The 66,674-nt window shown below is 32.5% G+C and overlaps 5 protein-coding genes and 1 long non-coding RNA gene across 6 annotated transcripts in view; 4 read left to right on the top strand and 2 right to left on the bottom strand.

Moving 5' to 3' along the window:
* Positions 1–16,924: 16,924 nt before the first annotated feature.
* LOC115714306 (carbamoyl-phosphate synthase small chain, chloroplastic) lies at positions 16,925–21,040 on the top strand. Its single transcript, XM_030642956.2, has 10 exons — positions 16,925–17,299; positions 17,971–18,094; positions 18,823–18,911; positions 19,005–19,065; positions 19,158–19,225; positions 19,361–19,489; positions 19,571–19,677; positions 19,759–20,106; positions 20,427–20,592; positions 20,696–21,040. The coding sequence occupies exons 1-10, from the start codon at positions 17,158–17,160 to the stop codon at positions 20,740–20,742; spliced, it is 1,281 nt and encodes a 426-aa protein (XP_030498816.1). The 5' UTR covers positions 16,925–17,157; the 3' UTR covers positions 20,743–21,040.
* Positions 21,041–24,791: 3,751 nt separating this feature from the next.
* On the top strand, positions 24,792–25,510 carry LOC115725704 (uncharacterized). The gene is made up of 2 exons (XR_004013442.2): positions 24,792–25,048; positions 25,132–25,510. It is a non-coding gene; the product is annotated as an uncharacterized LOC115725704 (long non-coding RNA).
* An 869-nt stretch (positions 25,511–26,379) lies between these two features.
* Positions 26,380–27,912, top strand: LOC115712165 (methyl jasmonate esterase 1). Its single transcript, XM_030640412.2, has 3 exons — positions 26,380–26,938; positions 27,035–27,166; positions 27,422–27,912. Exons 1-3 carry the CDS (start codon positions 26,507–26,509, stop codon positions 27,704–27,706), a joined length of 849 nt encoding a protein of 282 aa, XP_030496272.2. The 5' UTR covers positions 26,380–26,506; the 3' UTR covers positions 27,707–27,912.
* Positions 27,913–30,337: 2,425 nt separating this feature from the next.
* LOC115713763 (methyl jasmonate esterase 1-like) lies at positions 30,338–36,157 on the top strand. Its single transcript, XM_030642246.2, has 3 exons — positions 30,338–30,781; positions 35,207–35,338; positions 35,726–36,157. The coding sequence occupies exons 1-3, from the start codon at positions 30,365–30,367 to the stop codon at positions 36,020–36,022; spliced, it is 846 nt and encodes a 281-aa protein (XP_030498106.2). The 5' UTR covers positions 30,338–30,364; the 3' UTR covers positions 36,023–36,157.
* Positions 36,158–36,343: 186 nt separating this feature from the next.
* On the bottom strand, positions 36,344–54,828 carry LOC115714909 (salicylic acid-binding protein 2). The gene is made up of 3 exons (XM_030643667.2): positions 54,286–54,828; positions 36,872–37,009; positions 36,344–36,769 (listed from the first exon to the last, which is right to left on the bottom strand). Exons 1-3 carry the CDS (start codon positions 54,673–54,675, stop codon positions 36,488–36,490), a joined length of 810 nt encoding a protein of 269 aa, XP_030499527.1. The 5' UTR covers positions 54,676–54,828; the 3' UTR covers positions 36,344–36,487.
* Positions 54,829–65,444: 10,616 nt separating this feature from the next.
* The window catches only part of LOC115712287 (methylesterase 10), a 3,815-nt gene continuing 2,585 nt past the window's right edge, over positions 65,445–66,674 (bottom strand). Inside the window, exons 2-3 of the mRNA XM_061114490.1 lie at positions 65,941–66,073; positions 65,445–65,854 (exon numbers count right to left, since the gene is read on the bottom strand). Coding sequence (XP_060970473.1) covers positions 65,565–65,854; positions 65,941–66,073 — 423 coding nt within the window. The 3' untranslated portion in view covers positions 65,445–65,564. The remainder of the gene's footprint in view (positions 65,855–65,940; positions 66,074–66,674) is intronic.

Genomic DNA, 66,674 nt, shown 5'->3' with positions numbered 1-66,674 from the left:
AAGTTTCTAGAAGTCTTCAAAAGACTTCACATTAACATTCCTTTTGCTGAAGCTCTAGAGCAGATGCCAAGTTATGTGAAGTTTATGAAGGAAATTTTGTCAAAGAAGAGGAAGATGGAAGATTATGAGACAGTGGCTCTAACTGAAGAGTGTAGCGCTATTCTACAGAAGAAACTCCCTCCAAAACTCAGAGATCCAGGGAGCTTCACTATTCCTTGTACTATTGGAAAAATTGAAGGAATAAATGCACTATGTGATTTGGGAGCCAGTATAAACTTAATGCCTTTGTCAGTGTTTAAAAGATCGCAGCTCGGGTGAAGCAAAGCCAACTACTGTAACTCTTCAATTGGCGGATCGATCACTAGCTCATCCTAGAGGAGTCATTGAGGATGTGTTAGTAAAAGTTGACAAGTTCATCTTTCCAGCTGACTTCATTGTTCTGGATATGGAAGAAGACAGCAATGTTCCTATCATCCTGGGGAGACCTTTCTTGGCAACAGGGAAAGCACTAATTGATGTTCAGAAAGGAGAATTAAAGCTGAGGGTACAAGGAGATGAAGTTGTATTTAATGTGCTCAAAGCAATGACCTACCCTACAGCTAGTGACAACTGTTTTGCAATTGATGTGGTGGACCAGTTGATGGAGACAAAAACGCATTCTGAAGACCCTCTTAATCTGACTTTGGTACAAGGGGAGGTGGTGGAACAAGACAGTAAGGAAGCTTATGAGTATGCTATGTGGCTCGACTCTTATGGACCGCTGAATAGAAAATACTATGAAGAGTTATGAGTCATACCAACAAAGCCTACCCCATCTACTGAAAAGCCTCCTCAACTAGAGTTAAAAGTCCTACCGGATCATCTCAGGTATGAATATTTGGGAGAAAGTAAGACACTTCCTGTTATTGTGGCATCTTCCCTATCTTCTGTAGAGACAGACAAGCTATTACGGGTTCTAAGGAAGCATAAGAAAGCCATTGGATGGACTTTAGCAGATATTAAAGGGATCAGCCCCTCAACTGTAATGCACAGAATCTTAATGGAGGAAGGAGTGAAGCCTACCATTGATGCACAACGAAGATTAAATCCACCAATGAAGGAGGTTGTCAGAAAAGAAGTCTTAAAGTGGTTAGATGCCGGGGTAGCGTATCCTATTTCAGATAGTAAATGGGTAAGTCCAGTCCAGGTTGTTCCAAAGAAAGGAGGGATGACGGTGGTGAAGAATGAAAAGAATGAACTCATCCCAACCAGAACTGTCACGGGATGGAGAATTTGCATTGACTACCGGAAACTCAACAAGGCCACAAGAAAAGATCACTTTCCACTCCCATTCATTGATCAGATGCTAGACAAGTTGGCAGGTCAAGAGTACTATTGTTTCCTTGATGGATACTCAGGGTATCACCAAATAGCTATAGCACCGGAGGATCAAGAGAAAACAACATTCACATGTCCATATGGTACTTTTGCTTTTCGACGAATGCCATTTGGGCTGTGTAATGCTCCAGCAACATTTCAGAGGTGTATGATGACCATATTTTCAGATTTAATAGAAAAATGCATCGAGGTGTTCATGGATGATTTTTCAGTGTTTGGTTCATCGTTTGACCAATGTTTAAGCAACTTGGAATTGGTTTTAACAAGGTGTGAAGACTCTAATTTGGTGTTGAACTGGGAAAAGTGTCATTTCATGGTTACAGAAGGAATAGTGCTGGGACACAAAATCTCGAAAGAAGGTATTGAGGTTGACAGAGCCAAAGTATCTACAATTGAGAACTTGCCTCCTCCAGTTTCAGTTAAGGGAGTTCGAAGCTTCTTGGGTCATGCCGGGTTCTATAGAAGATTTATCAAAGACTTCTCCAAAGTTGCCAAACCGCTATCCAATCTTCTCGCTAGTGGAGTACCTTTTGAATTTGGGAAAGATTGTCTTGAAGCATTCCAGATTCTCAAGGATAAGTTAATCTCAGCACCGATCGTGACTACACCAAACTGGGAATTACCTTTTGAAATCATGTGCGATGCAAGTGATTATGCGATTGGAGCAGTTTTGGGACAACGGGTTGACAAGGTATTCAGAACTATTTATTATGCAAGCAAAACCTTGAATGATGCCCAACTGAACTACGCTACTACAGAAAAAGAGATGCTGGTTATAGTGTTTGCATGTGACAAATTTCGACCGTACTTGATTGGCAATAAAGTTATAGTGTGTACAGATCACTCAGCAATCAAATACTTGATGACTAAGAAGGAGGCCAAACCAAGACTAATTCGATGGGTTCTTCTTTTGCAAGAGTTTGATCTAGACATAAAAGATAACAAGGGTACTGAGAATCTGGTGGCAGATCACTTGTCAAGACTAGAGCTGGAAGAAAGTCAGAATACGAAAGAGGTACAAATAAATGAACAGTTTCCCGATGAACAACTCTTCAGTGTGAGGGAAAGCCTAATGGTACCATGGTATGCTGATTATGTTAACTACTTGGCTGCCAATATCACTCCTCCTGAGCTATCTCGCCAGCAACTAAAGAAATTCTTTTCTGAGGTGAAACATTACTACTGGGAAGAGCCAATCCTCTACAAGCACTGTGCAGATCAGATAATAAGAAGATGTGTGCCTGAAGAGGAGATGTACTCTATTCTTAATCACTGTCATGCTCTACCATGTGGGGGACACTTCAGTGGAACTAGAACAGCTGCCAAGGTGTTGCAAAGCGGATTCTTTTGGCCAACACTCTTCAAAGATGCTAGTACTTTTGTGAAGGCATGTGATCGTTGTCAGCGTACTGGAAACATCTCAAGGAGAAACGAAATGCCTTTGACAGGAATCCTGGAAGTAGAGTTGTTTGATGTATGGGGGATAGACTTTATGGGTCCTTTTCCTTCATCATTTAGCAATCTATACATTTTACTAGCTGTGGATTACGTATCAAAATGGGTAGAAGCTGCAGCAACACCAGTTAATGATGGAAAAACAGTTCTTCGGTTTCTTCAGAAGAATATATTCACGCGGTTTGGTACTCCCCGAGCGATCATAAGCGATGAAGGGAGTCACTTCTGCAATAAACAGTTCGAAGCTCTTCTTTCAAAATATGGTGTTCGTCATAGGACTGCCCTCCCATATCATCCGCAAAGTAATGGCCAAGCTGAGATTTCTAACCGGGAAATAAAGACGATAATGGAGAAAACGGTGCAGAGATCAAGGAAAGATTGGTCAAGAAAGTTGGATGACGCATTGTGGGCCTATAGAACAGCGTTCAAAACGCCAATCGGGATGTCACCATATCGGTTGGTGTTTGGAAAGGCGTGTCATTTACCGGTGGAGTTAGAACACAAAGCTTATTGGGCAATGAGAACTCTGAACATGGACTTAAAGGCTGCTGGGCAGAAAAGGCTACTACAGTTGGATGAGTTGGAGGAATTTCGAAACGAAGCTTATGAGAACGCTAAGATTTACAAGGAAAGAACTAAGAGGTGGCATGACTGAAATTTAGTCAGAAAAGAGTTTCAACCTAGGCAACAAGTTCTGCTCTTCAACTCAAGACTAAAGTTGTTTCCTGGTAAATTAAAGTCAAGGTGGTCAGGGCCATTTACAGTGATCAAGGTGTTTCCCTATGGAGCGGTGGAACTAAAAGGTGAAGGTCCTAATACTTTCAAAGTGAATGGGCAGCGATTAAAGCTCTACTTGGGAGGTCAATTTGATCAAACCAAGTCCGCCATGATTCTGGCGCCACTATGAAGATCTCGATCAACGTCTAGCTATGCGACGATAAAGTTAGCGCTAATTGGGAGGCAACCAAAGTGTTCTTTATGATTTAGTTGAACTCTTTTTAAGTTTTACTGTTATTTTTTCTTTGTGTCCATTTTTTGTTTGTGAAAAAAAAAAAAAATTTCCAGTGGCCGCGGCGATGGGATGTATGGCCGCAGCCATTTAAGCCTTACAGAGAGGAGGAAAAATGCACGAATTCTGGCCGCGGCGAGGGGACATACCGCCGCGGCCATTTAAGAGTTACAGAAAGGGGGTTATTTTCACGAATTCTCGCCGCGGCGAGGCTATATGTAACGCCCTGACCCTCAGGGACGCCACGTGTGTGCTTTTATAAACTTATTATCACTAATCTATAATTTTGGAAAAAGTGTGGTTTAATTTAAACCTTTAATAAAATTGAAAATAAAGACTTCCATTTTAAATACTATCGTAATATAGGGATCCCCTGTTTATAAAACAAAACTCTTTTACAATAGATTACATTTCCAAACATAAAAGGACTTCGATCCTGCTTCCCAGAAGCCAAGACCCAACGGCTGATATGTACATTGCTGGGAGACCTCTGACTCATGGCCAAACACAGCTTCTAACTTCCTTACCTGCACCACGAAGCACCCGTGAGTCACAATGACTCAGCAAGAAAAGCTAGAATATAAAATCATAGAAAGTGCCAACAAATTTCATTACAATGTAATATATATACCAATAGGTCATACATATTCAAGGTGCATAATTAACTTAATGTCTATGAGAGCACACTTATTCCATAATCAAGTATATTCATAGTTATTTGTAATCAACAATCTCTGTGTTTCATACAACCTCCTAAACATTTATCATTATAAATACTCACCTTCAGTGCTTCATAAAACACTCTAATTCACACATTACCATAACTCCATAATCTCAGTGCTTCATAAAGCACTCTAATCTTACATCTCTATAAACATGAATTCTTACATTTCGTGAGTCACTAAGATTCTGCAAGAAAAGAAACTAATTTCTTAAGCAATATAAAAGTCCATTCATTCAAAGTATAACAAAGATATATCCAGTTACAACTCATCACATAATAACATGCTTAAGTCATTCAACAACTTCGTAATCATAAAATTTTGGTACTTTATAAAGTACCCTTACCACTCGTTAACCACGAGCTACTTATGTCACTATCGTTGCCCGATACAGCAAACGATAAGTAAGAAACCTATCCGCGATTTCAGGAGTAATTACTCATAACGGTAATAACCGTTTCTTTTTACTCGATGATAATCGAGTCACAACGATAATAATCGTTTCATATCATTACCCTCGATCATAATCGAGTCACAACGATAATAATCGTTTCATATCATTACCCTCGATCATAATCGAGTCACAACGATAATAATCGTTTCATATCATTACCCTCGATCATAATCGAGTCACAACGATTATAATCGTTTCATATCATTACCCTCGATCATAATCGAGTCACAACGATAATAATCGTTTCATATCATTACCCTCGATCATAATCGAGTCACAATTATCATAACATTAGCCATATATGGTGCTTACCATTTTTCTTACCTTAGTTCAAAACTCAAGCGTACGGGCCGGCTTGAGTGGAAAACACGTTAGGCGATCCCGGTCCTAAGTCACAACAAGCAAAACTCAATAAAAACCACTTAATCAAATTTTTGATAATCGACTCTAATTCTCACAATCAAACACACACTACTTTCCCCCGGATCAAACTAGCTTAACCGTCTCTAAAACAACCTGAATTCCATTCCAAAAGATACCCCGAATCAAATCTGAATTGAGGAGAAAAAACCCAAAATTTCCCCCTACTATGAAAAACGGTCGGCCGTTTTTCTGGGTGCCTGAAAATGGCCTGCCATTTTTCCCTGGCGGCCACGAAAATTTCTGGTTTTTCACCCCAAAAACCACTCCAACCTCCACCAAACCTAACCAAACTTTCCAGAACAGTTTAATATGACAAACATAACATAACCAAGCAACTAATTCATCACAATTTATCAACTAGCTCAAAATCATATGCTCAAGTGAAGGAAACTCAATTCCCTTAGCTTCCTCATTTACAAATCAAACACAACAGCCATGAGTTCAATTAAAACATTCACAAATAGACCTAATTCAACTAAGATATCTTACTCAAACCTCACCTAAGCCTATAGCCCTGAAAACTTACAAGAATTTACAAAACCTAGCTTTAGAAACCTAGGTTTTTCACCAAAAGCATAAGGAGGAACTTACCTTAAAGCTTAAAGAATCCTTGGACTAGGTTGAATTCTGCCATAGCTTGAGAATTGGTGAAGAATTTCCCTCCCTTACAGCTGCTGGTCATTGGTTCGAAGGGGAGAAGAGGAAGAGGAATGGTGTGATGCCCTTTCTTAATTTCTAGGTGTTTCCTTAAAAAAAAAATGAATAAATACCTAAGCATAAAACATATATTCATATTTATTTATTTTTCTATCTCAGCCCAAAAGTCACACTAAAAACAAGAATTACAATTCTAAGAAAAGACTAATTTACCCCTCAAAACCTTAAAGCCTAAAAATCCACCCTAGGGGTATTTTGGTCATTACAAATAATCCGCCAAACTGACAACTTAAAATTTTTAAAACTAATTCATTGTAATTTCAATTCAATTCAATTAATCTTTTATTATCGTGACTTTTCTGACCTCCCTGTCAAGTTCCACAGTTCCAGGCCCAAGAATATTTTATTCAAATTATGGTATCTACGATACCCACATATTCCAATTTAATCTCCGTAATTAATAAATTACGCTTTATTATTCATTAATTCATAGTTCCCTAATCAACTCATAATTAGTTTAAGTAGGATTATAATCCTACTCTAATACCCATACAACCACATATTTAATAAAATATGTCCAATTAAAATATCAATTTATTTTTCGGGATATTACACTATATGTGGCCGCGGCGAGATTTGTCAGAATAAGTTTAAAAACCCCCAAATCCCTAACATTTCAAACTCACACCACATTCAAACCCTCACCTCTCCACGCCGAAAACACCTCCTCCACCATATTTTTCTTCATCTAATCCCATTCAAAATCACATTCAACCAAACCTAACCATACACTTTCATCATCAATCATCCTAAACCCTTATTTCTCTCATCAAACACTAATTCCCACTCAAAATCAACCCCAAATCCCTAAAACCTCACCCAAAAATTTAAAAACCCTTATTCATCCTTTTCTTTCTCAAGAGCTTCAAGATTTCAACAATGGGGGATGATTAAAGGAGGAATTGTCATTGAGGTATTGATTCTAAGACTTCCAATCCAATTTTTATTGAAGAATTTGTGAATTGTTGGAAGGTTTTGGATAATTTGTTAGATATTTGGGATTTTTTGCTATATACATTGTTGAAATTGTTTGTGTGAATAGAATTGGGTTTGATTGAAAGGGAATTAAGTCCCGGGAAGTCGATTTTTAAGGGGAAGTGCTGTCGAAATTTTGAACAATCTTGAGAGTTAGAAAAGAATTTTGGTGAGATGGGTCCAAAGAGGTCAAGAGTCAATGAGGAAGGGGGAGCTTCATCATCCAACCCACCTAGGGGTCGCTCTAATCTTGATAGAGTTAGGTTTACCAACATGGATGCTCAAGAGCGGTTTTTGAAATTGAAAGATAGGGCATTCATTGAAGATAGAGGGATAGACATTGTGAACCTAAGCCAAACTGCCAACATTCCCCCTGCATTTGCATCTATTGGAGATCAAATCCTACATAGGCAGTGGACTAAGTTTGTGGATGTCACTGAGCGTAGTAACCAAACTCTAGCTTTGGAATTTTTAGCCAACTGGCCTGAAAGAGAGGATGACAATGTAAGAGTTAGGGGGGTTAGAGTGCCTGCTACCACAGCCGATATTCATGCTCTTTACGACCTCCCAACTTTCACTGTAGAGGAGCAACCCTTGAAACGGCAATTTCGGGAACGAAGTTTGAATTATGTGGATATTGCTGAGACTCTAGGGTATCCTGGCCTGAGGTTCCATGAGCTTGCTGGAGAACCATACCAATTGTACCGATGTGAACTTAACCCAGTGGCCAAGGCTTGGCTTTACTTTGTTAGTGCGAGGTTGCTCCCAAACAAACATTTTTCTGATGCTCAAATAGACAGGATTAAATGGGTTTATGGCATTATGAAAGGTTATAATTTGAATGTGGGGGATATTATTCGAGTGACCTTTGACATAATGGTTGAGGGATCTTCTGGTGGAGGACTTGGGCTGGCTGGAATTATCACTGACCTGTGTGAGAAACACGGGGTACCGCAGTACTCATATGATACCAAGGCACCGCCACAGCGCAGTATTAACTTGGCCACTGTTCTTCGCTTCAAACCTTCTCATCCTCATGGTCAACCGCCAGTTCAAAGAGGTCCTCCGGCACGAGAAGAAGAGGAACATGAGGACATCGAACCACCACGTCTTGTCGGGCCTCTTAACCCCGCCATGCAGTACACTCACGATCAGCTGAATTATCTGATTCAGCAGAACATGCATATGCAGAATTACATGGCCCAGCGGAGTATCTTTGATGAGCAGCAGGTGGCTCAATTGAACACACTTGTCACGAGGATGAATATCGGTGTGGACGATCCGAACTATTTTGCCATGCCACCCCGCTTCAACCCTTATGACCAGCCACCGCCGCCAAACCCCTTCTAAGGGGCTCAGGTAAGTTTCTCTCACCCTGGTTTATTTTCACACATTAGGGACAATGTGCATTTTTAGTTTGGGGGGGGGGGAACTTAAATTTTTTTCAGTTTATTTGTTTTAGTTTAGTTTGTTTTAGTTTTTTTTTTAGTTCTGTGTGATAGCTAAATTGAAAGATTGATTGAATTGTTGTTATTCACTTGTGCAATGGATTAAAACATAACTGTGTGCTTGACTTGCAACTGTTTGAATTAAGATGGATGTGGGCTAGGAAGTGATTCATGTAGACTTAAAACATTTGTTATTCTCGCATATCACTTCTGTTCTATTTGGTTTGTGGAATGATTGATTGTACATGAAATAGAATTTGTTTGACATACTCTCTTGAAGCGAAATCCTTGATTTTTTCTGTTTGGAAAGTGATTTAGGCAAGTTTTCTTTGGAACGATTGAGCCTTTCAAGCCTACCTAGAAATTTTTACCATAGTATACCCAAAGTTGAGCCTTAGCCTGTTTTAAAAATTTTCACCACTTAACTGAGCTGAATTTGTTATCTTTAACTCTTTTCACCCTGAACATACCTTATTATGCCATGAGCCTTTAAGCAAGTTTGGGGGGGGATAAAGTGTTGTAAGTGGAGAAATAAAGTGTAGGGGTGAGAGATTGAAAAAAATATTGTGTGTTGTGCCTCTGAAAAAATTGAAGGAAGAAAAAAAAAAGAGAAAATATATGCGGAAATGTCTTCTTGAAAAAGCTAAGAAAAGTATAAGGTACACACATAAGAAAAAAAAAATTGCAATCTCTTACTACTGTTTTTGGGATATATGGAAGAAAAGAAAGAAAAAATAAATAAATGTCTAGGCTTGCTTGGTTAATAGTGCTTATGGTATAGTGTAGCCTAAATGACTTCTCACCTACCCATGTACCTAAGCCATGCGATGCGAACCGAAAAAGACCTATTGATTCCAAATAGAAAGTTGTCAACATTAGTGGAGAGAGGTATGTCATTCAAACTTATTGATCAAGTGTTAGTGGGATGTTGGAAAGTTTAGAACAGTTGTGATATAGATGGCAATTGCGATGTTTTATGCTTGTATGAATTACTTACTTGTAAATTGCACATTCAAATTAGTTCTTAGAGTTGGCGAGTTGAAATTCTGGTTATTGATGGATTGAAGTTGTGCAGGTGGTGGTAGCAGTTCAATTGTTGGAAAGTTTAGCTATCATTGTTAGTTTGTTTTTAGTTTAGTCTTAGTTTACTCGGGGACGAGTAAAGAGTCAGTTTGGGGGAGTTTGTTAGGCTATTTTTAGCCTATGTTTTGGATCTAATTTATGTGCGTTTTTCGCTGTGTTGGGACGGAATTACGCTTGTTTTCTATGTTTTCAGGTTCTTTGGAATAAAAGAGGTCTCGGGTGTAGAAATTCGATAAAAGACGTGCTGAGCCGAAGAAAACACAATTTTTGAGGAATTGTGCATATTTGGACGCGGCTAGACACAACTTGGCTGCGGCTAGATCTCGAAGTTTTACAAGGCTACAGTCGCCGCGGCGATGAAGTGTCTTGTCGCGGCCATTTAAGAGTTACAGAGAGGCCTATATTTTGCACTCATCTCGCCGCGGCGAGAGGAAGCTTGGCCGCTGCGAGATCCCGTACGGACCAGGGGCATTTTCGTCCATCGAACCCTAAATTTTAGTTATAAATAGAAAACTGCGATTGGAAGCCAGGGAGAGCGATCAGAAACCCTAAAATACAGCTGAGAGCGGCAGGAAGAGCACAGAGATTGAAGTGAAGATCCAGAATTCATCCACCAACAGTTCTTTTCTTTATTCCTCTTTAATTTATTTATGTTGAATATTGCTATAGGAATGGTTATGGATTTATTTCTGAACTAAATTTCCCATTTAGGGAGGATGATGATTGTTATTTAATGTTTTGCCTAGTTAATGTTTAATTACCATTCCTCAATTCTTGTGTGTGAAATTATCTTAATTTGTGTTTAATTACATGTTTGAGATTGATCACCTTGTGCATGCTCTATGATCTCAATTCGAAATCTGAAAAGTGAGAATTGAGAATGCTAAAATTAAGATAATCGATGTTCTATGTGAAACGAAAGTATTTGCATGACTTATGTGACGAGTAGATTATTACTTAATGCTGATTTCATGTTAGTTTAATTAAGAAATTAATTAGATAACATGTGATTTAGAATCTAGAAGATCTGAAAGGAGCTAGGTTATTTCATAATATGTCATTCACTTCAAGAATAGGATAGTAATTAAGCATTAACGATTTGGGTAAACAACAATAGGATTCTCCTCCCTATTATCTCATCTTGCTCAACTTTCAATTGTGTTATTAAGTTTTCTGAATTACTTTCATATTTTACTGTTTTTAAATCATAATTGCTTTCGATTTGCCGAATAGAATCATAAGTATAATTTAGTGGTATTTAATCCAATTCCCTGTGGGATCGACCTCACTCTTAGTGAGTCTACTACTTGAAACGATTGCGTATACTTGCGTAGCGTTTATAAATTTAAGCAACATTTATCTATAAGGGCCAAAGACAAAAAGAAATGAAAATATAGAAATATGTCCAACAAAAACAAAAAGAAAGAAAACTTATGCCCCATAAAGCTTGATCAATGAGGACACTTGCTTGGACATCTCTTGCTGAACCTCCTCCATGGCAGCAAGACGATTGGAGCAGCAAGAAGAGAATTTGAGGGGGCTTGTTCGGATTCCACCATCTTCCTTGGATGCCATAGGTTCTTAGTTGTAGCCATGAATTTCTGAAAGTAAGAATGAGAAACAAAGAACAAGAACACAAAGAAATAGGAATCGGGTAGCTAGGCTATGAAAATAAAAGACAAAGGAAGTTGGTTTATACAATCATGAGAGAGAGGATCAAAAGAGGAAACCAACTTAAAAAGAGAAACTACCAGCCCAAGAACACAAAAGGAAACCGCCCCACTATCTTGCAAAAATTTCTCCTTTCCTCTTTTTCTAAAAAAATAAAAGGAAACTAGAAATACCAACATTATTTCCAAAAATATCCTATTTAAGACAATCTTTCAAGATTAAAACACATTACCATATAAGAGATCAATCTTTAAATGGAAACATATCAAAATAAATCAAGAAAGAATAAATATTGATACTTACCAATTAAGCACAAATTTCCTTTAGCCCATGAATCAAGTCACCAACACCTCCCTCTCTTTATATTTTTTTTTATTTTTTAATTTTAAAGAACCGAAAATAAAATAAAAGATGTACAATAAATATAAGAAATTCTAAACCAAGCAATTTAATCAAAAATCATTACAAATGACAAAAAATACATGTTATGCTTTCGAAAGAGTATAAATAGTTAGTGTCTCAAGAACAAATCATACTTAATTGATGTTGAGGAAAAAGATATGCATGTTACTAACAATTGTGAACCAGGATTTTTAATTTATTTTAGTAGAGGAGACTTACAGAATTGAACACACTTGTCAGACATAAGTGTGTGCAGTGAAAATAGGATCATTGTCCTTGGCAAGATTTTTCATTTTTGCCTTTTTCAATTTGATCCCGCAGCTGGATGCTATCACACCATACTGAAGGTAGCCCTATTCTATGGTAGTGCATCCTCATCATAGTTGCTAATTACAATGTTCCAGCTTACTCAAAAGATGGCTTTCACACCTCAGTATGGGTAGCTCTATTCCAGCAAGGGGCCTGACAAGCAACTGAAACAAAAATCGCTCAACTCTATATAAGAACATTATTTAATCCCAGACACAAATCAAAAGTAACATGAACCTTTTAACTCAATTTCAAAAAGTATGATAAAAATGAGATCCTAACTAATTATATTCCAAAAGCATAAACATAATTTGTCAAATTAAAATGAAAGAAGATTAAATGCTAGAAAGAAAAAAACTTAACAATATTGTACAAAAAAAATGAACAAGAGAGATTAGACAATGCAAACTCCCAAAGACTTTCTGAGGGAGTCAAAGCGACTTGAATCTAGGGTCTTGGTGAAAATATCAGCTAATTGTTTTTCAGTATCAACATATTCTAATTGCAAAGATTTATTTTCAACAAGTTCCCTGATAAAGTGATGCCTTATATCAATGTGCTTTGTTCTAGAATGTTGAACAGGATTTTTAGAAATATTTATGGCACTGGTATTTTTACATGCAGAATGACAAGTAAGAATAGATGTGAGAGTATAGCAATTATCAACAGATCTAAACCCTTGTAAAGTGCATTGTTTATCACTGTTAAGAACAAAACAATGATCATTGTCAAAATTGACGGTATACCCTTGATTACAAATCTGACTAATGCTAAGTAAATTAGCTTTTAGTCCCTCAACAAGCATAACATTTTTCAACCTTGGTAACCCTTCAAAATTGAGAGTTCCCATTCCAATGACATTTCCTGTTAAACCATTACCAAACGTGACCTCACCACATTGCATTGGTCTGATATTCACTAAAAAATCCTTGTCACCTGTCATATGTCTAGAACAACCACTGTCAAAATACCACATTTGAGAAGTTGGCACTTTTATCAGAAAAACCAGCTAAACATTTTTCTTTTTCAATCCATTTTTGTTTCAAAGCACTATGTTTCTTTTGAAAAAATTTCAAATTACCAAAATAATTTGTTTTAAACATATTTTGCAACGTGAAACATTTAGGCCTGATATGTCCTTTAATACCACAAAAATGACAGATTGGAACAAACCTTCTTACCTGAGATCTTATCCTTTTTGAACTTACTGGAGACTTTGCTTCTATAGACAACATTTTTGTTGCAGCAGATCTTAAATTTGCAGCAGCAGGTAAATTCGCTGGAACACTAGATTTTACAAATTTTGTTTTTCCAGAACTTTCAGTACCATTTGATCCAAGACCAGCAAAGCCTCTTTGACCTGTATTCTTGTAAGACTCAGCCAGAGACTCCTCACAGATGTCAGATTCATCAGAATCAGAATTAGAATTTTCTTTTTTAATGGTATTATTCAAACATACCAATCTTTCTTTCACCTGTGAATCACAAACAAACTTGGAAGAAACTGAGGTTAGTGCAACATTTTTAGAAATATCTTCATCACTATCAGTTTCATCGTCACTCCATGTGACATTGAAACTTTTCTTATTCTTTTTCAATGTATTTGCACATTCAGATTGAATATGTCCAAAACCATCGCATTCCCTGCACTGAATTCCCTTTTTGTTAGTCATTGAAGGTTTTGAAAAAATATTACCTTTGGAGAATTTTGGAAAATTCTTTTTGTCACTTATCTTTTTTATGTATTTTTGAAAGTTTTTAGTTAAAACTTCCATCTCATCATCTTCTTCATCATCTGAAGTTTCTTTTTCAGCAACATTAAAAGCAATACCTTTACCTCTATCAGCAATGGACTTGGGTTTGTCCTTTTGCTTGATTTGCTGATTCAATTCAAAAGTGCGCAAAGAACCCATTAATTCTTCCACCTTCATTGTGCTAAAGTCTTTAGCCTCCTCCATTGCTAAAAGTTTAGTATCGAACCTCTCTGGAAGAACTCTAACAATTTTTCTCACAAGAACAGAATCATCAAGTTTTTCACCAAGAGCAAAATATTCATTAGCAATATCAGATAGTTTTTCATAGAATTCAGTTAGGGTTTCATTATCTGACATCCTAAGATCATCAAATTTGGTCTGAAGCATAATATATCTAGAACGCTTAACATCAGATGTTCCTTCAAACTGTGTTTGAAGGATCTGCCAAGCATCCTTAGCAGATTCACAAGAAGATATAAGCTTAATATAACCTTCACCTACTCCATTAAATATGGCATGTAAAGCTTTGCTATTATAAGCAGACAAATTATCATCTTCAATAGACCATTCAAGTTCAGATTTTAATTTAGAATTACCTTCGGAATCTACCACAACAGGAGGAGACCATCCTGAAAGAACCATCCTCCATGCTTTCTCATTTTGAGACTTGATAAAGGCTCTCATTCTAACCTTCCAATAAGGATAGTTGGAATCATTGAGGAGTGGTGGGCGAACAATAGAAGTTCCTTCTGCAAAGGGAAACATATTGCAAAAACACAAGAAAACGTTAAAAGGACCACACTAAGAGTTTAGTGTCCCGCTCTGATACCAATTGAAAAACCGTGTTTTTGCAAATGTCAGTTGTATATAAGAAAATATAAAAACTGTAAGCGTTTGCAGCAGCAGAAAGTAATTCTGCTACAGCAAAACTGAACAGGCAGAATATAAAATATTTTGCAGAAAAATAAATAACTTGACACAAGAGATTTATACGTGGTATCAGTGTTCTCACGAACACTCCTAGTCCACGGGGCCACGCCCAGAGAATGAAATCAATTAATAAAGTATCAAAATTACAAAGACAATTGACTTAAACAAGTTTAGACTCCCTCTAAAGTATTGCCGCAATCCTTTGTAATCCACTTTATGAATCTGACTTCTTGAAACACCTTCAAGCCCGAACTCCCTTCGTCTTTGAAGTGTGAGTGCTTACTTCCTCCCGAAGTAAGGCTTCAACAAGTCTTCTCCCGAAGACCAAGTGCTTACTTCCTCCCGAAGTAAGACTTTATCAAGTCTTCTCCCGAAGACCAATCTCTTGTTCAGTCAAGTAGTTCTTCACAACCTCTAGGACAGAGTAAGAACAGAAATAAACAACTAGAACCTAGATGAACAACTAGGCTCTCACAAAACAAAGAAACACTCTCTTCTCTCAAAAGATAAATGTAAAAAATGAATAATGGAAGAGGTAATTCGAATGGTTGCTCTCTAGGCTCTATTTATAGAACATAGAAACCAAAGAGGCAACCACAAGTTCGAAAACTACAGTTGTACAAAAACTTTCCAAAGAAAACACGATCTGCAGCATCAGATTCGGATGCTGACGCAGCAGATCAGACCAGAAACGGGAAACTTGCTATAATCGGGTCCGATCCTCTATTAATGCTTGATTCCTGCCAAAAACAGATTAGATATTCTGATTGTATCAAGATACAATCGAAATCAATAAGGAAAAGGCAATAATCAAAGTTTCCCTAAAAAAGACAACTTTCCAAAAGAGAATTCCTTCTCTTTTGAGAAGTTTTCAACAAAGGAAAGTTCAGCTGAAAGTGCAACTTTCCAATCAAGAAAAATGGCAACTATAATCCGAATTTATAAGGCAAGAAATCGAATATGAATGCAAAGCAATCTTACCATAAATGGAAAAATTATTTTGTCAACTAACTTGCCAAAAAAGGACTTTACAATCTCCCCCTTTGGCACTTTAGATGAACAAAATAATTTTTAACACAAAGTACCTGCAAGTTAAAGTTAGCCATAACAAATAACTACTCCCCCTGAGTAATACAATCGAAAACCAACAATAACTAAAGAAACATGCTAACTTTTAAATCAAATAGTTCACAGGTACTAAACACAACTCCCCTTGGAAAAAGGGTCCAGAGTTGATAAAAACAAATTGAATGCTCAATAAAATGCACATTAATTAAAAAATATTTTGACAACTAAATTGCCAAAAAAGGACCTAACATCGTGCATTCCTAACATCTGTTTATGATAACGAACCTTGGTGCTTGGGGATGCATGATCTTCATTGATAAATGATACTCACTTTTGATAGTATAAAAAAATAAATGAAAACATGTGATAAAAATATGAAAAAAAAAAAAACATAATATATATTTTATATTTTTATGAGTTTTTTTTATAGGTTTTCACTTATTTTTTTTAGAAAAATAATATTACTTTTACGTTGCTTTTGTAACAATAACGCTAAAATAACATTAATTTGAAATAACACAAAACTAACATTCAATCTGTTTGTAAAAACAAATCAGGTTACATTTTGATAGGAGCAACGTCAAACAACATTTTTTTTTTTGAAAATAATAAAAAAAATAACATTCAGTATTTTATAAATAAAAAAACTTCTATAAAAATGTAAAAAAAAAAAGAAGTTAATCCATATTATGAAATAATTCCTATATTTAATTCACACATGTTAGTTTGCAAAGGAATTTTTACAAAAATACTAGATTTTGGGTCAAAGTTTATATTATCACACGGATTTTTTTTACAAAAATACTGTTTTTTTATAAAACAACTTAAAACAATCGTAAAACAAACAAAACAGAATAATTAAAAACAGCAGTATAACAACTAAAAAATAACCTATAAAATAATAGTAAAAACTTAATATAGTACACAGTATAAAACTTACACACTATTTTTTTAAAAAATACAGAATTTTTTAAAAAATTCCACCCCACAGTAAAAAAGAAAAAAAGTTTGAAATTTCAATTTGTGGTGTAAAAACACCTTTGCAAAAATACCATATTTTGACCCAAAACTTAAGCCCATTTCAGCAGGCCCAATAAGTAGGGTTTTATTCTTCATCTCATTTCCTTTTCTTCATTCACTCCCACTACTCCCTCTCTCTCTCTCTCTGTGTCACACTGTCACCGTTTCCCTCACTACCGGCGGCGCCGACTCACTCGCCGTCTCCGCCACCGTCTTTCTCAGTTCAAGGTTCATCCACTTGAAAGACTTAAGCTCAGCTGTTCGGCAATCCAATCCAGCTCAACGTCACAACCATTTTTTACTTTTATTTTTAGTGAGAGAAAGAAGAGAGAGAGAGAGAATGGCCACTGCTGGTGCTGCCATGTGCTTCACACTGAGCAAGCCCTCAACTGGCCTCTTCCCAAACTCATTCTCTTCTTCCTCCAACTCTTCAAGGTTTAGGGTTTTTACTGTCAAATGCTCTGCTGACATTTCCGCCCCTGGTACTATTTTTTTTTTTATTTCTCAAAATGTTTTGATGAAGTTGAAAAATCATGGAACTTAATTTGCTACTGTGATGATGACTAAATTTTAATTATGTAAATTTTGCATCATTGTACTAAAATCATATCACCAATTAGTTATCTATTCTCCATATCAATTCTATAAAATTTAGAAAACAAATTTGGTGTGATAGGAAGAGTTCAATCTCTACTCTTGTTATTATATGTATGCTGATAGAAGTGTTGTGTAAAAATAGACTTTTTATGTGGGAACCAATTTTTCAAAAAAAGATTATCTATCTTAAAACGTTCTTCAGGGGCAGTATAAATTCATGAGGCTATTTTGTAAATTTGACACGTTTATGTTAGTTTAGCTTAATTTTTGGAGGGGAAAACAGCCCATAATTGCTTTAGGTTTGGCAAATTGAAATGTATATACATGTATATATAATATATATGATTCTAAGTGTTTTGGTTATTTTTCCTCATTTATATAACCTTCTTCACAATTGGAAATATGCTTCTGACTTGTTGAAATTCGGAAGTGTAGCATCAGCTTCCTCTTGCTAATCACCTTGTAGTTTTTTTTCGTTTTACTTTTCACATTGTTGTCTGTATACTATATTGCATTATATTTTGTCTTATGCTCTTTTATGCTTTGGGCTTGGCAGAAAGACCTTGGAAGGTTTCAGATGCTAGATTAGTGCTTGAAGATGGTTCAGTATGGAAAGCTAAGTCCTTTGGTGCTTCGGGAACCCAAGTGGGTGAAGTGGTATTCAATACATCTTTAACTGGGTAAGATTATATTCATATGAGGAGACAAACAAAAAGGAAAATTGTATCATAATTGCTGTGTGTTGTTACCTTTGGCAAATGTGGTTTATTTCGTTGTTGGAAAGATAGATACGTCACTGAAGACCTAAAAATAATTTGTCTCTGACAGAAACTATTTTACTTTTACATAATAAGCTTCCTTTAATGGATGAAATGAGCTAGTCACCACCCAAATCTTTGATTGGTATTATTGTTTACTAACTTCAACTCAGGGCCACTAATATGTGGAAATTTCCTGGTCTTTTATAACGACTTTATTTATGATAATGCTCCTGCTAAATATATTTTTGAAAAAAAAAGTTCAATTTTTTTGGAGAGTAAATGATAACTATTTGTTCTGCAGAGTATATTGGCTTTAACATTAGTTGAGGTTAGACACTTCAGAAGATGTAAGTAAAGCTGTTGGAGTCAATGAAAATACATTTAAGCTAATTGTGATTGCCTCTGTTACACTCACCACCTCCTTAATGCAAATCTTGTGAATAATATTGAGGCTAGCAATGTTTGTTTCATCATTTATCTCTCTTTTGAGATTCAAGACATTTAATGCATGAACTGATGGCTGTATTGATCAAGGTAATCTTGCCAAAATTAAAGAGAAATAAGAGAGATTTTGTTTTTTAAACTCCATGAAACTTGAATAAATGGTGTTCTCTCTAGTTCATTACTAATATACCTTTCTATTGCAGGTATCAAGAAATTCTAACTGATCCTAGCTATGCTGGTCAGTTTGTCTTAATGACAAATCCACACATTGGAAATACTGGTGTAAATTTTGGTAGGTAGCTTTCTCTTAGTTTTTGTCTTTCACATGTTTGCACTTCATTGTCTCTTTGAACATAACTTCATATGTCAATTACATTTTTGACAGATGATGAAGAATCAACACAATGCTTTCTTGGTGGCCTTGTGATCAGAAGTTTAAGTATCAGGTACACTTTGTGACTTGCTGATTCAGCTGCTCCTTTTTCATAAATTGATAAAAAGAAGTTTCATGGACATGATGTATTTATTTTTTATGCAGTACTTCAAATTGGAGATGCAAGGAAACACTAGGTGATTATTTAGCAGAAAGGAACATCATGGGAATTTGTAAGTTAATTTCCCACAGAAACTTACATTTTAAGATTTTGCATTGGCGCTGAGTGGCATTTGGCTTATTATTAGTTATCCTTTTTCTTAGTAAATTCTGACTTCTTCTTATGATGCTTTTTGTTGACATGACAGATGATGTGGACACACGTGCAATTACCCGCAGATTAAGGGAAGATGGAAGCCTTATTGGTGTCTTGAGCACAGAAAAATCTAAAACAGATGAGGAACTATTGCAAATGTCGCGATCATGGGACATTGTTGGTATGATTTCGAACAATTAATAGAATGGTTTTCAATGAAAAAATCCCTCAATTCTTCAATTGATTTGTTTTGTTTTTGCAGGCATTGATTTAATCAGTGGTGTTTCATGCAAGGCCCCTTATGAATGGGTTGATGAAACAAATTCAGAGTGGGCTTTTAACTCTAGTCGAGATGGAGAAGCATTTCGTGTGAGTTGAAAAGGTTTTTGTTGAAATAATTTTACTGTTGCGAACTATCGGTAATTAACACTGAATTTTTTTGGACTGAAGGTTGTTGCATATGATTTTGGAATCAAGCATAATATCCTTAAGCGCTTAGCATCTTATGGCTGTAATATTACTGTTGTGCCATCAACGTGGCCAGCATCTGAGGTGTTAAAGTTGAATCCAGATGGGGTGCTGTTCAGCAATGGTCCTGGAGACCCATCAGCAGTTCCCTATGCTGTTGAAACTGTAAAGGAAATAATTGGAAAGGTTCCTGTTTTTGGGATCTGCATGGGTCATCAGCTGCTTGGCCAGGCCTTAGGTGGTAAAACCTTTAAAATGAAGTTTGGTCACCATGGAGGAAATCATCCAGTTCGTAATCTACGTAGTGGTCATGTTGAGATTAGTGCTCAGGTATGTATCTTTCAAAATTGGTCGGATAAAGTCATGTTGAGAGTAATTCAATATCAGCCATTTACTTCATTCTTCAGTGGCTTCATAAAAAACATGGAGATAATGTGTAGGTATTGAAGTCAAATTAAGAAATTTCCGTCCAAGATTCAATAGTTGGCTCATTCTTAAAGGAATGAACAAGCTGACATTCCTTAGAAAAATTACCTTAGGCCTAGTCTAAGGCCTGAACTAGGAGCAATAAATATGTACTATATATGTGACTTGGTGCTTAGCTATGAACTGAAATATTTCCTATTTCATGGGTATTGAATTTTTCTCAGAATCACAACTATGCGGTGGACCCTGCATCACTGCCAGAAGGTGTTGAAGTCACTCATGTAAATCTCAACGATGGAAGCTGTGCTGGTCTTGCTTATCCTGCTAAAAACATTATGTCTCTTCAGTATCACCCTGAAGCATCACCAGGGCCTCATGATTCAGACAATGGTAATGAAAATATAATATATATATATATATATAATCAAGCTTTTGTAAAAATTCTAAAGAGTGATTTTATCTATGAAACTGACAAAGGTGAGTTTGTTTACAGCTTTTAGAGAATTCGTGGAGCTAATGAAGAAAACAAGACATGCTTAAAAGAGAACATCTAGTGTTTGTGTGATTGATTTATGTTGAGGTGGGAAAAGGCTCACCATTATTTCAAGGCTCTTATGTGGAGAGTAGCAGTAGAGAAAGAATGGTTTACTTTCTCTGTTTTTCTTTTCTTTTTTCCGGTCAACAATTTTTTTGCTTGTATTGAAAAAATAGTAGAGATAAAACAACTTAATTTGGTCCTTAATAATTATGGTCAGTTGTAACATTGTAGTTTGTTTGCTTGTATTAAGTGACATTGGATAAGGATTAACATGAATTATTATAAAACATTATTAGCCAAGTGAGAGGTTGTTTTGTTTTGGTTTGTGCATGATTAAGTCATAGCTATTTGCTGTGTTTTTTTTCTTTTGAAAGGTACTATTTGCTTTGACTTTGTAATTATGATAGTTTTTTAATTAACCTATTAATTTTTTTTATTTAAAAAAACTTAGTTATAATATGATACGCCTGCTGGCGACAATGCACTCAGTCACACGTGTGGTCAAACTATTAGCTTTAACAGGGGACACTAATGAAAATAGAAATAATAAGAAAATTATAATTGAATAAAATTTATAATTTATAATGGAAAAAAAGATAAATAGTTTTTTTTTGTTATTATTATTATTATTTCATTTTGTACTGTGGGATGGTTTTTCTTTTTATTTAGAGGTGGAATAGTTATTTTATTAAAATAGTGGAAAAGTTATTTAATTAAAACAATATTCTAATACTTTAGTAACGTTGAACTTGAGCTTTTTTTTTCTTCATCGCGTTTCTATGACATTGCATGCTATTTTCTATATTAATGATGCATTTTGAATTCTTTTTAGTTATTTGAAGTTCATAATTTGTTAGTTTCTCTCAATATTATATAGGGTTGTACATAAATTTGTGTAAACCGTCTAATCCGAATAATCCGGCCAAATTAAAACGAGATAACTCCATGAAAAATGTAAACCGAAAAACTCGACGAAAATATAATCCGCTCAATCTTTATATTGAGCAGGTTGAAAATAATATCACAACCTAGAAACTGAAATTCTAGAATATAGTGTGCCTATATATAACTGAAATTCTTGGTTTATGAGAAATTCATGAGTGACTTTTTATTTTTATTTAATAAAATAATAAAATATTATTTATATATAATAAAATAATAATAAAACAAATCTCATTAATATTTGAATTGATATTTAAACTGATATTCTAGAATCACAACCTATTTAAAAAGAAAACAACCGTAGTTCCTATTCTGCTATTTCCTCTTTCACCTCGTTTGCTTGTATGCTCTCGTTGCCCCTTACAAATCATAATGGTACATGTTATTTTTATGTTTTGATCTCATCTTAGGGATAGAAAAAGAATTCCATGATTTTATTTATCTATTTTTTTATTATTTTTTTTTTTTACCGAACACTTGTGCTTTTTAGGTTTTTAGGTTTTTCTTATTGATTTTGTGGCTTTTTCTTTCTCTAACACTTTATTGTGAGTATCTTTGAGTGATGATTTAAGCTTTTCCACTTTCAATGAAAACGAAGCTAAGTTTCCTGACTCGGAGAAAAAGAAAAAAATAATCAGTAAATAGGTGAACAAAACCGTCGACCTAAGCACACAGACCAAGAGCTGCGGACCATCACTGCCATCATTTCGGATAAAACTTTTGTCAAAAACTAATTTTACAGATATTATTATTAGTATTACAAACAAAACAATTCCCTTACAATATAATCGCAAGCAAAACAACCTTACTTTTCCACTGAATTACCTTTAATACCACTTTGGATTTTCCTGTGGACTTTTCTTTAATTTTCACCTACGTTTTAATAAGATTATTCAATAATATCTTTTAATATATATATATATATAAAAATTATTAATAAAATCTACAAATAAGAAGTCTTTTTTAGGATAAATGTCCCCAAATTATTTATTATTTGAATTCAGTTTCTAAGAATCACAGTATATTCAGTTTCTATTATTATGTGAACTGAGACTAATTAAATAATAATAAAAAAAAAGTCTAACCTGATTATAGAGTTCACATTTATTTAGTCTAATGAAATATACTGATGTAATTTTTAAAAAATTAAATAGTTTTACATGCCTTTCATAATAAAAAAAGTCTAACCTGATTATAGAGTTCACATTTATTTAGTCTAATAAAATATACTGCAGAGGTGTAGTTTTTAAAAAATTAAATAGTTTTACATGCCTTTCATAAGTTGATTTTTTAATTAAATAAATTATGCACACCATGTCTAATCATCTTACATGAAAATACATTACTGTTTGCAGGAACACTGCCGCTTTGTCGACACTACCATATTCAATTTATCAATGAAAAAATGGATAATCCAGATATATGCGGACCCGGCTAGAATGAAAAGTGCAAAATACAAAAATTACACTATTGTCTCTATCAAAGAAAATAAAAATTGAAATCCACCAATGACTATCATTAGTTTTCTTATCTACAATTTTTAGACTAATGCTATCTTCAATTATCAACAATTTAGAGATTGATTTTTAATTTTCTTTTTATCTTACCCTCATTTAAGTATGTTTCTTTAAGTATTGGAACATCAATTTTTAGTTTATTTTTGGATTAACTTAAGAACATATGTAAATCATTAAGCTTTCTTAAACACTAATATATTCCATTCAGTATTCAATAATAATCTCACTTTCGAATAACATAGAAAAAACCTAACATAAAATTTAATATCCGTGCCTCACACGTAATTTTTTGCTAGTATATATATATACATGTTTTTATTATATATAATCTATATATTATATAATTTATATACATATTTATAAAAATAAAAAATTCAAACTACTATATTTTTTTCTTATGACGGATGATTTGAACTTTAAATTTATCTCATTATCACAATAACTAAAATATAACAATGTGAAAAAAAAAATAAACATTAGTGCTCAGGTTGAATTTTTTTTTTTTTTTCTTAATTGAACGGGTTGAACTTAGATTTTTGTAACCCTATCTTTACATTGGGTTAAATAAAATATAACCCACACCGACCAAACTGATCGACGTAGACCTCTAATATTATCATTTAATAATGCAATTTCTTTGTTACTGGTGCATGTTTTAAAATCAAAAGGATAAGCCCACAGACTTTTTTAAGGTTAATACTTATTCAAATATGGAAACCAAAAATGTGACGAAATAATCATCGTATCATATAATTTTGCTATGTCCGTACGTAATTGAGACCACATATACAGGATAATGTTTAATAAATTGACTTAAACTTCAGCAATTATTATATTTGCCAACTATATAATTATATACTATACTGTATATACCAATGCCATAAAAAATCATTTGCGTTAGCCATGACCACATTTTCTGTTTGATCATCACTTAATTAAATATATATAGAAAAAATTTAATTGTCGGCAGCCGTACTTATTAATTATATACCAAAAAATATGATTTAAACATTTACTACACGCTAATAATTTACTGTTTTAGTATAATAGTTACTGTTAATGCTATAGTATTATATAAAAAAGTTATACAATTTTACAAATACTGAAAACATAAATACACCTAAACTTATACAAAATTGACAATTCACAATAATAATTATTAATTATTACTCTCTAAATATAATATATATATTATTAGAAATTTAGGTAGTACGTAGACTTTTCTAAAAAGTAGTTCGGGGTAGATTTTACAGTATTAAGAAAACTTTATTAGTCAATTTGTTTTGGGATATTGGCGGCTAAACCACCTGAACTTTACGGTTTGTAACACTTAACCACAAAAACTGAATTTTTGGCGGCTAAACTACCTAAACCCTGGTTCCGTTTTGCTCTGCACACCTCCGTCCAAAAATTACAGTTAAGTGCCACGGTGGACTGTCCACGTGTACGCACTTGTACACGTGGCAAATTTTTAGTGGTCCACGTAATTTTATTTTTTAAAAAATAATTATAAATATTTAAAAAAATTAAAAAAAAAAAACAATTTATAAAAATTAAAAAAAAATCTATTTTTTTTTTCTTTTTTATTTTTATTCTCTTTTTCTTTTTCTTTTTCTCTTTCTCTTTCTTCTGGAATCTCCACAGAGAACCCCTTCTTCTTCTTCTTCTCTCACCAAGACCCTCCATAACCCACAAACCCAGAAACCTATGATCAATGCATAGTTTATCAGCGCGAGGCAATTAGGGTTTTTCAGTATATAAAACCTAACATCGGCACCTACTTCTTCTAACTGCTTTCACACTCTCTTTCGAAGATCCGCCGATAAATCCCCAAGTAAAAACCTTAGAGGTTCTATCTCTTCTTCAAAGTTCTTAACTATTGGTTTTGATGGGATTGTTATGGATGATCTAATGTTTTATTCTGTGTTGCAGGGCAGGAAGCAATGGCCACCGTACCTGGGCAATTGATCTGGGAGATCGTTAAGAGCAACAACTCATTTCTCGTGAAGCAATTCGGGAGAGGTAACGCAAGTGTGCAGTTCAGCAAGGAGAGCAACAACTTGTGCAATCCCAACTCGTACAACTTCAGCCTTTTTATTTGATTATGTTGCTCATTGTTTGGTTCACGAGATTTATTTTTGTTGAACTCTTCTTCTTCGTTTGCGTTTGTTTTATGATTTAATATCTTTTGTTTGTCAATTCGTAGAGTACTGGAAACTCCTAATTATGTTTGATGAGATCTTAAACCTGTTTGTCATATAATGTTCAAATAATGAATGTGGTTAATGATAAGAAAGTTTATTTGATGAAATGTAAATTCTTTTATTTTTTGCTTTTATTGTTTTGAGTTCAAAGCTGGAACATTTGGTTATTCGAAATATTTTTAGATGAGCCCAGAAGGTGGAGGGTCTGGGTAGGGAATGGAGTGGTGGCGATGGAAGGTTTCTGGGTTTGTGGGTTATGGAGGGTCTAGGTGAGAGAAGAAGAAGAAGAAGGGGTTCTCTGTCGAGATTCCAGAAGAAAGAGAAAGAGAAAAAGAAAGAAAAAGAAAAAGAAAAAGAAAAAGAGAAAGAGAAAAAAGAAAGAAAAAGATTTTTTTTTTTTAATTTTTATAAATTGTTTTTTTTTTAATTTTTTTAAATATTTATAATTATTTTTTAAAATTAAAATTACGTGGACCACTAAAAATTTGCCACGTGTACAAGTGTGTACACGTGGACAGTCCACCGTGGCACTTAACTGTGATTTTTGGACGGAGGTGTGCAGAGCAAAACGGAACCAGGGTTTAGGTAGTTTAGCCGCCAAAAATTCAGTTTTTGTGGTTAAGTGTTACAAACCGTAAAGTTCAGGTGGTTTAGCCGCCAATATCCCATTTGTTTTATAATCATGTAATTATTTATGACTATTTTGTAAATTTTAAAATTTTTTAAATAATTTATAATGTTCAAAATTAAATTTAAACAATTATTTAATTACCACTAATATAAAAAAAATAATCAGTCATGTAATAAAATAAGTAAATTTTATTTTCAGCATTATAAATTAGTCATTTTTTTTTTTAAACTTAAAAATAATACTAAATAACTATAACATACACAATTATAAAAAAAACCTTATTAAAAAATGATTCGAAGACTTTATAGGAATCATTCATTTAAGGGGTGTACTATAGATTTAGACAGAGGTAGGTAAAACTTCTAATATATATAAATAGAAGCATATACAAAATAGTTATCATAATTAATAAGTTGCATAGATAGGAAAAGATTAATAATAGCCACATATATTTATCATCCAATATCTAACCATGAAGTACTGCATGATTGTAGTACTTTTAATTATTCTATCACCAAACCCAAACGTTAATGGTAGAAAGAGCAAAAGTAGTCATCATTTTGTGTTGGTTCATGGTGCTGCTCATGGAGGGTGGTGTTGGTACAAAGTGGCTACTCTCTTAAAATCCACAGGTCACAATGTCACAGCAATAGATCTCACAGCCTCAGGAATCAACCCAATACAAGTCAACCAAATCAACGGTTCAGTGGTTGACTACAATAAACCATTGATGGATTTCATGGGTACTCATAATATTAACAAAGTGATTTTAGTGGGCCATAGTTTAGGTGGTCTCAGCATATCCCTTGCTATGGAGAGTTTTCCTCATAAAATTTCAGCTGCAGTTTTTGTCTCTGCTTCTATGCCTGGTCTTAACCTCACTTTTCTCAATATATTCCAAGAGGTACTAATATCTAATAATATAATCATTATATATACATTCTAATTAATATAATATTATTATCTCTGTAATTAATTAGTTTAAATTAACATTTTACAGTTTTCAAGAAGATCGGGTTCTTTTTTGGATTCAAAATTCATATTTGGGAATGGTCCTAATAACCCAGCAACAGCTTTAGTTTTTGGGCCTAATTATTTGGCAACAAAGATGTACCAGCTTTCTCCACCAGAGGTAATAATAAGGAAATTATATTGAGGAAATTACACTCTATCATTTTTACTCTTTTTTTAAATATTATACCAATTTTACCTCTGTCACTTCAAGATATTCTCCATTCTCCATGTAACTCTCTTATGAAAAGGTATTTTGGGTACAATACATATAAAAAAAGAGGTATGTTTCAATTAAATATAAAATTAAAGGTAAATTTGATCAATTAATTAATAAAAATGGTATTTTTCAACTAGGATTTTTTGATTGATCCAGGATTTGGTTCTTGCTGGGTCATTAATGAGGGCTTGGCCTTTGTTTAATAATGAGTTGGTGATGAAACAAGTAAAACTGAGTAAGGAAAGGTATGGATCAGTTGATAGAGTTTTTATTGTGTGTGATCAAGACTTAACAGCCGATGAGAGTTTTCAAAGGTGGATGATTGAGAGGAACCCACCTCACCAAGTCAAACTCATTAATGGGACTGATCATATGGTTATGATCTCTAAACCACTTAATCTCTTTACTCACCTTTTGGAGATTGCAGAAACATATTATTAAGTTTTAATTTAAATATAAATATAATTGCTTCAAATATTTATGTAATATTAATACTATTGTTAATACTTGAAATGAAATAATTGATAGATATCTATGTTTTATGTTGTTGTGTGTGTTTGAAATAATAATAAATAGAAGAAATTATATTATATACTCATTATATTTTATATATATTTTTATTTTATTTTTATATTCTTTAAGATATACTCATTTTTATAAATGATGTATCTATTATACTTCTTAAGTTAATATAAATTATATGTTAGACTTACTCACTCACAAAATTAGTTATATTTTAATAAAATATAGTATCTAAATATTTTTAATTAATAGATATAAAAGAGAAGTATTCCTCAATCGATCTCTCAAAATTTTACCAACTCTCTCCACCCGAAATAAGATGCACAAATTAATTTATTATTTATTTGATTACATTATTAATTAATATTAATTTAAATTAATTATGTATAGTATATGTAATATTGGGGTTAATACTAATTAATTAATAAAAATGTATATTATTAATCTATTCACGATTTGGTGCTTGGCTTGATTGGCGAGAGCTTATGATACATTTAGTAACGAAGAATTGTTAAATAAATAAGGGTAATAATATTATTTTTGACCCTTTTTGTAAAAGTTATTAATAAAAGGATCCTGAGCTCAATTTTTAATAATTTTATTATTTAATATAATTAACTTTAAGACAATTTCTAAGATACAGAAAATGTAATTAGTTTTGTCATAACATCTCTAGATTTGGTTATTATTAAGTTTTATTTTGACAAAAAATCAATTTAGGGTCTTATGTGTAAAATTTTAAAAAATACAAGGCCCATTTTATCATTTAACAAGACAGATAGTACAATTAGTAATTTTTGCAAAACACAAAGTTTAAAATGTTATTTACCTAATAAACAACTAAAATTGACGAAGGAGAAATATGGATCACTGAGAAGAGTTTATATCGCGTGCGACCAAGACCATACTATCGAGGAGAGTTTGCAGAGGTGGATGATTGAGAGGAATCCATGAAGTGATGATCATCTATGGAACTCATCACATGGTTATGTTCTCTAAGCCACTCAAGCTCTTTTTTCCCACCTACAAGAGATTGCACACAAACATTATTAATTTATTAATTAATGTTATTATATTATATATATAATACCATGATTGATCATTTTAGTATTTGTGAAAAGTTCTAATAAGTCCAATATAAATTTTTCGTATTTTTTAATTATTTGTATATAAAGTTGTAATCGATCTTTTAAATTTTGGACATTTGGCTTGGGAGATTTACAAAAATATTGGAGAAATGAGAAAGTTTGGATTCATATGACATTTAAATGTAAATTTAATTAATGTATCAAATATGATATTTTTTTTTTTTAAAAAAAAACTTAAAAATATGGGATGATAAATCATTATAGTTTTTTTTAGATGAAATATTATCAAATTTATTGAATAAATTAGCATTCTGAATACAAAAGATGTAAGAGTTCACTAGAAATAGAAAAATCAAAAATGCTAAGATCAGATTGATACCGAAAATGTCTAGCAACATAATGTGCTACTCGGTTTGTTGATCGTCTAATGAAAAATAAATTAACATGTCAATCAATATCTAATCTGCACACACTACAAAAAATCTCATTTTTAGTCATAACAAAATTTGTAACTAAACGTGAAAAAGTTGTGACTAATTATAAATTATCATTCTTATGTTGTGATTAAAAGATCCGTGGCTAAAGGTATTAGTTAGTCACAAAAATTACAATTTGTTGTGACTAAATGTATTTTTAGTCACAATACTTGTTGTGACTAAAACTAAATTAGTGACTAATTGTATCTAAATACTATGTTTTAGTCACAAGTAATATTTTATTGTGAGTAAAAGTCACATTTAGTCACACAAAAATTATGTTGTGACTAAAAAATTGTCACTAAAAATAACAGTTTTTTTTTTTGAAGTGACAAGTACAAATTTAAAATTTTTTTAATTCAATCTAATTAATCTATATAACTACAAATATTTATATATACTTTCCAAATTGAATTAAATTAAATTATACCAATTGAATTTAACCATTTATTTTATGAAATAGATACTAGTACAAAATAGGAAAGCCAACATATAAAATGTAGTATACAAACCAATAAAGAGAATAAGATTACACGGGTGTTATTAATTAATTGGCAGACTAATAAGAAAATAAGAAATGATTTTTGTTTTGCTTGTTTCATTCATTATATGCATTCGAATATGCACGGTATTTATTACAAAATATTAATTAAAATCCGACATTTACAAGGAAATATAGACCTATTATACAATATTTATATACATTGTTATATAAGATGGAAAATATATTGTTATATAATTGTCTCAAAAAGTTAAAAAAGATGTGATATATTCGATACAATATTTAGTATTATATATGATCCCAATGTAAAATAGTAAAAGTTGGTACAAAATTTCAAATATATAAAAATAATATTTTTTTCATATATATATATATACATATTATATTTTATTTGTGATAGCTAAAAAGACGTTTCTCATATTATAACAACAAATGCATGCACATTAATTAGCATATATAACTTATTATATATACACACAAAATCTAGAATCTAATAATTATTGTAGTAATCATGTCAACAATATTGCCAAGTAATGATGATGAAAATACCAAAATTATTAGTAGTAGTCATTTTGTGTTGGTTCATGGGGCTGGTCATGGAGCTTGGTGTTGGTACAAAGTGGCCAATTTATTACAATCCACAGGTCACAAAGTCACAACAATAGATCTCACAGCCTCAGGAATCAACCCTATCCAAGTCACCCAAGTCAACGGTTCATTGGTTGACTATGCTAAGCCGTTGATGGATTTCATGGCGTCTCTGCCGTCATCCGAGGCGGCGGAGAAGGTTGTTCTGGTGGGCCACAGTTTGGGTGGGCTCAGCATATCCCTTGCTATGGAGAGCTTTCCTCATAAGATTTCAGCTGCAGTATTTGTTACTGCTTTGATGCCTGGTCCTAATCTCACCTATCATAACATATATCAAGAGGTATATATAAATATATTTTAGTAATTTGTAGCCTAATATTTAAAGTTTAACTTTGAGTTGAAGATACCTAAATTTAATTTTTAATATATATGATTAATATCTTAGTTATATTTATAGAGTATCTATCTGTTAAGTGTCAAGTTAAAATCTACATGTCATTTTTTTATTAGTAAATTGTTTTAAATAAAAAATAAAAATTAAGGTGGCGTTTGGTAACATTTTTTTAATCAGTTTTCTGTTTTTAAAAGTGGAAAAGTGAAAATATTTTTTCAAAAACATGTTTTATAAAACTGTTTTTACTTTTCAATTTTATAATTAGAAATCAAAATTTTTAAAACAAAAAAAATCACTTTCAATATTTTTTTAAACAGTTTTTTTTTCTTATCAATCTTTTGGATTACAACCAGACCCGGACCCAAATCCCCTCCTCACGGCCTTGGCGCTGAACCCGGCTTCTGACCCGAACCCGAATCCAACCCCGGATCTTGACCCGACTTAAATAAAATCAAAAAATAAAAATGAAAATGAACTTTACAGAACACACTTTTGTTTTCTGTTTTTAAAATTGAAAAACAAAAGTAGTTACCGAACGCATTTGTTTTTTAAAAATAAATTTTTTAAAAACAAAAATTTACTTTCATTTTGTGATTAAAAAAATTAAAAAACAAAAGTGTTACCAAACGGCACCTAAATTAAATGATATGGATCAATCGAGGATTGCCACATAGCCATGAACTTGATACTTAATTGTCAGGGTACTACGAAAGTTCAAGAAATATAACTTTAAGTATTATTACCATAAAAATTAAACTTGAATATTTATTTACAACCAAAAATTAAAATTAAATATTTATATCGTAAATTACTCTAAAATTTTTAATTTAAGTTCATAACATTATTATATATGATTGTTGAATTAGGCTTCAATCGTATAATTTTCTTACAATGATAAAAATTATTAAATTGATCAGAATTTAGGGTGCTTTTATTACAATGCATTTTTTAAAAAGGATACATTAATACATTTTTTACTATTTTGATATTTAGAAGAATTTTTTAGTCTAATTTTTTTCATATTCATATACATTATAGTTATTTAAGATATCTTACAAAATTTTAAAAAATTCAAAATAATTTACAACATAGAAAGCAGTGTTCAAACAGTCTATTACGCGTATAAAATAAAATAGTAACGTACATGTGCAATATACTGTTTGAACCCTGTTTTCGACGTGTGAAATTTTTTTGAATTTTTTAAAATTTTTCAAGATGTCTTAAATAATTATAACGTATATGATCATGAGAAAAATTTGACTAAAAATTTATTTGAATATTAAAATAAATAAAAGTGCATCGGTACATCATTTTTTTAAAAAATTGCATTATAAAATTTTCCGTTAATTTAATGGCTGAAACTATTTTGTTTTAAATGTCCTGAAACAAAAAAATTAAAACACCACCATATATATAATTTGTTTTAACATAAATTTTAACTTTCTTTAACTACTAATAAAAATAATAATTAAAAAAAACTCTTACTAATAAAAAATGGTCATTAAACTAGCGTATGTTATCATTAAAAAGTTTGTCACTTAAGTTTGTTTGTTACGTTGTATTAATTAGGTCGCATTGTATTTTATTATATTAAATTGGATTATATATATTATATTTTTATATAATATTATGTTAAATTTTAATTTATACTAAAATATTTTATATTTAGGTGTCCATAAAAATCAATACCATATAGTTTTATAGAAAAATATTACATGAAATACAGTTTAATATACTATATAATAGATACGATATAATACGGTGTACCAAACGAACCCTAAAAGTATTAACTATCCATATAAAGATCTTTGACTAAAATTTTTCGTTGAAATTTGGCATCTAAATATTATTTTTTAGTAGTAAGTAATTGTGACTAAAGCTGATATTACTTTATTCACATATGTATATATGTTGTGTGACAAAAAGAAATATTTGTCACTAAATAGTTTTTTTTTATTGGTATTTGCTTAATATATATATTTATTGAATCATGGAAGAAATTTTTATTCAAACAATCACCAAATAAGATACAAAATAGAGTTGAAACCCACACAACCTTAATAATTGTTTATCAAGAAAATTACATCTTTCTTTCTAGCTTTAAACTCAGAAAAATTACAGCAGCTAACTCTAGCTTTTAAAAGCTAAGCTTAATCATCGAACTAATGGCCTTGATTGAACCCCATACACATTTAAAGACACACTTGTTCCTATTACACCAAATGTTATAAACAATAGCCGCAGCCACAGTTGAAGTTATAGCTTCAATTAGACCATTTCGGGGGCCATTCAATCTGTTCAACCAAGCATCAAGATTCAAGGGCCAATCAAAATGACCCATCCAACAAACAAGTGATTTCAAGAATACTTTCTTAGAGAAAATACAATCAAAAAATAGATGAGAATGAGACTCTTGAACCTCAATACAAACCAGGCAAAGAGAAGAATCCACCTGAATAGTTCTTGCCAATGAATCTCGAGTGAGAGCAAGTTCTCATTAAGAGTCTGCCATAAGATAAAGTGGTGTTTAGGGACTTTGAACTTGTGCCAAACATCTTTGTAGTAGGAGAATTTTGAAACTGAGAGGAGGGAGTTGTAGAAATTCTTAGCCTTGAAAACACTTGTCTTTCCCGCCTCAATTAGCTCTTGTTTGTTGATCTTATCTTTAAGATTAATAAACTTCCTGAACTACCAACTAGTATCTTTACTTGGACAACAAGACCAAAACTCTTCGTTCTTCATAAAAATTGCATTCACCCATCTTATCCAAAGACAATCTTTTTTAGTAGACAACACCCATATGTACTTGGCCATAAGAGCTACATTCCATTTTTTGCCTTTTCTAAACCCAATAACGCCAAAGTCTTTGGGTAAACAGACTTTTTCCCAGGAGGCTAAATGAAGTTTGCTTCGAGTACTAGAGCTACCCCAAAGGAAAATTCTGTAGATTGTTTATCAATTTCCTTCGCAACTTTCTGGGATAAATTGAAGATGTTCATCCAATAGTTTCGAATACTCAACAAAATAGAATGAATGAGATGAGCTCTTCCTATAAAAGAGAAATGACGACTTTCTCAGCCATCTAGCTTCTTTTGAATCTTGTTAATAATTTCCAAATAAACACTCTTCCATACTTACAATATCCAACATATGCCTTTTAGTCTCTATAGTGATGCCTCCAAAATAAATAGAAGACTTTGACTTATTAGCAAAGAAACCCGTGGCTTTACAAAAATTAGTGAAAGTCTGTGGCTTTACAAAAATTATTGAAATCAAAGAGACTCAAAGGAAAATTTTGTAGAGTTTATCAATTTTTTTCGCAACTTATGAAGGTAAAATAAAGATGTTCATCCAATAATTTTAAATACCCAACAAAATAAAGACTCAAACGATTTTTTAAGCCATGCAGTTTCTTTTGAATCTTGTCAATAATTTCCCCACAATTAGAAGATTTTAACTTAGTAGGTTAAAGATTTGTCAGGTCCCGTTCTTCTACCTTGTACCTCACCTTGACTCCCACATTAATATGATATTGTCGGCTTTGGGCCTAAGCCCTCACGGTTTTATTTTTGGGTACCTTCCCAAAAAAACCTCAGTATCCATCCTTATATACCCATAATTCTCACTATGATATCAACTCCTAAATTTCCCTAAATTCGTTTGATAATCCCTCAAACACATGAAAAGGGGATGAGCTCCAAGAACAACATAGATGACCGAGCTTTTCCAGTAAGAGGCCTCGACTTCAACCTCATTCACATCAATTTTAGCAATTATCTAATCACCCTATTTGATTGGCTTAGTAAAATTAAGCTTAATAGAGGGAGTCCTTATCTGATTAACCTTGAATTCGGTCCAAGCATCCTTCGCTAATGATTGAAAGTCCTTCACCTCAACTTCCTCTGTCCGGGATCGAATTCCGAATCTAATCAGATAAATTTCATTGGAAAGCCCCAAATCTATCCCAATTATGACTGAGTACTGTGAAAATCCTCAGTCTAGCTAGCTTCTTCCACATTGTGCTGGATCGGAGGGAGCTCCTATTCCGTCATGATGAAGCCAATAGTCTAAATCTCAAGCTTCTGAAGTTCCTTCTTCCTCCTTCCCATGGAGAGAAAAAAACATTGCACGGTTCTTTATTTTTTGCTTAATATGTTTCATTTAGAGAATCATACTAATTAACAATGAGGTTTAATAGTTGATGCATATTATAATTTATATAATTGAAACACAAATTATAATAAATTATAATGAACATTGGGTTAAAAAAAATTCCTAGACCAACTTTTTTAGTTTAAACAAAATTTGAAATAGATAGAGTATCATGATTTATATGCTCTACTAATGGAGTGGATTTCTTTTGAGATACAGAATACACGAAGATTTGGTTCACCTATGGATTCAACATTTATATATGGTCAGGGTCCAAATAACCCTCCAACTGCTGTACTTTTTGGCCCAAATTTATTGGCATCAAAATTTTACCAGCTCTCTCCACCAGAGGTAGATATTATATTAAGAATAATTATGGTATAAGTACTTAAAATTTTATGTTTGTTTATTAAGTTAGTAAAATTGTAATTTTTTTCTAATCTAGTTAATACAGACTTTATTTTGAATTTATGAAAATAAAATTTAGAGATAACTGACACTACGTATTTCTGTTCAGACTTAATAATTTAGTAGTGTTTTATTAAAAATTACAATTTTACAAATATTTAGTATTCATGTTGTTTAAAATAATTATTAAATTTATACCGCTTATAAAATTAAAATTTTAAATATTTATGTTACTATTTACTTATTATATTTTTGCCATTTGCGTTTAATTAATTGCTAATTATGTTAATTAATAATATTTCATTATTAATCAATGTGGTTAATAAGCAGGATTTGGTGCTTGCCCTGACATTGTTGAGACCTTATGATCAGTTTAGTAATGAAGAATTGTTTAGTGAACAACTAAAACTTACTAAAGAGAAATATGGGAGGGTAAGAAGAGTTTTTATCGTGTGCGACCAGGACTATGTTATCGAGGAGAGTATGCAGAGGTGGATGATTGAGAAGAATCCACCTCATGAAGTGATGGTCATCAATCAAACTGATCACATGGTTATGTTCTCTAACCCACTCATGCTCTTTTCCCATCTCGAACAAATTGCATGCACACCAAATATTCTTACTTAATTAGTAATGTAATATATAAATGTACTTTTTTTTTTGTGTTTTAAATGTGTGGTCATGCATATTTTAAATTAGATATTTAATTTAAAACTAGCATGTAATTTGAAATTTACTAATAAATTTTATTTTTAGACGTGATCCCGTAAACTAATAGCAAGATTGTTTATAAAAATTATGTGTGTATTTATTTTTCTACACTTAGTTTTTTATTTATTTACTAGGCTATAATAACAGAATCTCCATCTTGATCTGTACCTACAATATATTTGTTTGAGTACTAATTTTATTATTTCACATTTAATTAATTAAATAACAAATTGGTAATTATAAAATATAAAATTTTAACAATAATCACTTTTCATCTCCAAAGTATACATATGTATTGTACTTAAAATTTATTGGTAGAATTTAAGAAAAACAGAAAAAGAAGTGATGATTAAAACAAGCTCATTTTTAATAACTGTAATATTAAGCAAATTTAGATGCAATGTTCACCAAAACATCACAAGTTTGTTTAGGCTTGGAAAACATTGGCATGTGATCCGCTCCTTGAATCTCCACAACGTCCGAAACGCCACCGTTTTGGATCATCCATTTCTGAAATTCTAGTGGTATTCCCAAGTCTTGGTCACAAATGACAAAAACTATAGGAACTGACCCATATGAATTTTCAGATAATTTCTTTGCTTTGCACAAGTCTTCAATGAACAGTGACCCTGGCCTTGTCAAACTCATAGCCAACTCAAGATCCTACAACAATAATTCATAATAAAAAATGTTGAATAAGTCAAAACTTTATTTCTTGTATTTAACCATGTGAAAATAAAGCATAAAAGAAAGTATTATAGATACCTCCTTTGGGGTTAGTTGATAGAGTTTGGTAGAAATGAAGTCTGGACCAAAAAACATTGATGTGAGTGGTCCTTTTGGGGTTTCAATTGGCCCAAACTCTGTGTCTAGCCATCCACTTGGTGGACTCCTTTCACAATACTTTACGTATTTTGAAAAAAAAAACAAACAATTATGTAAAATTATTTAATGATAGAATGTGTTAATGGAAAAAAAGTAATAATAATAACAACAACAACAAAAGTTGCAACTTTTAATACAATTAAACTTTCTTTTTATAAAAGAAAAAAGAAAAACCTAATGTGCTGCCAAATAATAATAATACCAAATCTAATCAATTGACAAAATCTTTCATTGACAAATCTAATCAATTGACAAAGAAAAACCTAATGTGCTGCCAAATAATAATAATAATAATACCAAATCTAATCAATTGACAAAGAAAAACCTAATGTGCTGCCAAATAATAATAATACCAGAACTTGTGGCAGAACTTCTTTCACCAGATGGGAGCTGGGACATCCAGAAGCTTAATAGTCTCTTTGATAGAGAAACAGTTGCTAGTATTTTAAAGAGTGGTAATCCGAATAGCCATGGTAAAGATAGATGGATTTGGACGAAAGACTCTAGGGGAGTGTTCTCCACTAAATCGGCCTACCTCGTTCAAGCCCTGGGAAGGGCACCTTCGTGTTATGTCGCTCCGGCTAAGTGGAATAAACTGTGGAACTCAAAAATCTTGGAGCGACATAAAGTCCTTTGGTGGAGTATACTTTCCAATGCGCTACCATTAAGGGCCTTGCTTGCCAGGCGAATGGCCATAAGCGAGGTCTCCTGCCCCATTTGCGGGGAAGGTGAAGAGACTATGGAGCATTTGTTCCTCTTCTGCAATTTTGCTTCCCACCTTTGGCGGTCGTCTCCGTGGGGAGTCATGCCTATTGCGGACTCTGGAGCTAGAATGTGGGATTGGGTTGGTTTTCTCTGGAGCCTTAGGTCTAGAGGAGTTGACACTGATGAGGTGTTCCTTTTTGCTTCGATTGTGGTTGACACGATCTGGAGGGCTAGGAATGATAAGGTCCATAACAACACTATGGGTAGCTTGATACATTATATTGACTCTATTGCTTATTGCTACGCAGATTATGGTTCCTGTTTGTTTAAGACTTTTCAAGATGATGGTACCACGGCTTGGTCGCCACCGCCGGAGGATTGGATTAAAATTAACTGCGACGTCAGAGTCGGTGGTGATTCCATGTGTGCTGTGGCAATTGCCAGGGACTCTACGGGGTCGATTTTGTGGGTGGCAACTAAATTGCTTAACTTCGCTGACTCTATCATCGGAGAAGCAGCGGCGTGTCTGTTAGCTTTGGAGACGGCGGTCTCTATGCATCATCCTTTTGTTATGGTGGAGAGTGATTCTGAGAGTGTTATCAAGAACCTTAAAGGTGCTGACACCTTGTGGGGGATTGAAAATTATGTACGGCAATGTAAACGTCTCTCTACCTGTATGATTTCTTGTAATTTTTCTTTTATTTCCAGAATCTGTAATTTTGCAGCCCATAATGTGGCTAAATGGGCGTTTGCAAACAATTTTAACGGTATGGTAGAAGTATCTACTATCCCGATTGATATCCTTTGTAATGACCATGAGGTCTGACTTTTATTTTAATTATAAAAACGCCTTTATTCAAAAAAAAAAAGACAAAATCTTTCATTTTTTTTTCTTCACAAAGAAGATCTGACACGTAAAGTTTGTAATTTAGTATGGTCAAAATTTGATAAACTTTTCTAAAATATTGAATATTACACTAGTCATGATCATGACACCACCAATACAATATTATTTATTTATTTTGAGTACAACAATACAATTTGAAGAAAAATGATGTGATATTTTGGAATTTTTTAATAATTAAAAATAATTATTATAAAATTAAAAGGCAGTGATAATATATAGTATTAAGAAACCGTTTGGTATGAGATAATATTTTAATAGGAATAATAATCTTTCATATTCTTACGTTTTGTACGATTTTTTTTTAAGGATAAGAATACTATTATTGTGGAATTAATTTCTTAACTATTTATAATACAATATATTAAATTTAGTGGAATTATCTCATATACTATTTTTTTTTATTTATTTTTTTTTAATTTACGGTTTGGGTTTCTAAAGTGGTTGCAGCGCTAGTTGCAATAGGAGTTTCTATACGATTTTTTGTTGCAATTTAGGTTGCAACGCTAGTTGCAATAAGAGTTTCTATATATAATTTCGTAAAAATACAAAAAAAAATTGTAAAATCCTTTTTTGGCAAGTTAGGTGACAAAATAATTTTTCCTTTTTATGGTAAGATTGCTATGTACTTATTTTCGAAATCTTACCTCTTTTATTAGGTTATTAGCTGCCATTTTCCTTGTTTGGAAAGTTGCACTTTCAGCTGAACTTTCCTTTGTTGAAAACTTCTCAAAAGAGAAGGAATTCTCTTTTGGAAAGTTGTCTTTTTTAGGGAAACCTTGTTTATTGCCTTTTCCTTATTGTTTTAGACTGTATCTTGATACAATCAGATTATCTAATCTGTTTTTGGCAGGAATCAAGCATTGAAAGAAGATCGGACCCGATTTTAGTAAGTTTCCCGTTTCTGGGCAGATCTGCTTCGTCAGCAACCGAATCTGATGTAGCAGATCGTGTTTTTTTTGGAAAGTTTGTGTTCAGCTGCTAATTCGAACTTGTGGTTGCCTCTTTGGTTTCTATGATCTATAAATAGAGCCTAGAGAGCAACCATTCGAATTACCTCTTCCATTATTCATTTTTTGCATATATCTTTTGTGAAGAGAGTGTTCTTTGTTTTTGTGAGAGCCTAGTTGTTCACCTAGGTTCTAGTTGTTCTATTTCTGTTCTTACTCTATCCTAGAGGTTGTGAAGAACTACTTGACTGAACAAGAGATTGGTCTTCGGGAGAAGACTTGATTAAGCCTTACTTCGGGAGGAAGTAAGCACTTGGTCTTCGGGAGAAGACTTGCTAAAGCCTTACTTCGGGAGGAAGTAAGCACTCACACTTCAAAGACGAAGGGAGTTCGGGCTTGAAGGTGTTTCAAGAAGTCAGATTCATAAAGTGGATTACAAAGGATTGCGGCAATACTTTAGAGGGAGTCTAAACTTGTTTAAGTCAATTGTCTTTGTAATTTTGATACTTTATTAATTGATTTCATTCTCTGGGCGTGGCCCCGTGGACTAGGAGTGTTCGTGAGAACACTGATACCACGTATAAATCTCTTGTGTCAAGTTATTTATTTTTCTGCAAATATTTTATATTCTGCCTGTTCAGTTTTGCTGTAGCAGAATTACTTTCTGCTGCTGCAAATGCTTACAGTTTTTATATTTTCTTATATACAACTGACATTTGCAAAAACACGGTTTTTCAATTGGTATCAGAGCGGGACACTAAACTCTTAGTGTGGTCCTATAACGTTTTTGTTAGAATGTCATTTTTTGCAGAAGGAAGTTCTATTTCTAGACCACCATTGCTTAATGACTCTAACTATCCTTACTGGAAAGTTAGAATGAGAGCCTTCATCAAATCTCAAGATGAGAAGGCGTGGAGAATGGTTCTATCAGGTTGGTCTCCTCCAGTTGAGACAGATTCTTCAGGTAATACTATTATAAAATCTGAACTGGAATGGTCTATTGAAGATGATAAACTATCTGCCTACAATAGCAAAGCCTTGCATGCTATCTTTAATGGTGTAGGTGAGGGTTACATTAAACTTATATCATCTTGTGTTTCTGCTAAGGAAGCTTGGGAGATTCTTCAAACTCAGTTTGAAGGAACTTCTGATGTGAAAAGATCTAGATTTATCATGCTTCAAACTAAATTTGATGAGCTTAGAATGTCTGATAATGAAACTTTAACTGGATTCTATGAAAAATTATCTGACATTGCTAATGAATATTTTGCTCTTGGAGAAAAGCTTGATGACTCTGTTCTTGTGAGAAAAATTGTTAGAGTTCTTCCAGAAAGGTTTGATACGAAACTTTTGGCAATGGAGGAAGCTAAAGATTTTAGCACTATGAAAGTGGAAGAATTGATGGGTTCCTTACGTACTTTTGAATTAAATCAACAGATTAAACAAAAGGACAAACCCAAATCCATTGCTGATAAAGGTAAAAGTATTGCTTTGAAAGTTGCTGATAATGAAAATTCTGATAGTGAATGTGATGATGAGATTGCTTTATTAACTAAGAATTTTCAGAAATATATGAAAAAGATGGGAAATAAAAAGAATATTTCGAAAGGTTCAAAAGGTAATACTTACATTAAACCTTCTAACAAAAAGGGAATTCAGTGCAGGGAATGTGAAGGTTTTGGGCATATTCAATCTGAGTGTGCAAACACTTTGAAAAAGAATAAGAAAAGTTTCAATGTCACTTGGAGTGATGATGAAACCGAAAGTGATGAAGATATTACTGAAAATGTTGCCCTAACCTCTGTTATGACTAATGTGTTGTGTGATTCACAGGTGAAAGATAGATTGGTATGTCTGAATAATACCACCAAACAAGAGGAATCAGATTCAGATGAGTCTGAAATCTGTGAAGAATCTCTTGCTGAATCATACAAAGTCATGTATGAAAAATGGATTCAGGTTGCTTCTGAAAATAGAGAGTTGAATAAATTGAATAAAAAATTGTCTCATCAGATTGAAATGTGTGAGTTGAAAATAAAAGAATATGAGACAAGTGTTTGTGATAAAAATGAAAAAATCTCTCTATTGAAGAAGGAACTTGAAAACTTTAAGAAAAATGTTCAAATGCTTAATCATGGATCTTCTATTTTTGAAAAAGCTCAGAATGCAGGTCAGAGAGGTTTTGCAGGCCTTGGTTCTAATGGAATGGAAAGTTCTGGAGTCACGAAGTTTGTAAAATCTAGTGTTCCAACGAATCACCATGAGGCTACAAACTCTGCCGTAACAGTTTCACAGCCTGTGGCAGCAAGAACAGCTTCTGATGCTGTAAAATCTCCAGGATTTTCGAAAAGGGTAAGATCTCAGGTAAAAAGATTTGTTCCCATTTGTCATTTTTGTGGTAGAAAAGGACATATCAGACCTAAATGTTTCACATTGAACAACCTGTTTAAAACAAATTATTTTGATAATTTGAAAAAATCTCAAAAGAAACATAAAGGTTTGAAACAAATATGGGTGAAAAAGAAGTGTCTAGCTGGTTTTTCTGATAAAACTGCTGCATCTCAAATGTGGTACTTTGACAGTGGTTTCTCTAGACATATGACAGGTGACAAGGATTTCTTGACTAACATACGACCTATGCAATGTGGAGAAGTCACTTTTGGTAATGGCTTATCAGGAAAAGTTGTTGGTATGGGAACTCTAAATTTTGAAGGGTTACCTAGACTGAAAAATGTGATGTTAGTTGAAGGACTGAGGGCTAATTTACTTAGCATCAGTCAAATCTGTGATCAAGGGTTTCTTGTTTCTTTTGATAGTGATCATTGTTATGTTATGAATGATGACAATGAATGTATCTTGCAAGGATTTCGATCCAATGATAACTGTTACACTCTAACCCCTGTGTTTACTTGTCACTCAGCTATCAACAACACCACAGATCTGTGGCATGCCAAGCTTGGGCATATCAATTTTAAAAACCTGAAAAAATTGTCAAATGCAGGTATTGTTCGAGGTCTTCCCAAGCTTGGTAAGGAAAGTGAAGGTAAGTGTGAACCATGTCAACTTGGAAAGCAATTAAAAATCACTCACAAGCCTGTGTCTGATATCAATACCTCAAAGGTATTGGAATTGCTTCACATGGATCTTATGGGTCCAATCCAAGTTGAAAGTTTGAATGGTAAACGATATATCTTTGTGTGTGTTGATGATTTCTCTCGTTTTACTTGGGTAGATTTCTTAAGAGAAAAATCTGACACTTTTGATGCCTTTAAAACTCTTTGTCTGAGATTAAGAGTTGAGAAAGGTTGTAATATTGGGAAAATTGTTCGAATTCGAAGTGATCATGGTAAGGAATTTGAAAATTCTGTGTATGATGATTTTTGCAAGTCTACAGGTATAACTCATGAATTTTCAGCTCCCAAAACTCCTCAACAAAATGGAGTTGTTGAGAGGAAGAATCGAACTTTGCAGGAAATGGCAAGAGTGATGTTAAATAGCAAGAAGTTGACTAAGCGATTATGGGCTGAAGCTATTAACACGGCTTGCTACATAATAAACGAGTGTTTATTCGTCCAGGTACCTCAAAAACATCTTATGAAATCTGGAAAGGTAAGCGCCCCAATGTAAGTCATTTTCATGTTTTTGGATGTGTGTGTTATGTCTATAGAGATCGTGAGCATATTGGTAAATTTGATGCTAAAAGTGATGTTGGTGTGTTTATTGGATATTCCTTAAACAGTAGAGCTTATCGTGTTTATAACATGAGAACTCAAACTGTTTTGGAATCAGCTAATGTGGTTGTTGATGATTTTAGAGATTTTTCAGAATTTTCCACAGAAGCCAAGATAGATAGTCTCATGGATACTCCTCCAAAAGTTGTAACAGCAGATCCTGATGCAGCAGAACCCATTGCTGATGCTGCAAATGACGAATCTGCTGCTGCAACTGAAACTGGAGAACCAGAACCGCCTATCTTGACTCATCCAAACATCATCACTGACTCTATTCAGAAAGAACCAAGCACCAGAGTCAAACTGAATCATCCAAAAGATCTCATCCTTGGAAATCCTGAAGAAAGCATGGTAACTCGCAGAAGGTATATTAATTTAATCAGCTTTCTTTGCTTTGTTTCTCAATTTGAACCGAAAAATGTGAAGGAAGCCATGACCTTTGAGGAATGGCTCAATGCAATGCAATAGGAACTCAACCAATTTGTTCGCAACAAGGTATGGATTTTGGTCCGAAGACCAAAAGGTATAAATGTTATTGGAACAAAGTGGTTGTTTAAAAATAAAAGTGATGAGTTCGGTACAATTGTAAGAAACAAGGCTCGTTTGGTGGCACAAGGGTACACTCAGGTAGAAGGTATTGATTTTGATGAAACTTTTGCTCCTGTTGCAAGATTAGAATCAATACGTTTACTTTTATGTATTGCTTGTATTCTCAATATTAAATTGTTTCAAATGGATGTGAAATCTGCCTTCCTTAATGGTATTTTGAATGAGGAAGTTTATGTTGAGCAACCAAAAGGATTCGAAGATCCTCAATTTCCAGACCATGTATACAAACTTGAAAAAGCTTTGTATGGTCTGAAACAAGCTCCTCGAGCTTGGTATGAAAGGTTGACTCAATTTTTACTTTCTCATGGCTATCACAGAGGTAGTGTGGATAAAACTCTTTTCATCAAACATATAAAATCTGATTTTATCATTGCTCAAATTTATGTTGATGATATAGTTTTTGGGTCTACATCTAACCATGAAGTGCAGGTATTTGTTGATCAAATGAAAAGTGAATTTGAAATGAGCATGGTTGGTGAGCTTAATTTCTTTCTAGGTCTTCAAGTGAGACAAATGGAAAAAGGTACATTTGTATCTCAAAGCAAGTATGCTAAGAACCTTGTCAAGAAATTTGGCCTTGAATCGGCTAAGCAGGTAAGTACTCCTATGAGCACCACACTGAAATTAACAAAAGATGAGAATGGAGTAAAGGTAGACACTACACTCTATCGTAGCATGATTGGAAGTCTTTTGTATTTAACTGCTAGTCGTCCTGATATATGTTACAGTGTGGGAGTGTGTGCTAGATATCAAAGTAATCCTATGGAATCTCATGTATCAGCTGTAAAAAGGATTATTAGATATGTTAATAGCACTCCTGATTATGGAATTTGGTACTCGAAAGATACCAATTCAAATCTTGCTTGTTTTAGTGATGCAGATTGGGCAGGAAATGCTGATGATCGAAAGAGCACAAGTGGAGGGTGTTTCTTCCTTGGGAATAATCTAGTATCTTGGCATAGCAAGAAACAGAATTCCATCTCCTTATCCACTGCCGAAGCTGAGTACATAGCTGCTGGCAGTTGTTGCACTCAACTATTGTGGTTGAAACAAATGTTGATTGATTATGGGTTTGATTTGGGTGTTTTGACTATTTTTTGTGACAATACTAGTGCCATAAATATTTCCAAAAATCCTGTTCAACACTCTAGAACAAAGCACATTGATATAAGACACCACTTTATTAGGGAACTTGTTGAAAATAAATCATTGCAATTAGAATATGTTGATACTGAAAAACAATTAGCTGATATTTTCACAAAGGCCCTAGATGCAAGTCGCTTTGACTCCCTCAGAAAGTCTTTGGGAGTTTGCATTGTTTAATTTTATCTGTTCATCATTCGTGTACAATAGTGTTGTGTGATTCTTCTCTAGCTCTAATTCTTCTATCATTGTTTTTGACAAATCATGTTTATGCTTTTGGAATATAATTAGTTAGGATCTCTGTCTGATCATACTTTGTGATGTTGTGTTAAAAGATTCATGTTACTCTTTATTTGTGTCTGGGATTAAATAATGTTCTTATACAGAGTTGAGCAATTTTTGTTTCATGCTTGTCAGGCCCCTTGCTGGAATAGAGCTACCCATACTGAAGTGTGAAAGCCATCTGATGAGTAAGCTGGAACATTGTAATTAGCAACTATGATGAGGATGCACTACCATAGAAAAGGGCTACCTTCAGTATGGTGTGAAAGCATCCAGTTGCGGGATCAATTTGAAAAAGGCGAAAATGAAAAATCATGCCAAGGACAATGATCCTATTTTCACTGCACACACTTATGTCTGACAAGTGTGTTCAACTCTGTAAGTCTCCTCTTTTAAAATTAAAGTAATAATCCTGGTTCACAATTCTCAGTAACATGCATATCTTTTTCCTCAACATCAATTAAGTATGATCATCTCATGAGATTCTAATTAGTTATTTTCCTTGAAAGCATAACATGTAATCTACTTTGTCAATTGTCAATGATATTTGATTTCTCTGCTTGATTCGAATCACATATACTCACTGTACACATTATTTTTTAGTTTCGGTTTTATTTTAAAATAAAAAAAAAAAAAAAAAAAAAAGAGGGAGGCGTGTGACTTGCTTCATGGGTCAAGGAAAATCTTGTGCATAAATGGTAAGTATCAACATTCATTCTTCCCTTGATTTATTATGATATTTTTCCAAGTAAAGATTAATCTTTATATGGTAATGTGTCTTTTTTCTTGAAAGATTGCTTTATTTTTGGAAAAATTTGTTGGCATTTCTAGTTTCCTTTTATTCTTTTTTTTAAAAAAAAAAGGAAAGGAGTTGAGAAGTGGGCGGTTTCCTCTTTTGGTTCTTGGGCTGGCGGTTTCCTTTGAATGTTCAAAATTGGTTTCCTTTTTCTTGGTTTGATTCCAAGGTTATATAAACCAAATTTTGTCACTTATTTCACCACCTACCCGAACCCCCTTTCTTGTTTCTCTGTCAAACACTATTCATCTTCTCTTTCAGTTTCAAAATGGTGAGAACCAAGAATCTAGGGCACTCTAAAAAATTAGAAGAAACCGTTCCAACTCCTTCTAGTGCACCCCCTGCTGCCTCAGTTCCTCCTCCTGCTGTTGCAAAGTCTGGAGATTCATCGCTTCCCCAGCGTGAATCTCAAGCCGTGAAGTCAAAACGTCCACCCAAGCAAGTTGCTCGCAAATCTGTAAGGCCCTATCGCACCTGGACTTCCTCTTCTGAATCCTCGAAGGAATCTCCTCCTCCATTGGTTGTTCCTCCTCCTGCTGCATCAATGGCTGGCACCACTCCAACAGGCCCTTCCACTCGAACTCGTGCCCAGCAAGCCTCGGCTGAGAAAGAACTTCAAGCCTCTCAATCTCGAGAGAAGACTGCTCCTCCAGCCAAGAAGAAACTCAAGACGAATCCTCCCTCGGCTTCCTCGAGTTCCAGTTCAGAAGAAGAGGATCCAATGGAAGTCTCTTCAGACAAATCAGTATCTTTGCATACTGAGAAGGACAGTGAAGACACAGAACTCGAGCCAGAGCCTCCTCGTTCAAAAACTGCTTCTGCAGCAAAGGCCACTGCTGCTGCCAAAGGCAAGCAGCCCATGGAAGATCCTCCATCTGGTAATATCCCTTCCTCTATCTCTGGCTGTCCAACTTTTTACTACCGAGACAATGAGCGTGACTGGAATCTTTATGCAACTCGTAAGTTTGAAAGTGAGAGGAATTATGATTTGCATGCCCATCGTGTGTATGGCATTGTAAAGTTCATTCAATTTCATCAATGGGAACACACTCTTACTGGTTTTATTGGATTCATTGCTAACATTGTTAAAGAATTTTATGCTAATCTTACTGATGATTTCCTTGATGAGAACTCTAGACTGTATAGAAGAGTGTATGTTAGAGGTCACTGGTTCTCTTTTTCTGAAAAGGACATTGCTCAGGCTCTGCAATTGCCTGAGAATGTTTCCAATGCTGTGATGTCCATGGATCGTGACTTGATGCACTCTGAACTCACTGGAGCTCGTTCTGAATTGAAACCAGGGGAGAGTCTTCGAATTACTCACCTCACATTTGCTCATGCTTCCCTTATGCGGTTTGCACTAAGCAATTGGGTTCCAAATTCGAACAAGACCGTGGTGTCTCAAGAAGTGGCTACACTCCTATACCGCATCACCTCTGGAACTTCCATTGATCTAGCTTCTCATATTCTCAACCAGATTGTCTCCTTTCGAAGAGGTAAAAAGCCAACCTTCAAACTTGTTTTTCCAAATCTCATCTATAAGGTTTTATCTTCTCAGAAGAATGTGGCCCAAGAACATGAAACTCTGGAGCCTCCCATCACTGGTCCGACATTCCAACCTTCTGAATACTTTGATGGTGGGTTCCAAAAACGGCCAAAGGCTGGTGCTGCTGCTGCTTCTGCTGGTGCAAGTTCTGGCTCTGCTGCTGCAGAACTCCTGGAAGTCAAGTCTGAACTTCAGAATGTGTACACTCGTCTTGAAGCAATGGCTGATGTCTAGCTTGACATGTCCAGGCAACTGACCACCTTGATTAAACTCTCCAACAATTAAAGTGTTATAGCTCGTTTCTTTTTAATTAAACTTTGGTTTATTTTTTGTTCTTTGTTTACTTTGGCACTCCGATAAACAAAAAGGGGGAGAGATATTTATTTTTAGTTTGTTGCCCAACTCTGGACCCTTTTTTTTCAGGGGGAGTTGTGGTTTGTTAGTACTGGTGAACTTAATGTTTAAAGTTAGCATGTTATTTGTTTTTATTGTGATATTCGATTATGGTTCTCAGGGGGAGTAGTATATTTTGCTCTTGCTAACTTTGCATTGCAGGTACTTTATGGTAAAAATTATTTTGTTCATCTAAAGTGCCAAAGGGGGAGATTGTAAAATCCTTTTTTGGCAAGTTAGGTGACAAAATAATTTTTCCTTTTTATGGTAAGATTGCTATGTACTTATTTTCGAAATCTTACCTCTTTTATTAGGTTATTAGCTGCCATTTTCCTTGTTTGGAAAGTTGCACTTTCAGCTGAACTTTCCTTTGTTGAAAACTTCTCAAAAGAGAAGGAATTCTCTTTTGGAAAGTTGTCTTTTTAGAAACCTTGTTTTATTGCCTTTTCCTTATTGATTTCGATTGTATCTTGATACAATCAGAATATCTAATCTGTTTTTGGCAGGAATCAAGCATTGAAAGAAGATCGGACCCGATTTTAGTAAGTTTCCCGTTTCTGGGCAGATCTGCTTCGTCAGCAACCGAATCTGATGTAGCAGATCGTGTTTTTTTTTGGAAAGTTTGTGTTCAGCTGCTAATTCGAACTTGTGGTTGCCTCTTTGGTTTCTATGATCTATAAATAGAGCCTAGAGAGCAACCATTCGAATTACCTCTTCCATTATTCATTTTTTGCATATATCTTTTGTGAAGAGAGTGTTCTTTGTTTTTGTGAGAGCCTAGTTGTTCACCTAGGTTCTAGTTGTTCTATTTCTGTTCTTACTCTATCCTAGAGGTTGTGAAGAACTACTTGACTGAACAAGAGATTGGTCTTCGGGAGAAGACTTGATTAAGCCTTACTTCGGGAGGAAGTAAGCACTTGCTCTTCGGGAGAAGACTTGCTAAAGCCTTACTTCGGGAGGAAGTAAGCACTCACACTTCAAAGACGAAGGGAGTTCGGGCTTGAAGGTGTTTCAAGAAGTCAGATTCATAAAGTGGATTACAAATGATTGCGGCAATACTTTAGAGGGAGTCTAAACTTGTTTAAGTCAATTGTCTTTGTAATTTTGATACTTTATTAATTGATTTCATTCTCTGGGCGTGGCCCCGTGGACTAGGAGTGTTCGTGAGAACACTGATACCACGTATAAATCTCTTGTGTCAAGTTATTTATTTTTCTGCAAATATTTTATATTCTGCCTGTTCGATTTCTTTGTAAACGCAGAATTACTTTCTGCTGCTGCAAATGCTTACAGTTTTTATATTTTCTTATATACAACTGACATTTGCAAAAACACGGTTTTTCAAAAATTATTTTGAAATGTAAAAATGAAAAAACTGCTTAAATTTATGATAAATTGAGCACAAAAAATAAGTTGTGTTATATTTAATTTATTATTTATAATTATGCTTCAATATAAAAATATAAAAAATATAATTATTATTAATCATCATTTAATATTCTATTGAAAATATACAAATATTTTTTTTTATTTTTTTATTGCTTAAATAATAGTAATATATTAAATAAATAAGATAAAATTATCTAAAAGTCAATGGATGATAATAATTAGTGGTACTATAGTAAGTAAAAAATATAGATTTTATTGTAGATCAAATTTGGCACAATGCTGTATCTTGTATCAAATTTAGAATAATTTTTAGCATGTGCTAAATTTGACACATTTTTTACAATACACTTTTATTTTTTGATTAAAAAACAATAGTGATTATAGAATGCATTTTTGTTTTTCAAAAACAAAATTTTTAAAAGCAAAAATTTTATTTTAATTTTGTGATTAAAAAATTAAAAAATAAAAATATTACCAAACGACACCATAGCGATTCATCGCATTTTTTATACTCTATTAAAAATACTCTTAGAGTACATATTATTTTTATTTATTTATAATTTTTTTTGAGTAATTATTTATTTATAATTTAATAAAATAATATAATAATAAAAATATAATTTTAATATAATTTTTAGTGGCATAATTAAAATAAAATAAAATTTATTGTTAAAATTCATTTTAACATTTAGGCATCATTGGAGTTGGCTATTATGAGTGACTGCTAACACCTAAAACACTCATTAATTGATTGGTACCTTCAAGATGTGATAACTGTGGAGCACGTGAGTAATAATACTCTTATTTTAAGGAAATTCTAGGTGCATCTTTGAAAAAAATAAGCTAAAAGACACGATTTTTTTTTCCATTTATATTTATAAAAATAAAAACCGCCGAATGAAAACAAATTTTATAAAATGAAAACATATGTGGATGTTTGGCATCATAACTAAAAAATTGTTTTTTGTTTTTAAAAACAGAAAATTGTTTTTAAAAACAATTTGGCTTGTTTGACCTTGTTTTTTAAAAATAGTTTTCAGAAAACAAAGTTACAAAAAACAAGAATTTTGAAAACAACAAAATGTTGTTTTCTGTTTTAAAAACCAATTTACTTTTGGTTAATATTGTTTTTAAAAAGGGCTATTTTCAAAAATATGGGAAAAATTATTAAGGTTATGATAAATATGGCATAAAAAGTAAATGCCACTAAATATGGCATTATCTAACCAATCAAACTAAAAATATGGGTTTTTTTCTAAAAAAAACCATATAAGACATTAAAAAGAAATCTGAATTTAAAATTCATAAAAAATAAAAACTTAATTAAATTACCATAAAAAATATTAAAATTCTCTTCATATTTATTTTTTTAAAAAAATAAAACAAATAATACTATAGTGATTGCCGAAGTTGTCACTTGTGCTGGAAAAGTCATCGGAATTTACTGCCGACACCGGAAAGTTGCCGGAGTAGCCGTCGGTCCCGGAAAAAGTCGCCGGAGTTGCTGCCGGCGCCGAAAAAGTTATCAGAATTAGCATTGTCGCTGGAAAAATCACCAAGAAACCGGTTTCTAACATCAAGAAACTAGTTTCTTGGTGATTTTTCCGGTAATTTTACTGGTGACAATGCCAAGTCCGACGACTATTCTGGAGTTTGATGTCGGTGCCGAAAAAGTTGCCGGAGTAGTTCCTGGTGTTGGAAAAATCGCCAGAGTTATTGCCGGCGTAAAAAAAGTCGTCAGAATTGGCATTGTCGCCAGCAAAATCATTAGAAAAATCACCAAGAAAGTGGTTTTTTCATCAAGAAACTGGTTTCTTCACCAAGAAAGTGGTTTCTTCATCAAGGAACTAATTTTGTTACACAACAATAATAAAGATTATGAAAACAAAACAAAAATGATATACACTGAAAATAATTGAAACCAGTTTCATCAATCAACCAAATAGAGAAAAAAAAATACAAAAAAAATTACCAAGAAACCGAAAAAAAACCAGTTTCTTGGTGATTAGTCCGATAATTTTTCCGGTGACAATGCCAATTTTGACGAATTTCTCAGAGTTTACTGTCGGTACTGAAAAAGTCACCGGAGTAGATGTCGGTGTATTAGTCGTCAGAGTTGCTACCAATGCTAGAAAATTCGTCATAATTGCCATTGTCGTCAGAAAAATTACCGGAAAAATTACCAAAAAACTGGTTTCTTCATCAAGAAACCAGAAACCAGTTTCTTGGTAATTTTTCCGGCGACTATGCCAATTCTGATGACTTTTCTGAAGTTTACTGTCGCTGCCGGAAAAGTCGCCGGAGTAGCTGCTAACGTCAGGAAAGTCGTCAGAATTGGCATTGTCAACAGAAAAATCACCAAGAAACCGGTTTCTTAGACTTCAAGAAACCGGTTTCTTGGTGATTTTTCAGTGATTTTTCCGGCAAAAATGCCAACTCCGACGAATTTTCTGGCGCCGCAAAGAACTCCGACGAATTTTCCCAAGACCGACCGCTACTCCGGTGATTTTTCCCAAGACCTAAGAAGAAACTCCTATGACTTTTCCGGCATCAATGACAAATAAAAATTCCTAAACAAATAAAAACATTAAATATGGGATTTAGAAACCTAATTACATATATATGGCATATCAAATACCATAAAAAAACCTAAAAATAAAAAAATACCATATAAATTGGCCAAACTTAAATGTGCCATATTTATCATAAGAACTTTTAAAATCCCATACTAAGTGTAATTTCCTCTTTTAAAAATCACTAACCAAACGTGATTTGCGTTTCAAAAACTTCAAAAACTATTTTTTATTCTCATTTCTAAAAACAATTTTTTAAAACAAAAAACAGAAAACAATACCAAACATACTCATCAACCTAACTTCAAAATAAAAATAATTTTTATAAAAAAAAAATATATATATATATAAAAAAAAAAGTAAAAGTAAAAAATAAAAAAATCAATATACATGACAATTTATATTGATAAACATTTACAAGAAACAACCTAGTACCACTAGGCACTATTGCAATGCTCTATAAAAAAAAAATTGTTTTAGGACACTCATATAGTGCTTAGCACTTTTGTGAGTTCTACTTATAATTAATATCGTTATTGCTGCAATTCAATATCAAATCTCACTTATTCTACTTTAATAATAAGATTATAAAAAACTCTTAAATAGTAATAAGGCACTACCTTATAATTGTGCTAGCGAGGGAGCTTGGTGTCCCGTAGCAGTCATCATAGTAGCACACCATGAGGTGATGATCTATAAATAATTAACGGTTTTTTATAATCTTTATTAAAAGATTTATATGTACTGCATGTCCCCAAACTATATAATAAGTTTTAGTAAGTTGGTCTCTAAATTTGATTTTTTGACAAATTAATCCCCAAACTATAAACATTTGGGCAAGTTTATTTCCAAATTTTATTTTTTGGTAAATTAGTCCCCAAACTTTCATTTTATTAGTAACATTAAGTCCGCACTCTTAGATATTGATTTTTTTTTATTTTTTATTTATTTTACTTATTTTAATTTTTTTTGTTAAATTAAAATAATTATTTTTTAAGTATTTGTATAGTATTTGCTTTCTCAATAAAATATTTAAAATATATTTTATTCATATATATTATTAATAAGATAAAAAAGCATAAACACTCACAGACCCATATAATGCCTAGAAGAAATTCTAGCTCTTCACGTTTTTTATATTTTAACATTTATAGTATATTTTATTATTGATGTATGAATATGTAATATTATAATTTTAATTATATATATTTAATAATTATTTAAATTTTACATCAACGCTGGTAAAATTTCATAATAAATTTCCCGTTGGCTATAAATTAAAAATAAATTTATAATATAATTTCCCGTTAGCTACAAAATAATATTTTACTACATATATATTTGAAATTAATAAATTATCAAAAACTTTAAGAGTGGAGACTTTATATTTCTAAGAAAATAAATATTAAGGGACCAATGAAGAAACTTATTAAAACTTGTATAATTTAAGAACTAACTTGTCAAATTTTATATATTTTAGAAACATGTAATACTTATTAACTAAAATAAGTAAGACTTGATATTAAAATGCATCGCACTATTATAATTCAAAGAATGCTGCACACATATCCCATGCTATATTTTGAGCGTGAATAATTATAATTAATTATTTTTATATGAGTAATATCATTTTTTTTTTGAACTCAAGTAATATCGTTAAGGGTTCATTTGTTACGCTGTATTATACTTTATGCAATATTTTTATGTAGAATTATATGTGGTATTAATTTGTATGTACACCTAAATATATAATATTTTAGTATAAATTAAAGTTTAATATAGTATTATATAAGAATTGATATATAATCAAATTCAACATAATACAATACAATACGACCTAATACGATATTCTAAACGATCCATAATATAAATATGAGAAATGCTAAAAGGCACCAGTGTCAATATCAGTATTGGTCTAATTTAGTATCGGGTCTCATATTGTTGAGAATCATGAGGTTCTGTCTCAAAACTAATTGGACATGGTCACTATCTGTATAGGTGTGGATCGAATATAACCAATTGGCAATGAGTAGAGTAGCTCATGTTCGGCTGAATTCTCTACCATTTATTCTATGTGGGACATTGTTCACAATACATATAGTTTAATATAAATTTTAGAGAGTATCGCTAACTAATCGTAAGACAATATGTATTAAGGGTGCTAGACACTACCCAATAATAATGCTATATAAATATATATGTGTATATATATAAAGTAATTAATTAATAGATAAGAGAGGTAGGCAGAAGAAGAAGCAGAGAAAATGCGGTACCTGATCTAGAACATAGGATGGTTGATTAACGGTGTCAGGCATAAACGCCGTTAAGAAAACGGCAACTGAAATTTTGTGAGGGAAATTCTCCATAGCCATGGCTATATTGAGTCCTCCAAGGCTATGGCCGACTAGGACGACCTTTTCTTCCGGATCAAGAGAAGCCATTAGGTCCAAAAGTGGCTGAGAATAGTCCAACATTGAGTGAACATCTTTAATACTCTTCATGTTGATGCCTGAAGCCGCCAGATCAAGTGCCGTAACGCGGTGGCCGGCCGCCTTCAGCAGCGGCTTCAGCTTGTACCAGCTCCATGCCCCATGGCACGCCCCGTGAACCAGAACGAAGTGATGATGAGGCTTATAATAATCAACTTCATTGCTTTCTTCCATTTTCTTACCTTTTCTTTTAAATTTCTAATACTTTAATTAACAATTATTGATCACTCAAAACCAACTATATATATATATATGTAGGATACTTCTGTACTGCTTATCCTAAATAAATGCGTATGGTCCACCATTCCAACAAAATTTTTAGTTTATTTTTTATACGAAATACTTTTTAATGGGTATTACTTATTAATGAAAACTATATAAATTTAAGTATTAAAATTAATTTTAAAAATATTATACTATTAGATTTTGATCCAATAATAAATAATAAAAGAGAAAATTTAATTTCTATGCTTAATTTAGATACTTAATTTAAAAAATATTTCTTTTTACATTATCAAAAATATATTTATATACAAAATACTTAAGTCATATCAACATTTTTTTATTTATTTTTTTTTGCTAAAAAACTGTTTTCTTAATTTTTTTTTCGGCTGATTAAATAATCTCAGCCTATATAATAGATAAATGAGAGATTTTTTTTAAATAAAAAAAAATTAAGTATAAAAACTTAAATTTTTCTAATACTATCCACTAATGGGTAATACCCATTAAAAGTGCACCCATATATACGTTATAGTTATTTAAAATATTTCTTAAAATTTTGAGAAATTCAAAAAGATTTAACACATTCAAAATAAGGTTTAAAGGAAGTGTTGCAAGTGAAATTCTTTCATTTATACACGTGTGAAGTAGTTGTCTGAACTTTATTTTGTTAATTTTTTTTTTAATTTCTTAAAATTTTGTAAGATGTCCTAAAGAACTATAACATATAGATGACTATACAAAAATTAAACTAAAAATTATCCTAAATATCAAAACAAATGAAAAGTGGATTGGTAAACCTTTTTTAAGGAGTATATTGTAAAAAATTTCTCCACAATTTATATGTAATAAAAGAAGTAGTTGCCAAATAAATAATTAATGTACTATATATATGTACTCCTCTTTTAAAGAGTACATTGTAAAATTTTTCTCAATAATTTATGTAGTAAAAGAAGTAGTTGTTGAATAAATAATTAATTAAGGAAAATTTGATTTTTTATACTTAAAAAACCTTAATATTTTATTCTTAAACCAATACATTTCAAATTAAGAAAAATATGACACTTTTATCTAAAACCCAAAAATACCCCTCTCATAACTCAACCCCATCTCTCTCTCTCTCTCTTCCTTTGTCTAAAATCGAAAAAAAAAAAAAAATTCCCCCAGGTCCGATGGTCGGACCATGGGGTCCGACCAATCGGACCCATCGGACCCCACTCTCTCGTCCTCTCTCTGAAATCGCAAAAAAAAAAAAAAAAAAACATGCGGTCCGATGGTCGGCCCCCATGGGCCGACCATCGGACCTGTATGTTTTTTTTTTTTTGCAATTTCAGAGAGAGGAAAAGAGAGTGGGGCTGAGGGGGTGCGAAGTTTGGGTGGTCCGAGAGAGGGGGGCTGAGTCGAGGGTGTTGGTGCGGGTGGTCGGAGGTGGTGGTGAGGGTCGGAGGTCGGAGGTGGTGGTGAGGGTGGGCGGTTGTGGGATGCGAGATAGAGAGAGGGAGAGAGATGATGCAGAGAGAGTTTGAGGGAAAGAGAGAGAATGGGTTTGAATTATGAGGGGGTATTTTTGGGGTTTTGAAAAAAATGTCATAGTCTTTTTATTTTGAAAAGTTTTGGTTTAATAATAAATTTTTTTAATTTTTTAAGTATATAAAATCAAATTTCCCTTAATTAATGTACTATATATGTACATTTAATAAAAAAAAAATTACGTTTTATTATTGTTAATAATATTTGTTTAAAAAATTACTAAAATAGTATATGTACTAGAATAAAATTACAGTAAAGTTTTACATATTAATATTTTTTATTAGATAGTTTTTGAGAGCACAATGTGTTCGTTTTAAATGTCATAGATACATGGATGAAGCCTTACGATAATACTATCAATTTTGCTGGTGACGAAGATGATTAGGTTCTCTCAGAACACATGAATATGAAGGTTAGGGTACCCGTGCAGAAGAAACCAATAGATTGTCTAAGGAAGAGCAATGCTGGAAAAAGACACGCCGGAGAAATATTTTACATCTGTAATAACTGTGGTAGTTCGGACCATATAATAGAGCAACATGCAAAGCCTGTATTTAAAACGTACTCTGCTATTAGTTGTAATAATATGTATTTTGAACTAGATTTCTTATTCAAAACTCCTTATTTTGTCATGGTTTTTGCTTTAAAACAGATTGGTGTTAATGAGAAGGTTCTTACCAATGTAGAGTAAGAAGCTACAGGATTTGGTTAGTTTTAGGAGTTCGATGCTTCCTTCTACAATAATGATTATATTGTAGATTTGAATATGGATTACGAATATGATTTGGGAGTCGATGAAGTCATAGAGGTATCTTCCTTAAGGTTAGAGTATTCACCGAGCAACCGTGGTACACAACGAGAATGACAATCTTGTAGTAAAAATCATAATACACCTGGAACTAGTAGTAGTCGACAAGGCAGATCAAAAGAACATGTTCCTCCTTGTCATGCACCGTTCTCAACGTTCTCATCATTTGAAGTTTGTATCAAGCTCAACGCTCCTATGTGGGCAAAGGAAGATATAACAGAAAGTCATTAACTTACTACTTTTTTCACAAAGTAAGGAATCAGGGGAGATACAACTTGGCAATTTGTACAAAAATAATATGAAGAATTGAGACAACTAGTTGCTAGGTTTATAATTAATAACAATTTTGAATGGATGGTGAAGAAGTTAGACATCAATGTGTTGTACGTTACATGCAAGTATCCATATTGCAAATGGAGATTTGAGAGGGAAGAAGAAGATGTGTTCTGAAAACTTTAAAGATTACTGTATTTCACAATGAACACACATGTAACCTAAATGCGAGATATTCAAATCGCCGTCAACCAAAATCGTGAGTGGTTGCCCACCTTATTAAGGGAAAGTATATCCAAGATGGAACTAAGTACAATGTTTAAGACATACAGAAAGATATATTTGACTCATATGGTATCTAGATTAGTTATGTGAAGGCATGGAGGTGCAGGGAGAAGGCACTTACCTATGTTAGGGGAATACCGAAATTATCCTATATGAAGTTACTTAGATACTTGTACAAGCTGCTACATAAGAATCCAGGTACCATTTTTGATCTGTATGTAGAGGATGAACAATTCAAATATTGTTTTTTATCACTTGGTGCATGTAGGAGGGGATTTACTTTTTGTCATTTGTTGTTATTATCGATGGCACATTCTAAAAGGCGAAGTATGGCGACATAATGTTAGTTGTCGTAGCATACAATGTAAATAACCAATTGTTTCTTATTGCTTTTGGTATCATTGACAGTGAGAACAATGACTCTTGGATCTATTTCTTACAAAAGTTGAGGGAAGCAATAGGGGTGGTTGAGAACTTAGTGTTTGTGTTTGATAGGCATGCATCAAAGCATTGACTGTGTTGTATAGCTTGTGTTCCCTGAAGTAGCCCACTATGCATGCTATCACCACATTATTATGAACATGAATTCTAAGTTCAAGACTGTTGTTTTTCACAATCAGGTATAGAATGTAGCTTACTCATGGTCGAAGACTGATTGTGATAGATAATTTAAGAAGCTTAGACAGATGAAATTTTCCAATGTTGCATATGTGGAGAGTATAGGATTTAAGAAGTAGGCTCGACCTTATTGGCTGGATGATCGGTACAACATAATGACAAACAACACTGCTGAAAGCTTCAACGGTGTGACAGAAGAGTTTAGGAAATATCCAATTACTACTTTGGCTGAATTTATCAGTTCACACTGCAATCTTGGTTCGCTGACCGCCTAGAAAAGGTAGACAAATGCTCAACCCTTTAGCGACTCTTTTTGAATATAACTTAGAAAAAATTTATAAGGATGCGAGATTCAAGCGCATCCAACAAAATAGAGCTAATTTGTACAAAATCAGTAAAGGGGCCTAATGGTGAAAGAGACGGTAATGTGAACCTACTTGAAAGAAAATGCACATGTGGCGTGTTTACATTGCTAAAACTTCCTTGTACTCATGCATGTACTGCGAAATTTACAACAAATACGAGTGTGTACACATTGTGCTCTCCTTATTATTCGAAAGATACATAGATGAAGACTCACGATGTTACCATCAATTTTGCTGGTGATGAGGATGATTGGGTTCTCCCAAAACACATCAAGAACATGAAGGTTGGGGTACCTATGGAGAAGAAACCAATAGGTTGTCCAAGGAAGAGCAATGCTGGAAGAAGACGGGAGAAACATTTCCCATCTAGTGATAAAAGTGTCGTGATACCTCGAAACTGCAACAACTATGGCAGTTCGAACCATAATAGAGCAACATGCAAAGTCCGTATTTGAGGCGTATTCTACTATTAGTGGTAATAATATGTACTGTGGACCGGATTTCTTATTCGAAACTGCTTATTTTGTTATGGTTTTTGCTTTAAAAGCAAGTTTTTTTTTTTAATTTTTTTTTGGATTTTGGACTTTTGTTTTTTTTTATTTGTCAATGACTTATTGATGGGTTTTCAACAATTTATCGATGAAACTCCATAATTTTGTAGCATGAAATCCTGAGCACCATGATGTCGCCTAATTTGTTAGACTACGCTCGCAATAGTAAAGGGGCTTTTTCGTATCCACATGGAGGTAAATTATAACTAGAGATTAGTATGAATAGAATATTGTAGAAATTGGAATGAATAAAAAATAATAAAATGATGAGTGAGATATGGATGATCAAATAAAGAGCTTGGCAAGGTAAAAATATAGTTAGGCAAATTCTATTCTAATAAACAACAAAATAAACTTATGTTTCAATTTACAAAACCTAATCCAAGAAAAATCACAAAAAAATCAAAAACTTACTGAATAATGGAGTTTAATATCTTTTGGTGTATTGGGTTTTCTAATCAGCATCGATGGTGTCGAAATGTAGGTGGTTCTAGGTTCAAGTCTCGATTTCGGGGCTTCAGACAGTGGTTCTGGGTTTTTGGGGCAGTTATTGTGAGTTTCAGGTTGTGGGTTTCGATTCAAGAAAAAAGAGAAAGAGGGTGAGAGACGGAGAGGCTGAGAACAGCGTTGTGGAAGTATAGTGGTTGGTGGTGGTGGAGCGTTGGAGACAATGAGGGGGTTATAGTGAGAAGGAGCGGGAGAGACTTTGAGATTGAGAGTTAGAGTGAGAGTTTGGCATAAAATAATCAGCCGACAAAGTTATCGATGTGTAGTGATATGTTTTTGACATAATTTTGCAATTTTGATGTGGGTTTAGCAGTTCTCTGTGTTGCTGTGGCGACATGTGGTGACACGTTTGTCGACATGTTGTGACATATACCTAAGGGATTTTTTCTAACAGATTATGTGTATGTTTTGGCGATTATGATTGATATGTGGTGACTTTGTTGGCGATATTTTTTGATTTATTTTATGACATTTTGCGACACGTTTTTAAGTGTTTTAATAGTTTCTCTGTTTTCTGTCTTAAATTTTGCAGATGGCTCTCAAACTTAAGTTGTCAGTTTTTGAGCATTTCACAGGTCGTCTTACCTATCGGGGCTTAGATAAGTTTAAATATATTAATGACAAGTTTGAAGCGATAAAGTTGATTGAGAGGGTCAAGGCCAGCCCTTTCGAACTATTTTGGGAAGTTGGAGGATTGACTTTCTCAAGTGCATTGGTCCACAACCTACTCCTGCAGAAGACGAAAGTTGAAAATGAGATATGATTTTATGTTGGTAAAACGAACATGAGATTCAGATAGCTTGAGTTTGGATTGATTACTGGCTTACTCATGGGTATTGGCCCTACAGAGGAAGAGATAGAAGCCAAGTCTAGTGACCGTTAGTAAGGACATATTTTGAAGGGAAGAATGGTGTGCAGTTGAATACACTATTCTCCAATTGGAGAGATGTGATGTAGCAGATGACGTGTACAAGCTTGGTCACTTTTATTGAGGGTGAATTAGCTTTAAAAGAAGGCAGTGTCCAAGTTTTGTTGGAGATGTTGAAGTTTGTTGAGAACCTTGAATTTTTCTTCAAGTATCCGTAGGGTGAGCATGCTTTTCAGAAGTTGATGTGGTCTATAAGTAAGGACATGACGCGTCACAAGCAGAACATTGATAAGAAGAAGGGTAAGAAGGTTTCTCATGGGACAAAGTATACCGTACATGGCTATGTGTGTTGGTTTTTTATTTTTTAGGGGTAAAATTGGAAAAAAAATAATTAAATGTAGCATATATTGCATGATGCAAAAAGGGGTAGTATAGTTTAAGTGCCTAAACCCAATTTAAGGATGGATTGTCAAATTTCTCAATATTAATAACCTAACTTATATAAGAAAAACATGAATGAACTTATATAAAAGATACTATTAAATTTGGAAAAAAATTAGAAGATAAAGAAAAATTTAATAAATGAAATATATAGATAAAAGAATCAATTTATCAATATTAAAAATAAAAAGTACAATAGCTACACTCTAACCTCACCAATATTATTACTTTAATTCACTTATTTTTATCACCAAAATAAATAAACTAAAATAATAATAAGAGAGAATTAAAGAAATAACAAAGTTTGATTTCTCTACTCTAAAATATGATACTTTTTCTCTCCTAAATGGTCTTATTTATAGAACCAAAATGCTCCCACAAACTGATATTTTTCGCGTCACATTTAGCGGGGAAAATGGCATGAAAAGTTGAAGAAAAAAGAGAATTATAGAGGGAGTTGTGTCAGGTTCATGGGCCATGTCTGGGTCAGTGTGTTGGAGAAGAGATAACATGGGACAGGTGTCGATTGCTTGAGCTTCTAGACTTATGTGGGAACAAGATTAATGATAGTGAGGCTTAGTTAAGTGTGTTCATCAAATTCAATCCACACCATTTTGTTCATAGTGCATCCGATCCGCACTAAGTGCAGATTTCATATTTTGGATCCAATCCAATCTGCACAATAGCTCAAATCCAATTCAATCAAATCTGTAAAAGTGTGAATTAAATTAGTTATTTTAGATTAGTTACTTTTCAAGTTTAAATTATTTAATATTTATTAAAAGAATATTTTTTTTCAAAGAAAGAAAAAATTGTATGTAGAAAAAAATATTTAATTTGGTGTAAATTGTATATGTAGACAAAAATATAATGTATATACATTTGATTTATTAAGTTTCGAAATATATTTTGATTATATGTATTAGGTTTTTAAATAATATTTTTTTTACATTAAAATAGTAATTGTATATATAATTTTTTAAAATTTTATATAAATATGTGTAAATTGGATTGAGTCGATTATTTTTACATGTCAATTAATATCTAATTTACAGAAGTGTAGATTTTGAATTCTCCAATCCACATAAGTGTGAATATCCGCACTTTACGGATTGGATTGGATTGAATTCGTACTAAGATTAAATTAGTTATTTTATGAATACTCCTAAATCTGCTTGCTATCTTATGTTTCACAAGCACCCAATTAATTTGGGCTTAATTGATTTGTACTCAACAACCAAATAGGTCTACCAAATGAGTTTAATAGAGTTGAAGCAATTATATTTGGGCCGTGACTATTGTGAGCAAAATAGAGATTTGAATTAACTTCATATCCATCAAATACATATTGCATTGCATGGTCACATTTTATGGGATGACTTTCACCAAAATTGGCTTGAAAAATAATTGAGTGTATCTTGAAGCTTTCTTTCAACTTTCTACCACTTTCTTGCTCCAAACCTAATATTTAACACAAAACTAAAATAAATTAACATTTTTAATTTAAATAATTAAAATTATGAAAATAATTAATTTATATTAATTGTATATGCATAAATAAAGAATTAAAATATATAAATTTAAACCTTAATCATAATATTATCGATAAACTATTGATAAAATATCCATATACTATATAGACAAATTCCATAATTTTATAACCTAAAATCTTAAGCAATATTATCGATAAACCATTAATAAAATGATATACTATGGACAAGCTCCATAGAAAGTGTGAAATGAGATCCTAAACAAATATGTGGGTACATCTTTGTTCCCATATATATACTGCATGTGGACCAAATATCACTGTTGGTTGATCTTCTTTGAACTTTAATTATTTGGCTATCTAATATTGATTCCATTGGGGTCCTCTTAAAGTACTGAACATTCATTAATTTTCAGAAACCAACAAAAAATACAATTATTTACTAATAAAAATAGAGCTAACGTGTTACAAAAAAAAATAGAAAAACAAAAAAGAAATTAAATTAAATAGATATCTTTAAAAGTTTATTTTTGCAAAAATGGACTTGTTTTCATTATTATTATTAATTTTTTGCTAAAAAGTTGATATTTTAAACAATATCGATGAAGTGTTCTAAAACTAGATAAGTGTATTATTGGAAATGTATTTTGCAGAGAATGAAAAAACGAAAAGAAAAACATTTAACTTAAAAAAAATTGTCATTTTGCAAAAGGGCAAACAGTGTATTATCTTTCTAGAGTTGTCTCATTTTGAAAAAAATTGCAAACTAATCTTTAAATTGTTATTTTTTTTTTTCCATTTTTATAAACATATTTTACTAAGATTTTTTTTTTTTAATTTTAACAATAAAATAATAATATTATAAAAATACTTTCAGTTGACCAAATAAATAAATATACAGCGCAAATGAATAAAAAAATTACACAAATACCACTTACATGTACATTCAACCCAGAATCCATGCTTTCTAGGATTAAAAACTTAGTCTGAGACAACTTTCGGGCAACTACGCAGCAACCTAATGCAACCGAAGATAACCTAACTAAAAAGAGAACCACTATTAATTTCGGCCACTTCGCTTGAAAAGACGATAAAAAATAATCAAAACAGTAACTGTTTCAAATTCATAATTAAAAGTGCAGAAAAATTACTACGAAACTAAAATTCAATAATAAATTCAGTTTACTTCACATAAAACTAATATCCTAACTTCAATTTTTAGATTTATAAAATACAAATCTCAAAAAGTTAAACTAAAATTTTCAAACAATCTAATTCAAGTATAATTTATAAAAAATAATCTCAATACTATAATAATATATATATATAAATATTATTATTAGAAAAAACAGGTTGATGCTAATATGAAATTCAGATTTTGGTACATAATGAAAGCTCCCGGGGTGCCGTTATTTTTATTATTAAGTAAATAAAATTAGATTTTACGAAAAAAAAAATAGAGCGCTGTTCTCCTTTTTTGGCTGGGTTTTATCAGTTGGTCGGTTGAATCCCTCAAACATGCATGTTGGATATTTATATATAACTCCGTCAATTGTGTTAGTGACTATTAAAATAGCTAGAGTAATTTGCGGCAAAATTCCCTCAACTATTAATTTACTTGCAAAAAATTATCCAAAATACTATTTCGTTTACATTTTTAAGGTGTCGTCTATTCAACCTCATTAAGTCCTAATTTTGACCACGTGGCAATGACATGTCACTAAAAAATTATCTTACGTGGCCATATTTTACAAAATAAAAATTAAAATAAAAACAAAAAATTTAAGAGTAATTTGCAGCAAAACTCCCCCAACTATCAATTTACTTGCAAAAAACCATCCAACCTTAAAGTTTTTTGGATGGTTTTTTGCAAGTAAATTGATAGTTGGGAGAGTTTTACCGCAAATTACTCTTAAAGTTTTATTTTTATTTTGTAAAATATGGCCACATAGGATAATTTTTTAGTGACTTGTCATTGCCACGTGGACAAAATTAGGACTTAACGAGGCTGGACAGACGACACCTTAAAAATGTAAACGAAACAGTACTTTGGAGAGTTTTCCCACCAAAATATGAGGTTGGATGGTTTTTTGCAAGTAAATTGATAGTTGGAGGGATTTTGCCGCAAATTACTCAAATAGCTATCAAACATACAATTTTGGGCATTAATATTGCAAACTTAAAGACAAATGAAATTGATGTATTTATGTTTGTGATTTTTGTGTGTTGGGGCTGCCCAGTTTGTGCTACCTATTCTTGTTTGAATAAAATATTTTTCCTTTGCTCAAAAAAATAAATAAATAAAATTAGATATATAATAGGAAAATTATTTTATATATTATTTTTATTTTTTTTTAAATTTACAGTTTGAGTTGCTCTGGTAGTTTCTATATGTGAGTTGCTTTACGAATTTTGGTTGCAATTTAGATTATTCCGTTAATTTTTATATGCATTTTTGTGTGAAATTCGTAAAAAAATATAAAAAAAAAACTGTTTTAAAGTGTAAAAATAAAAAACTCCTTATATAATAATCATTAAATATTGAAATTTTAATGCATTAAAGTACCAAAGTAGATAAATTTTGTAAACAAAAACTACCAATTAACCAAAACAAAAAATACAAAATATATATTTCAATAAAACACATACAGTAATACCAAAAAGGTATTTATTATAAGAAAATTGACTATATATAAAAGGTTAATTATGATTTTTTTTCCTCTGAACTTTGATATATATCAAATTATGCTCTCTGAATTTTTAACGTCGTTAAAAATACCTTATAAACTATTGAGATTGTTGAATTTAAAGACTTTTTTTTAATTTTAGTAAAAACGTCTAACATGGATGAAAGTTCAGGAGACATAATTTAGTACATGTCAAAGTTCGAGAGACATGATTTTGTAGATATCAAAGTCTAGAGAGCATAGTTTAGTACATAAACAATAACTGAAATAGTAAAATTGAATGAAATTAGACAAAAGTCCTTAAATCCAACAATCTTAATAGTTTAAAGGGTATTTTTAACAACTTTAAAAGTTCATAATGTATAATTTGGTACATGTCAAAGTTCAAGAAGCAAAAATCATAATTAACCTGTATAAAACTAGGAGTGAGTAATCATTAATTTAGTGAAAATTTGGGAAAGTTGATATGGTTTAGAAAGCATGACCATATGATCAGCTCCTTTAATAAGTATGACTTGTTCATTAGTCAAAGGTGGATCACTAATCTCAATCATCCACCGTTGAAACTCTTCCTTCATCACCTCATCTTCTTCACACAAAATATATACTTTTTTCACTGATCCGAATTTGGATTCACTCAATAAATTTTCCTTATCAAAATCTTCCATGTAAAGTCTAGTTGGCCTTACTAACATTTTTGCCAATTCTACTTCCTGCATCAATTAATTAAGTATATATTAAAATTCAATAATATGCATTGCAACATATAATGATAATTTATGTAATTAATTTTACTTGCCTGTGGTTCACTATGTGGGTACATCTTTGTTCTCATATACTGTGGACCAAATATCACTGACATTGGTCGATCTTCTTTGAACTTTATTTGGCTATCTAATATTGATTCCATTGGGGTCCTCTTGAAGTACTGAACATTCATTAATTTTCAGAAACCAACAAAAATTACAATTATTTACAAATGAAAATAGATATCTTTATGTTAGCCAAAAAAAAAAAAAAAAAAAAAAGAGAGAGAGAGAAAGAAATTAAATAGATATCTTTAAAATTTATTTTGCAAAATAGACTAGTTTTTGTTTTGTTTTTTTCCCTAAAAAATGATATTTTAAACAGCATGTGGAGCCTTTTTATGAAAAAAAAAAACATGTGGAGTGTTCTAAAACTAGATAAGTGTATTATTGAAAAATATTTTGCAAAGCATGAAAAAAACGAAAATAACTTTAAAAAATTTGTCATTTTGTAAAAAGACAAATAGTATTATCTTTCTAGAGTTGTCTCATTTGGAAAAAAAATTGCAAACTAATTTTTAAATTGTTATTATTTTTTTTTTTCATTTTTATAAATTTAGAACAATTCGAAGATCGATTCAGAAGAACATACATCCATTTCAAAATAAATAAACATATAAAATTATAACAAGCATAATTACAATATTTCCTTTTTAATAATTCAAGAATAATTTTATAAAAGTAAAAAAAAAAATTATTTCACAAATACATAAAAACAACAAA

This window comes from Cannabis sativa, chromosome 4 (genome assembly GCF_029168945.1).
Source record: "Cannabis sativa cultivar Pink pepper isolate KNU-18-1 chromosome 4, ASM2916894v1, whole genome shotgun sequence".
NCBI classification, from domain to species: domain Eukaryota; kingdom Viridiplantae; phylum Streptophyta; class Magnoliopsida; order Rosales; family Cannabaceae; genus Cannabis; species Cannabis sativa.
This window is presented reverse-complemented; position numbering and strand designations above follow the sequence as displayed.

Coding starts and splice junctions, on each gene's coding strand:
- LOC115714306 (XM_030642956.2), top strand. CDS start 17,158: ATGGCCACTGCTGGTGCTGCCATGTGCTTCACACTGAGCAAGCCCTCA. Junction 18,912..19,004: donor AAATACTGGTGTAAATTTTG/GTAGGTAGCTTT, acceptor CATTTTTGACAG/ATGATGAAGAATCAACACAA. Junction 19,490..19,570: donor GCGATCATGGGACATTGTTG/GTATGATTTCGA, acceptor TTGTTTTTGCAG/GCATTGATTTAATCAGTGGT.
- LOC115712165 (XM_030640412.2), top strand. CDS start 26,507: ATGAAGTACTGCATGATTGTAGTACTTTTAATTATTCTATCACCAAAC. Junction 26,939..27,034: donor TTCTCAATATATTCCAAGAG/GTACTAATATCT, acceptor AACATTTTACAG/TTTTCAAGAAGATCGGGTTC. Junction 27,167..27,421: donor ACCAGCTTTCTCCACCAGAG/GTAATAATAAGG, acceptor TGATTGATCCAG/GATTTGGTTCTTGCTGGGTC.
- LOC115713763 (XM_030642246.2), top strand. CDS start 30,365: ATGTCAACAATATTGCCAAGTAATGATGATGAAAATACCAAAATTATT. Junction 30,782..35,206: donor ATCATAACATATATCAAGAG/GTATATATAAAT, acceptor TTTGAGATACAG/AATACACGAAGATTTGGTTC. Junction 35,339..35,725: donor ACCAGCTCTCTCCACCAGAG/GTAGATATTATA, acceptor GTTAATAAGCAG/GATTTGGTGCTTGCCCTGAC.
- LOC115714909 (XM_030643667.2), bottom strand. CDS start 54,675: ATGGAAGAAAGCAATGAAGTTGATTATTATAAGCCTCATCATCACTTC. Junction 37,010..54,285: donor CATCCTATGTTCTAGATCAG/GTACCGCATTTT, acceptor AAATACGTAAAG/TATTGTGAAAGGAGTCCACC. Junction 36,770..36,871: donor ATCAACTAACCCCAAAGGAG/GTATCTATAATA, acceptor TTATTGTTGTAG/GATCTTGAGTTGGCTATGAG.